The sequence below is a fragment of the Anabrus simplex genome, chromosome 2 (assembly GCF_040414725.1).
Source record: "Anabrus simplex isolate iqAnaSimp1 chromosome 2, ASM4041472v1, whole genome shotgun sequence".
Taxonomy (NCBI): Eukaryota; Metazoa; Arthropoda; class Insecta; order Orthoptera; family Tettigoniidae; genus Anabrus; species Anabrus simplex.
In genome coordinates this window covers 598,011,525-598,083,613 of record NC_090266.1, presented here as the reverse complement: position 1 = coordinate 598,083,613, position 72,089 = coordinate 598,011,525, and positions in this window count along the sequence as shown.

Genomic DNA, 72,089 nt, shown 5'->3' with positions numbered 1-72,089 from the left:
TGGATACTGGCCCCACTTAGGGGACTGCAGGTATCGAGCTTGGTATCTAGAAATGTAGCCACCCATTCAACCACTCTTTTTCTAGTCCATTTGCCCTCATTTTCGTTAGTAATCTCTCACGATCTACCCGCATCAAAAGCCTTGGATAGGTCAATAGACATGAGCCCATTCGATCTCCTGAAATTAAAATACCTGCTATATCTTTTTGGAGTCCTAGAAGTTGAGCTTCAATGGAATAACCTTTCCTAAACCCGAACTGCCTTCTATCAAACCAGTTAGTAATTTCGCAAACGTGCCTAATATAGTCAGAAAGAATGTTTCGCCAGAGGTTACAAACAACGCACGTCAAGCTGACTGGCCTGTAATTATCCGCTTTATATTTGTCACAATTTCCCCTGTACACTGGGCTACTATTGCAACCTCCATTAATTTGGTATCGCTCTTTTATGTAAACAGTAATCAAATAAGTATTTAAGACATGACACTATATCTCAACCCATAGCCTTTCATATATCCCCAGAAATCTAATTAATCCTAGCTGCATTTCTAGCTTTCAAATGTATCATTTTATGAATGTCTTTATTATCATTGGTAAATTTCAGTATTTCGCCAGCATTACTCACCTCCTCTGTAAGGACATTATCTTTATATCCAACAAACTTTACATATTACTGACTGAATACTTCTGCCTTCTGTAAGTCGTCGCATATACACTCCACTTGTTCATTAATGATCAATGGAATGTCCTTCCTGGAAACTATTTCTGCCGTAAAGTATCTGTATTTGTCCTTCCACTGCTCCCTAAAATGCATATGGCTGCCAATTATGTTAGCCATCGTGTTATCCTTTGCTGATTTTTTCGCTGAATTCAATTTGCCAGTGAGCTCCTTCAAACTCTGCTTACTCCCGCAACCATTCCTAACCCTATTTCTTTATAATGTGCACTTCCTTCGTAATCTCATTATTTCTCTGTTATAATATAATGGGTACTTACTACTCCTTACCACTTTTAAAGGTACATATCTGTTTTCACACCCCTCCACAATTGCTTTACACCCATTCCACAGGTCGTTCGCATTTTTATTTACCATTTTCCATTTATCATAATTGGTTTTTAAAAATTTCCCCATTCCCCTCTTATCAGCCATATGGTATTGCACCTTTACAAAATTCATTTCTAAAACATGTATTTTTAACTTTGAGAAGGACAGCTTCATGATCACTTACAGCATCTATAAATTCAGTTTCCTTGTAGAGATCATCTGGTTTTATCAGCACCACGTATAAGATATGTTTCTCTCGAGTTGATTCCATCAACTCCCCATAATAAGTTATACACCATTCGCTTGTCATGCTTTCTGTCATTCACATTCCCTTCCCAGTTAACAATATATACATATTTTTTCGAAACAGGTAATTCTTCTTTACTTGAACATCAAATCAAATTAGTTTTTATAGCTGCACATAGTATCCCACACAATTGGGATGATTATAACGATTAAAATTAGAATTAAAGTTAAAATCCGCGTATTGTACATCGTAACTATAACTAAGCATGGTTCCTTGCATGAAATACTGGAAAGTGAGACGAATATAACGGGGCGTAATTGAGGGACTATACGATATTTGTGTCATACATGATGTTACAGAGAAACGGGGTTTGAGGGGCGCAGTGTGGAGGTGATTGATACGAATGAGTGAGGCTAGCCACATGATATGTAGGGTAAATATAATAATGATATGGTGTAAATTTCTTTTAAAATAATGTCGTGCTTCTGGGATTAGAGATAAATATTGAAGGTGAGTAAAGCAGATCAGATCATAAATGTAGCGATACTGGATGCAACTGTTAAGAGGAGAAGGGGAGAACTCACCCGCAAAATTTAATCAAAAGAAGTGGTAAACTGATAGACTCTATACATTCCTTTCCCACATTTTGTTTTACCTCGAACCGACACAGATAGGAAATGGTGAGGACTGGGAATGAAAGCGACCGTGGTTTAAGTTAAGGTGCAGTCCCAACGTTCACCTCGTATGAAAATGGGGAAATCACTGAAAACCATCTTCAGGGCTACCGACATTAGACTTCGAACTCGCTACCTCTTGAATGCAAGCTGAGAGCTACTTGACCTCAACCACATACCCTCTCGCTCGATCGATAGGATCCATACTGGGTCTTACAGGATTTGTTCAGTTGGGAAGCGTGAGGAGGGAAAATGGTGAAGAAGGTTCATGACATGAATGTGACAAACAAGCAAGTAAGCTTGGAGTTCTGCAGTCAATCAGTTCCAGGAAATCGAACGTCAATCATGTTCGTCCTATATTACCATTCATTATAATTATTATTTACACTACTTCTACTACTATAACACGTTGAGTAATCAATAAAAACAGGCTTTCACGTAAAATGAAAGTCCAACATAAAAAATGAAATGATCCACTTCTGTGATGGTCATTGTATATTAACCTTCTACTTAGCATTATAATCAGGACTCCTGTTGACTGCAAAGCTCAATTTTTCCATAAAATTTTGCATTGTAATTAACACGCCAGTAAATGTTAAGTTCGAATTGTTTAAGAATATATTTATTTCGCTTCAAATTTCAGCAATGTGGACTATGTTCATCGTACGTTTTCATTATTTTGCTAATTGCTGTCTTATTGAGTACAGAAATATTGTACTCATCCCAGGCATATCAGGGCATCATTTAAATAACTCGGCTTCACAAATAAATATATAAATTGAATTCTTGGGATGAGAACCTTCGGAAAACACTTCCCGGGCTCGAAGTCCCGTCCTCCTACTTTCATTGCGTCAGCGGCTAAAGCTCAGAAGCATACGGGTAATGGAATGTTCGTAAAAGAAAAATGGGCACTACATTAATTATAATGAAAGTGGGATTCTCTATAATGTAAGAGAAATACACTATTATTAAATTAGAAACATTTTGTCATCAATATTTACTATGAATTTTATTAAACTGATAATCACACGATATTACATGACATAATGCCATATTATTACACACAAAAATAAAACGATGGCAAAAGAAACCATTGGTATACAGTATGCCTCGAGGTCTTTGTCAGTTCATACACTGTTTTGGCTATCATTTGGCATACATTAAATCACCTTTTTAGCGGGCACTAATACTATATACACTTTACACAAACGCAGGTTTTATTTATCACCGAGCAATGATACTCAATGGTACCTATTCATTGAATGCATTGACCATAAGGTCTGAATGACACTATCTCATTAGGCCACACTATTAGTTGGCCATCATGGTTATGGAATTTAGTCAGATAATTTAGTACATTTTTCCACCCAAGAGGTCACGTCGCCGCATACTGAACACACGGTCTACTTCACAACATCAATGACATACTGAACACATACACGTATTTCTTTGTTTACCTGAACCTGTTATATACGAAGCGGATCAACACAACGTTTGTTTTCTACCCATCACCATAAACACTTCAGAACAACATAAATACTTAAATAAATTATACAAAGAAATAATAAACACATTGGCAAATAATACATCTTGAAGATATGGCCTAGTCAAGCCATATGGTGTCAGCTCAAATCCATCGTCCTGACGCGGGTCGAATCCACGTTCACCAGCTTCCAAGGTGCAAAAATCTGAAACTCCTATCACGAGCTAATTTCATCATCATCATCATCTGTTTACCCTCCAGGTTCGGTTTTTCCCTCGGACTTAGCGAGGGATCCCACCTCTACCGCCTCAGGGGCAGTGTCCTGGAGCTTCAGACTCTTGGTCGGGGGATACAACTGGGGAGTATGACCAGTACCTCGCCCAGGCGGCCTCACCTGCTATGCTGAACAGGGGCCTTGTGGAGGGATGGGAAGATTGGAAGGGATAGGCAAGGAAGAGGGAAGGAAGCGGCCGTGGCCTTAAGTTAGGTACCATCCCGGCATTCGCCTGGAGGAGAAGTGGGAAACCACGGAAAACCACTTCCAGGATGGCTGAGGTAGGAATCGAACCCACCACTACTCAGTTGACCTCCCGAGGCTGAGTGGACCCCGTTCCAGCCCTCGTACCACTTTTCAAATTTCGTGGCAGAGCCGGGAATCGAACCCGGACCTCCGGGGGTGGCAGCTAATCACGCTAACCACTACACCACAGAGGCGGACACGAGCTAATTTAATAAATAAAAATGGGGAGGAATACATCCTTCACAGAATCATAAAATTCTCAATGCTAGTCACAATATATCATTAGCATTGGATTGTTAATGCAGTGGTGAGTGAAAGGGCTAGCAAAAAGCAAAGCAAAAAGCAAAGCAAAGCAAAGCAAAGTCACCTCCGTACAGGCCGTGAAGGCCTTTGGAGGAGTGGAAGGCAAAGGCTTCCACCATTGTTAACCTCGGCACGTGATGGGGTAGAGTGGTTAGCTCTACGCCCGGCCGCCTTTGTCCCCAGGAATTAACCTGGTACTAATTTTTGTTGTAGGCTGAGTGAACCTCAGGGCCATATGCAACTCCGGAAGTGGAAAACTTGTTTCCTAAATTTTACGACTTCCTGACGGGGATTCGAACCCACGTCCTTCGGGGCAAACCAAGCACGCCTTTACCGCCTCGGCCAGGCAGCCCCTGCTTACTAGAGCTAATATTCTAAGGACGACTCTGTCCGCACTGTCTCTCTTGTTGTGGTCAGTGTTCCTCCTTGCGACCACAAAGACACTCTCTGCATTCTTTCTTTCTTTCTTTCTTTCTTTCTTTCTTTCTTCTCATTTTGATCGTTTCCAAGTAAACAATTATTCAAGAGCCACCAATTCTTATTTTTGATTATTCCGGCCGGATGCAGCCTAATTCACACGTCTCGATAACCATTATTAATCTAATTCTTTATCATTCTATCATCTCGAACATTTCACAAGTCTCATCTTCCCCATTTTCACGCTACTGCATCTCAAATCCACCCTATTCACTTATATGGAAGACTCTATTCTCACAGGTCATTTAAGCAATACCATCTCACTCGCGTATCTATATAATTCATAAATTGCACCTCGGGCTTCAATGATCATATTCTTAGTTATTATGAGATATATAAAAATACATGCACTACGATGTGAAGCAAATACATAATCTATACTCAAATTATTATGAAGATCCCTACCAGTTAGTAAAATTAAGAAATTATAAATTCAGCTGAAGTACTGTTCTCTCTTGAAATATATACTTCACACGCATTTGAATTTTATGGGATCTTATGTACTAATTCATGCAAATAAGCCCTCTGGAATGTTAGTGAGTATCCTTAAATCACAGAAGAAATCCTAATTAAATTAATAAAATAATCTTTCCCAGTAACACGCGTATAGTGTCCTCTACATTTAATATTATTAATTACATTAAATAAACAAGACTGGTATTTACAATTATATCAATATGCGAACGTGCAGATCTGATGCTTTGTAAAATTAAAAGTGTACTTATCGATACTGTGTGTGGTTTGCTGTCACCTCGAGGGTACACCTGGGGTTTTTAGACCTCCATTAACAGCTTCACTCGTAAATAATCCTTGGTTCCTCTTCCTCGTGGTGCCGTCCATGTCTCGAACTGAGGTCTCCTACTGTTGTAATATCTCGACGTTCTCTGAAGAGATGAATGCTGGAATTAGACGCGACTCTAGTTGATTCCAATCCTGGGTTCGACGATCACTCATGAACATACAGGCAAAATGGGAAATTGGTTAATGAACACTGTTTATGCGTTTTCAAGGAACCTACTGGTGATTAGATCCACTTACTGATTCAAATGGACTAACCCGAATAGCAGTAAGTTTGTATATATCACTATTCATTTCTCCTTTTACCACACAGCCTGACTAATAGTTACTGTTATTTACCATGAGTGTCTATGGAGTATACAAATGTTCTTCTACCACGAACACCGTTCTTTTAATTTACTGAGCGTTTTTAACTGTTTAAATGCCTGAAAATCGGCCACTATTAATTACTGAACGTTATCGGCTGTCTCACTAATTCTAAGCGACCTTATGAGCTTGCCCGTTCTTTGATAATTGCATCATAAGCCGTCACTGAAATCATAAAATATTTAAAGGAGTAAATGTTAAAATAACACTTCTAATCATCACTATCGTACTTGTCTCGTACCACACGGCTTATTTCGCGATATTTACACCGCGCTAACATATATTTCTCCAATACAGCACTTCACACAGTTATCCATTTTTGCATAGTTCAAGACTGACACGCGAGTACTACAGCTGCACAAATTACAATGGGTTCCCGCCGCTAGGTCTGGGTTTTATTTGTAGTATTTTGGCTGAGTCGTCGGAGAGGTGGTAAACCACGCACCTAACCGAGATTCCTCTCCGCTAAACGTAATCTTCCAACGACGTGAGGTTAATCAAATTATAGCTCTTGACCCCTGTTTTATATTGATCTAGTCTCATGTCTATTCGATCAGTGGGCCGTTCGCAATCTCAAAAGCTTCCTTTTCATAAATTCACGCGTCACGGATTATCTCGTAACAGCTCCCACCTTTTTCCTCATGTTGCCAAATTTTAGGTCTTGGCTTCAGTCCGCGCACTACTATATGACGCGCGTCATTACCGGTCCACTATTAAAGTATTGCGTTTATATGCATCATCAATTTGCATGAAATACGCCAGTTCGAATGTGTCCTAACTTATAAATTTCCATAGATTATCTCAAAAGAAGGTATTCTTATTATTATTAGTCAAATATGGTGGATTGGCACCAATGAATGCGGTGTTGAATCAGTAAGGATTTTTATTTCTTGGGGGTTAAAACACCTTAATTCACCCCACTCTCTGACAAAATACACTTTTACGAGTAGCGTCCTCTCTGCTTCTCTCTCGCTCCGAGTGAGGGAGCAATTTCAAGGTTCCGCGGCAAAACGCTATCCTTCTCTCGGTACAGCACAGAGACCTGCTCCCTTCGAGCTTGTGTATCGCAGCTCGTGTCCCGGTTTGAGGTGTAAATTGCTAATTACGGCACTAAATGTCGCAAAAGATTGCAGAAAATGGCATATATTATTGCCTGGGCCTCCTAAAGTGCCTATGGCGTGGTGATGAACGGTTACAGTACATAATAACTAGTGTCTGGTCCGGCTCGGTGACTAAATGGTTGGAATGCTGGCCTTTGGTCACAGGGGTTCCGGGTTCGATTTCTGGCAGGGTGGGGAATTTTAACCATCATTGGTTAATTCCGCTGGCACTGGGGCTGGGTGTATGTGTCGTCTTCATCATCATTTCATCCTCATCACGACGTGCAGGTCACCTACGGCGTCAAATCAAAAGACTTTTATCTGCCGAGCCGAAGTCTGTTTTTTTTTTGCTTTACGTCGCACCGACACAGATATGTCTTACGGCGACGATGGGATAGGAAAGGCCTAGAAATTGGAAGGAAGCGGCCGTGGCCTTAATTAAGGTACAGCCCCGGCATTTGCCTGGTGTGAGAATGGGAAACCACGGAAAACCATCTTCAGGGCTGCCGACAGTGAGGCTCGAACCCACTATCTCCCGATTACTGGATACTGGCCGCACTTAAGCGACTGCAGCTATCGAGCTCGGTGAGCCGAAGTCTTTGGACACAACCTGGCACTAAAAGTCACACGCAGTTTCATCTTTTACTAGTGTCCGGAATTTCTGGCCGTAATAGGTAGGAATTCAAGCTTATTGTAGCGGGTAAAATGAATAGTCTACCCTACACAACGTTTATGTTATGAGTCTTGCATAAACATTAGGGATATGGCCCATCAGAATCCGTAGAATTTATGTTAGGTATACTCTTGCTACATAATAGAAGAGCGGGCTAGATGACACTTCCTAATAATCAAACAAGTTTGCATTCTCATCTATCACTGCCTAAAAATCCGGAGACTAATAACCCACCCAACGCTCTTGCAGTCGATTTTAAACAGTACTTCTTACAATAGAATAGAAGTCATGCTCACAGTTAGAAACCTGATAATGAATAATCCAAAAGACAATTCTCTCTCCGAGTCATATTGAAGGAGATAGCCAAGTCATTAGTTCAATCATATCAGACCAAGCGAGTGGCTGCGAGTTTTGGATCACGCAGTCGTCACCTTGCATTCGTTGTTTTTTAAAATTTGTTTTACGTCGCACCGATACAGATAGTTATTATGTCGGCGATAGGATAGGAAAGGGCTAGGATTGGGAAAGGATCGGCCATGGCATTAATTGAGATCCCAGCATTTGCCATGTGTGAAAACGGGAAACCAAGGAAAACCATCTTCAGGGCTTCGGACAGTAGGGTTCGAACCCACTATCTCTCGGATGCAAGCTCCAGCTGCGCGCCCCTAACCGCACTGCCGACTCGCCCGGTGCTTGCATTCGGGATATAATGGGTTCGAGCCCTACTGTTGGCAGCCCTGAAAGTGGTTTCTAGTGTTTTCCCATTTTCACATTAGAAAAATGCAGGGGCTGTACCTTAATTAAGGCCCCAGCCGCTTTCTTCCCCCTTTCCTATCCCGTCGTCGCCATAGGATCTATCAGTCATTGCGACATAAAACCAATTGTACAAGAGTAGGCTACTGTCGTTCAGTAAGTGAATGCTACCTCTATAAATTTGAAACCTTTCCATCATCATCAAAAGTTATCACTATGCAAAACTTAATTCGATCAAATGTATGATTATTTGGTTAGAATTTATTATTCTATCTCTTACCGAAACTCCTGAGTAACAATTATAGTTTATGTAATAATTTATCTTTGAGTCCCTTAAAAAATCTAATCAGACACGAGAATCTATCTAGCTTACAGCGGTAAAAAGGAATTCTTCCCTTGTGCAACAATTTCATAATTTTTATGTGCAATCGTAGAATTTACAATAGGACTGCGAATGGCGACGGTGCTATGGAGAAGCATTCTCCTTACCTGGTGTACTGTGCAATACTATTCACAGAACATTGACATCGAGTCATTTTTATTAGAAGAATGTTGCACGGGCAGTAATAATGTGCATGTGTTTTCAATTGTGACGCACGGAGTATCTCGGTCACCTTCTCGCAAAGAATACAAGAAATAGAAACCAGTTAAGACTATGTTCAAGACACGATGCCATTGTTGTGTTGCTCTTGTGACTGAAGCAAAGCAGCAGAGTTAAATCACGCATGAAGTACCTTAATCGGCATGACGACAGTACTCTCTTTGGAATAACAAATCATTGTTGGCTACAACGAAAACCTGACAGATCACTAAACATCCACAAATCTTCTTACTTGATGGAATTCTCTTCTAATATACGCAACCCCCCATAAACAGCCAAGTACTTTACCTACGTCCAGTAAGGTTGTACATGTTTAATACATGGTCTGGCCTTTTCTAAGCCTATTGTGTACTGGACATGGTTCGTCACTGGTTGATTATGTTGATTGCCATGTGGCTTGTCTCCTGGGTGGGAGGTTACTGTACATTACCTTCAGGGATCCCAGTTCGAAGCCAGACATGTGTGGCTATCTCGTAACCCTGGCGACTGACATCCCTCATTGTCTCGTTGCATTTTATTCCTTTCGTAGTGGACTGTTGTGTGCAAATCCACCCATTGTCTTATTAACAACGTCTCTTTGCATCGTTAGTCCTTCAGTTCTGGATCAGATAAAGATATATGTATATATTGCGATATATGGCTCATAAAAGTAATAACTCGTCAAAGACGAAGGCTATGGTTTCGTCGAAGCCTGCAGTGAAATAATAGGAAGTAAGGAGTGTAGGGGGATAAAACGAGCTCCAAATGAACTTCTTTTGCGTATATACGAGAATTCAAAGTCCGAGACTTCTGTGACCTCCTGTGATATCGACTATGTCGCTGTGAATTTCACAAAACATGTTTCAAAATAAAATTTATGAAATGGGATATAAATAAAATTAAACCACATCCTTCCCAGATCCTAGATAAATGCAATCCTTCTCCAGTATCACAAAAAGCAAATATCCTGACAAATATAACATTACAGTACTGGAAGAACATATACACAATATTGATGATTGTCACATACGTACCTGCGCAAGGTTCCATCATAAGGTCATACGGATTCAGCTGTTACGACCAATAGACATTTCACACGAGTAAGTAAAGGAGTGTCATCACCGAACAAGGCATGAAAGCCCCTGGAAGAGTGGTGGTTAGAGGCTTCTAATGTCCGTAACTTCTTATTTCTCTTTCTCTCTTGTCAAATATTTTATTGATTATTGGGATCTAAATTGAATGTATATTTGACCCTGTTTTATGGTCGGATGCCGTTCCTGGCGTTAATCCTATACCGAGGGTCGTATTCACTGTTGTGCGTCTCTGAGGTGGTTTGTAGTGTACTGTGTGTATATGAAGTGCTGTGTATTAGGTGAATACAAATCCCAAGTCCCCGAGGCAGACGTTGCTAAAATCGCTGGCCCGATTGGGAATCGAACTCTGGACCATCTGATGTCAAGGGGAAAACGCTGACCATTCGTGTGGAATCTGGTGAACACCATGCCAATGATTGTCACTTGTTCTATATATCGAACTGGTAGCACCAGCTCCTACCGCCTCAGATGATTGTTGTCAGAAAAGATGGATTGGTGTCACACGTGTCAATGGAATCTCCTGCAATTTCCATCCGCGTTGCCTTCCGCTCGTCGGTCAATGTGCACGGAACAGATGCGGAACAGATATTCCGCTTACGCAAAATGCTGTGAATGATGGTGTTCACACTTTCCTTGCTAACCTCTAATTCCTCTGATATCCTTCTCGGAGACAGTCACCGAATTTGTGCCAGCATCTGTCGCACTCGCTCGATGTTTTCTGCTCTTCTGCTTGTTGACGGTCCACCACGACGTGGCGCAGTACCAAGGGTTTCTTATCCATCCCGACAGCGTTTAAGCCAGTCACCGATAAATTTTCTGCTTACGGCTTCTGTTCCCTCTAACTGCACCAACATCGCATGCGTCTCCGTCGCCGTTTTTTTCAATTTGTATCAAATCTCGATGTCTATGCGTTGCTCGAATGAACTATTATAGGAGTCTTTACACGCACTACGTTCAACTGGCAGCAGCAGATTAACATGCTCCAGATGCCTATAATTAACGCTACGTAGCGCTTCTCGAGATGTCTCTCAATTCACATGTGCGTACACACAGTGTTGCCATACGTTGCCATTGAGATGTAGGTCCATTCACCACACGTTTTAGACACACCTTGTGCATACATACATACATACATACATACATACATACATACATACTGTATCAGTAACTGACACGCACTTAATCAACACGTGTGATTGAGCATGAGAAGTACCTAGGGCGTGTGCGGTCTTAGATTAGGAGGGTGTACAGAGAGGGAATTGCAGTTGAATAAATATTGCATAGTAGGCCACACTTACTTTTATTAATATTAGCATATGTAAATAAATTCCCTGTGATATCATTGGATCGTTGTCAAATTGAACTAGCATGCAATCAAAATTTTATATTTAAAAACAAATAAAGTTTATTCTTGACGTTTGAGTTCTGTTACTTATACTTAATTATAGTAAAATGGTCAAAGTCCATTCTTGAAGCTTCAAGCAAACGCACATCTCAAGCGAAATAAGTAACGAAATAAATCAAGTTCCTTCTTGAAATAATTAATCAGTTTGACTTAATATGAAAATAAGTGAAGTTCACTTTTGAAGTTCTTAACTGAATACCTAATTCTAAATTATCACATTTTAACTAGAGTTCACTCTTGAAATAATTAATCAATTTGGCGTATTGTGAAAGTAAATAAAGTTCTAATTCACCGGAAAAGTACCTAACAAAATTCCTGTCTCAATTGCATTCTATAAATGTTCTTCAAAGTTCTTTCCACTCGTTAGCAAACTTCGTTTGAGCTTTGGAGTAGCTCTGGTAAGACCTAATACTACACTGTATTTACGTGTAAAATTGAAAGTTATTTGAGAAATTGAAAGTCACTTGAAAAATTGAAAGTAACTTAGGAACTTGAAAGTAAAATTGAAGGTCACTTGAGAAATTGAAAGTTACTTGGAAAAATTGAAAGTGACTTGTGGACTTGAAAGTTAAGTTAGAAGTCACTGTTCATAAAGTTCGAACTGACTGTTCTTTAAAGAACATATATGTATATCACCTTTAAGTAGTTCTGGACCTTGAAGTTGCTGGCTCCGTCTGCCTGCTTCCTCACAGGCCTGTAGTACCACGTATCCACCGGTGAACAGGAGTACCATTACCATATGTCCCCCGACGATCCGGAACATCATCACCACTTATCCCCCGAAGCTACCACGTCTCCATCGGTGAATGATCACACGATGACGCGGGTGGTTAAGTCCATGCATCTGGCGTCAAATTGCACACTACACTTGGAGTGTTATAGCACCGTCGGTTAATAATTGACAAATGTAACATTCGTAGTGAAATTTCACTTATGAAATTTTGAACCAAGGTTCCACTTAATAATGCGATCGAACTGTAACTGCCCAACTGCACAAGTTGGATACGCTGAATGCACTGTGTTTAACTTCATAATTCCACCGGGGTGTTTGCGTTTCACCATCCTTAGATACAGTTATTCTTAGACATTCTTATGCAGATTCTGATACGTTACCTCAGTATACCACCCATTCTCTTTCCATATACTGGACATCCTAACCGTCTATTGTTTGGTACTTTCCACTGGTCACGTTCGTATATTCTATCTTATTTCCTTGTCCTACATATTCTGCACCTCGACTTCAATAAAAAACCAAGTGACAGTTCACTCCAAATTAGATGTGCTGTGTACATCACCACCCACACAACCCCGCCGGGAATATCCGTACAATTCTAACAAATTTTCTGAATTGAAAGTCAGGTATGATATTACCTATTATGGATCTGCCCAGTAGTCTCCAATGTGTAGCTGTGAACAACCTTATACTGTTCATGAGGCACGATATGGCAACTGCTAAGCCCGTAATAGCACACAATTCCAGTAAAAGCTTCCCATTACTGTTTGCTACAATATATTCCTTACATTTACCGATCACTTTTTTCATATAGCACCTTTCCCCTGTCCCAGAACGCCTAGCTGAGAGGAGACGCTTGGTGGTACGTCCGAGAACTACATACGTCTAACAAAAATTATCGTACAAGATCGGGACAAAATCTGGATTACATATTCGTGAATGAGAACTCAACAAGGTAAAGGAGCTAAAAGCATACTTTATTCCGTCTAAAACATAAAGTTTAAATTCGAAAAAGACGTTATACCCCAATTAAAACTCCATATTATATATTACAAAGGTATTTACAATATAAAATTCGACGCTAAAGGTCGTTCCAAATATACTGGTCAAGAACCCGTACACATAAAGTACAATAAATTCGGAAACATGAAATCTACATATTTCTAACGGACATCAAGATAAGTAGATTGTGATTCGCCCACAGGCTACGATTACAAACCGTCTCTTCCATGAATATATATGGATCGATTCAAATATTGGCCTAATTACACTAATTACGAATTTGTCTGACATAAACATAATAAAAATGAACACATTGTTTTAGACTGGCCTTAAATTCAATCCACCAAAAAACACTGATTCTAATACACGATACCTTGATCTTAGGCAAAAGATAGATGTTTGGAAACATCGCAATCCAACTACAGCCAACGGGCTGTGAAATACTAAACAACACATTTAATCGACACCACTATATCACACACATAAGACACATATTGCACCCTTGCACGGCGTCCTCTGAGGTGATCTCTTCTATCTGGATTCTGCCTCGGCTGCCTTGTAATAAAACATACTCACCCCAGACGTCTGTTCTGTCCAGGGGTGGTCACGTTCACTGGACTGTCGAGGTGTATTAGGATAGGAAGATATAAGGCTGCTATATGCTAATCTAATCTACTGAAATTAAAGAAATACTGGCCAAGAATGAGGTATAAATGTGTTTATTTATAAATGAAAATGACTAACAAAGTGTATAAACATAAAATAATAGAATTAAGATAAAACTGTAATTTGGATTTAAGCATGTGTGTAACACGCGTAATGAGATTAAACTCAAAGAAACCATACAAAAGATAACTATTTATCCTCCAGATCAACTAACTGATTTAATCATGGAGGCTCAAAATTTTTTTACACTAATTTACTCGCTGAATGCAATTAATTAAACATTTTCTCTAATTGATTATGTCGTCTCCAGACAATAATGACACTCTACAATATTCTCTGTTAATTTAATTGAATGACTATTCATTAACATGAATTTTGAATATAAATTATTTGACTGGAACGGGGTAATTAAAAATCACCATATTCTTTACCCATTAACCATTAGTAGTGTTCGCACATACAATTTAAATGACTCAGAACATTCAATAATAAATCTTTCTTCTAAATTTAACTGCAGTAATTTTGCATAGCTTTAGTGGCCTCTAATAGCTGAAAGTCTCCACCTGACACTTCATAAATATATTCATAACGTTAATTGTCAATGATCGATTTTGTTTATTTATCACAAGTTTACAGATTTTATGCTGACATCACTGTGTGAAACCCTGAAGTAGGAGGTCGATCACCTCAAGTTAAATTGAGTATCTAGTCAACTGAAAATCTATTGTTTTCATTTACATGACAAGCGTTGATCATATATTTGGTCTCACAGAGTCCCAAACTCTTTGAACAGGGTAAAAATACATAACACTTAATTATAATTTCTAGATCAACCTTGTCAGAATTCACACATAGCAAATTTATAATTGTCAGGTGCGCTGTTCAGTCACGTTTCTAATTATGTTTGCCATTATTATGTAAACAAGAAGTGAATCCTAGATGCTGTCTACTTAGATTGACGCGAGCTCTCGTGAACCTAACATTATACCGAACACAGCGGAAAATCTTCCGTCTTAATAGAAGAAATCCATCTAGATTTATAATCACAGTCAATCATCGCCTATGCTGAAAGAAAATACTGAATAAAAAGGGTAAACATTACTGAAATAAAAGACATATATGCAAATACACTACATTAAATTATGTACACACCGATTCACGCGCATGGGTTAATTCCAATGCAAAAATAGTGAACAGTTAATTTACAGATTCCTACGACGCATGTGGATTTCAATGTCCATGGATATTATCATTGAAATCAACATCGGCCATGACCTAGATGTGTGTTATTCATGGCTGTCTCCTGACATACAACAACTCAAATGACATCTCATGGCAGAATGCAACATAATTATCACTTCAAAACGTGGCGCAAGAAAATCTTCCGGATGACATTAACATAAAACTCAAAATACAACTACATTTGCCACACCCTATTCCTTACAAAAATTCTAAATGAAAACCATTTGATATTATTTTCGTAAAACTGATCAGAGCTCCACTGAATTGGTCAGAGTGCCTTATATAACAGTTACATAAGCAAATGTTCGATGATTGGTCGTACAGGTTCTTTATTCTTAACCAGGTCCTTTACACCAGTGTAATGAGCATCCTTATTTCTTCACTTATCTTTATTTATCCATATTTAGCCCATTGTAGACCTCAAATGACCGGGCGAGTTGGCCGTGCGGTTTGGAGCGCGCAGCTGTGAGCTCGCATCTGGGAGATAGTTGGTTCGAATCTCACTGTCGGCAGCCCCGAAGATGATTTTCCGTGGTTTCCCATTTTCACACAAGGCAAATGCTGGGGCTATACCTTAATTAAGGCCACGGCCACTTCCCATTCCTAGGCCTTTCCTGTCCCATCATCGCCATAAAACCTACCTGTGTCGGTGCGACGTGAAGCAAAATAGCAAAAAAGACCTCAAATGGCACTCATGTTGCTGAGCGTACAAATCATTGCGCTATTCTTACGTACATAGAGCTTCACTTATATTCATGTCATTTATCTTTCAGCTTCTCCTCTGACATCTAAATTATTTCCCTCCTTACTCTCATTTGTATCACTTGTCTCTCAGCTAATCCGCTGACATAGAAATGCCTCTTTTATTACTCTCAGGATAAATTCACAATAAACGCGCATAATTCTTCATCCTAACGGACCAATAAACTTTCGCAAACCTTCCAGAACCAATTCATCAAATTCAGTATAGCAACATTGGCTTCTTTACGTTTATTAAAAAGGCAACGAAAGCAATCTCGACTGGTTTCCAAAACTGACGCTATTACAGTACTAAAGATCCCGTCAAATATGCAAACAGGAACGTAACCATCACAACTAGCGGGGTAGCTAACCATGAAACTGCCACAACGTCATACACATATCTCTGTGCGAAGTAATATATTATTATCATCATTATTCTCATCATTGCTCCATGAGAATGAACTTTCACTGAGCTTACTGTAATTGAAGCTAATAGACATACGTCAATTCTCCTCCATGAAATATACGTTTAAATTCGTACTGAAATCTGAGTCTATATTGGCTTAGAAAATATGTCCAATTAAATAAAGTAATCGGTACCATAGGGCGTGTACGGTGAAAAATCTATTTACCAGGTGATGACTGCGATATTAGTACATGACTGACTTTGAGGGCAAATTAAGCTACTGACATTTAATCTTTGACAACTCGTGTCCTAAGCAGAATATATTTGATATTATTAAAATAAACAACATCTTAGATTGTAGTTCACTTACTCATTTGAAGATTGCCGGCCGGTTCACCCATAATACATGCATTTGCTTAGCTTAAGCCATGGCGATTGAGACACAGGACGTCGTTATGAAACCGCCGTACCCGGACATGATTGGCGTCTTCATGTACACCTCACCACTTGGTCTTGATGCTTATTTACTAGTTGCAAAATTTATGTTACGTTAACACTTTGGATTAAGAATAATGGACTCTGAACACGATTATAATATCACTCTTATAATTAAATCACTGTTGGAGTACTCCTACGCAAACTTCTGAACAGATGGACATAGAAAATATTTCCCCAAAATAGCGGTTTGTCACCGGATTAGTTCCCTTTCCAAAAGGTCGCTCAATGTTTGCTTACCTTTGAAGTTCAGTCACTCGGCTATTCCTGGAATTTGAACTGGTCAGAGCTACCTGTTTGGTAATTGTACATCCTTCTTCTGGCCACCTCCTGTCCCTCGACCAAACAATTATGACAAAGCATGTGTTTTGTTAACCACTACTCGTCTGCTTGCCTAGTAATCTGCCTATGCTATTTTTACAGCAAGAGTACTTGAAATATAAGATGCTGTCACGGTTGCCAATGACATAGTTTATGAAGCAAGGCATCAAATTAATAATATGTTAAAATTAGGCTTAGAATGTTTATTTTCACAGTTGAAACTCTCAGTCTGAATGAATATTTTCTTTCATTGAGCACTGAACTCTGATCGTCTAATATTACATGTGGGCATGACTGATTTAACGTTAATGTTCTCCATCATTGTTTATAATTTTACACAGACAAATTCAAATTCTAGAAGTAACTTACTCATTTGAAGATTATTACTGGTTATGCGTAACACACTGAAAATAGACGACGCAATGAGGATCGACTGAATTCACTGAGAATAAATGAAACACTGTGGATAGTCTGCACACTCTGAGAATACACAAGACTCTGAGGATAGACGCGGTAAACGGATCCGTTTTATGGGCACATCGCTGCCACCGGGCTAGTGTACTTTGTATCCTTCCGCTGTGGGGCGGATTTCCTTAGCGGAAATAATTTTTATATGACAAGTCGTATAATTTCACAATGGGTATATCTGAACTCACAATATTATTGCATACAATAGCACTTCTGTTTAGAACGCACTGTAGGCTGGCGTATGACGGCAACACGTGATTCACAGCGAGGCATGTGCGTTACAGCTACGCACTTTCTCAAATAAAATTGTAACACTTATGATTAACAACGGAAACTGCACAGAAAATATGATATTATATCCCGCTGCCTGTATCACACTCTTTATGCTTTAACATTCTCCACACATCCAAGACTCGCCGAATTATTTGAGGCGCTGGTTTCGAGTGAGTAATTTAGAGCATTTGAATTGGCTAAAATTAGCCTGGATGTTTCTGACACGTTTTTGCAGATGGACTAAACCACTGGTGACCAAGGGGTGGCTGGTATCACTCTGTTCTATATTGCGCATTTCCTTTCTCTGTCTTCATCTCTTACTTTGTTCAAAATTAGCAGTGCCTTTATGACTCTCGATATCCGGTTTCCCGTTAGAACACAGCAACAGAAGTATTTAGCTGTCAGCATCTCTAACTTTATTAGAAGGATCCCAACAAGTGTTACTGGTTTGAAGCATCCTGCTACGCGCTTTAACGTGGCTCACTGGGATTTAGGTTCCGTCCCAAGAATGTATATTGGAAGTTCCATGCCACACCTAAGTGAATTTTGCTGTGCTGGCTATGTTTGCTATCAGATATTGAATAAAATAATTATCCATATCATATCAATTCGGGATATGGCTGTAATATAAACAATGAACACAAATAAAGCATCCCTGAAAAAAGAAAGACATATATGTCATCTACTTGATGAGTCAATAGACCCTCTTATTACAGTAAAAACTGTGGGTCATCAATGATATTGAAGTTATGAATATACAGACTTTACTACTCCCTATGAATTTGACTCATATATACTTCCTTACAACGAAAATCGTTCTGAGGATCTGCGAAGTTCTCGTGACAGTCTGAGTCAAAAATACACCAGGCTCTTCTTGGCTACATGTTCTCAAAGCTGTTGGTCACCTGGCTGGCGAAGGTATGAACAATCACAATCCTTTTCTGCATGGCTCAAGCAACCCCAAATACGACCCTTTTAAGTTAACGGGACTATGCGTAAACTTTCACTCAAGGCAGTATGCGGGACACACAAATTCTTCGCACTTTACCTGGGAAGCAACTTACCCAGCGGAAAGACAATCTCGGCTTATAGGCCCTTAAACATATCATTCATTATAACATCTGGTCTAGGGTACACACACTTGCAAACGAGGTACATATCATTAGGTCAGCCACAACACAATCTCCAATTCTAGGTCTCAACACAAAAGTCATAGCTCATCACGTCCTCTAATTCAATAGTCCCCGGTTCAATTCTGGAGCACGGATATCGTTTGCCTGCCACTTTCTGTAAATGACCCTCATGAAATTTCTGCACACGTCATCAGCTGAAACACATGCAATAATACTACATCATACATAGCCTGTCTAAGGATTAGTTCTACACATGTCTAAGTTCCCGTTCGATCCTCAGGAGGTTTAGTTCCCTACAATCCCCATGGATGAATATGACATCACTTACACCTTAGTGTCTGCATGTCACGAGTGAAAATGTATCAACACAACCAAAACACTACTCTACATCCTGACATAGTCCTCGTATTCCAACTCTAAATAACACTGAAATAATACTGGGATATAGCATACATCCAGCCCCAAACATTATTTACAACATAACTGAAAACATACCAACGCCAGTCTGGCTTACATTATAATTACTATTTACATTTAACATAAGGGCCACATGTGAATCTGCTCGCTATATTTTATGCCTATAAACAGTTCAACTTAGCTTTATCTCCATCTCAGCCGTTAGTGGTACCCTCGGAACCGCTCCGTTAGTATAATTTAGCTCATGATAGCATTGCTTTCAACGGATCTAGAAATCTGCTGGTTCGGTCCTTCCGGTGCCATGATGTGCTGCCTTCGGCCACTTACTGCAAATGGGTCCCTATAATCTGGTATTGGTTTTCAATCCCAATTACCTTCATCGCTTCGTTCGTGCGTGAATGCACTATCGTACACCTGGTCAGGATACTATTGATAACACCCCTATCGAGACATTAGTCCGGTCAAACTATATTTACCAAATAAAGGGATATTTCCCGGTTCCGACAGGGTCATTCACGGCGGTTAGCCGTCATTAGCCGCACGTGGACTTATAACACAGCGCAAACTCGTACTTAACAATTATTAACTTAGTAAATGTTGCTCGGGTGAGCTAAAACGATTCGTTACTAAGTCTCTTCCATCACTGATACAATAGGCTTTGCTGATCACGTTCTCGCGTAAAGTACGCACTCCTCGAAATGTCACTTAGCAACTGCGGGCACTGAAGGACTGGAGGCAGTTGCACTGACGCTTGCTTCTTTAATGGTCTGAATAGAGGGAAGCACCCTGTAGTACATCTCCGAGATAGAACAGGCTCGATTTACACTGACTGACAGAGCAAATGCAACACCAAGAAGGAGTGGTCAGAACTTTATGACAATTGCAGGGTAGACTGACGTCACTGAGGTATGCTCATGATGTGAAATGCGCCGCTGTGCTGCGCACGTAGCGAACGATAAATGGGACACGGCGTTGGCGAATGGCCCACTTCGTACCGTGATTTCTCAGCCGACAGTCATTGTAGAACGTGTTGTCGTGTGCCACAGGACGTGTATAGCTAAGAATGCCAGGCCGCCGTCAACGGAGGCATTTCCAGCAGACAGACGACTTTACGAGGGGTATGGTGATCGGGCTAAGAAGGGCAGGTTGGTCGCTTCGTCAAATCGCAGCCGATACCCATAGGGATGTGTCCACGGTGCAGCGCCTGTGGCGAAGATGGTTGGCGCAGGGACATGTGTCACGTGCGAGGGGTCCAGGCGCAGCCCGAGTGACGTCAGCACGCGAGGATCGGCGCATCCGCCGCCAAGCGGTGGCAGCCCCGCACGCCACGTCAACCGCCATTCTTCATCATGTGCAAGACACCCTGGCTGTTCCAATATCGACCAGAACAATTTCCCGTCGATTGGTTGAAGGAGGCCTGCACTCCCGGCGTCCGCTCAGAAGACTACCATTGACTCCACAGCATAGACGTGCACGCCTGGCATGGTGCCGGGCTAGAGCGACTTGGATGAGGGAATGGCGGAACGTCAACGTCGTGTTCTCCGATGAGTCACGCTTCTGTTCTGTCAGTGATAGTCACCGCAGACGAGTGTGGCGTCGGCGTGGAGAAAGGTCAAATCCGGCAGTAACTGTGGAGCGCTCTACCGCTAGACAACGCGGCATCATGGTTTGGGGCACTATTGCGTATGATTCCACGTCACCTCTAGTGCGTATTCAAGGCACATTAAATGCCCACCGCTACGTGCAGCATGTGCTGCGGCCGGTGGCACTCCCGTACCTTCAGGGGCTGCCCAATGCTCTGTTTCAGCAGGATAATGCCCGCCCACACACTGCTCGCATCTCCCAACAGGCTCTACGAGGTGTACAGATGCTTCCGTGGCCAGCGTACTCTCCGGATCTCTCTCCAATCGAACACGTGTGGGATCTCATTGGACGCCGTTTGCAAACTCTGCCCCAGCCTCGTACGGACGACCAACTGTGGCAAATGGTTGACAGAGAATGGAGAACCATCCCTCAGGACACCATCCGCACTCTTATTGACTCTGTACCTCGACGTGTTTCTGCGTGCATCGCCGCTCGCGGTGGTCTTACATTCTACTGAGTCGATGCCGTGCGCATAGTGTAACCTGCATATCGGTTTGAAATAAACATCAATTATTCGTCCGTGCCGTCTCTGTTTTTTCCCCAACTTTCATCCCTTTCGAACCACTCCTTCTTGGTGTTGCATTTGCTCTGTCAGTCAGTGTATATTCGGCCAGCTACCTCGCAATGGATAATTCAAACAAGTTGAAATAAACAAAACAGGCATAGTTCCATCATTTTAATGGCTTGATCTGCCCCGAAAATATCAAAAGAAATTGCGCTCTTCTTGGATTTGTGACTTATATCCGGGATCGAATTCAAATGATTACAGACCTGGATATTTCGTGTTAGAGAACACCTTGGCTTTGTTCGTTAGTTCCCCGCGTTCAAATCTCTCCCTCTGCCTCTTGCATGCTGGTTGCTGACTCTCTCTTCTATCCGCGTACCCAAGATATTGACGGGCTTTACACCAGTAAAATTACGGCATCATGCCTTGGTTCGTCTGAATGAAAAGGGCCGCACTCTCCTTGCTACGGGTTCGACACTTATATCCACGCGGTCACCCAGCGTCTCTAAGCACGTTCCTTAGCGCTAAATTCAAAATGATCGACAGTGTTAAACGAATGTAATTGGACCGTGATATGATACGGTTTCTATGCTCATTGGACGGGGTAAAAAATATGACAATGTTTTTATTTCTTTATCTGATCACCTCATAATTCTTAAACAATGTGGCTCTATTCCTACACTCTCTCGCTGCTCTCTCTCTCCTCGACGAGTCTCTGGTTGGTCTTCCAGAGCTCTTCATGCTCCTATCTTGCTTGGAAATTTACGTCTAATAAAACCTGTAATATCCTTTGGTTTCCGCTGCAGTCGTGACATTCTTCCCCTGCGGGCTGTGTTTCTTCCTTTGTACTTGCTAGGATGACTTCGTCTCTCAGCTCCTAATTATCTTCATCTTCTAGCATCTCAGTCACTCGTTCAGGATCTTCGGGTTGAATGATCCAGCTATCCATTGAAACAATAACCCATTCTTCCTTTTGATCGTCCCTTGTGGGATTCGCACTATCTTCTAGTACTAATGTGGTTTTTTTTATACGCGCTCCCTCTAGCATAGTATTCTGGGGCGTGTGGGTTCAGATCTTGCCCTTGGTTTGCCTGTCCGTGAGCCTAATACTGTTAGCTTTCATCCCCATGAATTGTAATGTCGTTCTGGCCCTGAATAGCCTCCTTCCATCACTTTTCTTTCGGACGCTTGCAGTTGAGTTCCTATACGTACCTATGGGAATCTTGATTTCGCTCTTCAGATCCTGGGCGATAATTTCCTCTCATTTATTTATTAATACATTTATTTATTAATACATCCATAACAGGGTATATCCCCAATTACAATGGATGGTTTTGACCGTCCCTGCCATTCCATCTGTTGTATAGCCATCTCTGATCCACAAAATTTTCTTACCGATAACGGTATCTCCTCTCCGAAGTCCTCTGTGTCGGCCGTTATCGCTACCTCTCCTGTCATCTATCTACCGGTTCGGTATCCATGCTGTTTTCCTCTGTTCTTCCCCATTCAATGTTTCTCTCCGTACTGTTTGCGTTCCCGATGTTTGGCATTCCCCATTTCTTCTCTTGTTCGGTAATGGTCTGTAACCTGATAAGTCCACAGTGTGAAGCGCTTCAGAATTTTGCACTCTCGAATAACTCTGGTTCGTAGTCTGGTAGAGCTGTCTAAGTGTCATTTCGGCCTCCACGGCGGTCTTTATATTCGGTGAGATCAGTGGCCTCTGTATTTCTACCGGTAATTGCTTAGAAATGACGGCTCTTTAACCTCGTTCTCTTGTGCCGGAACACCCAAATCCCCGAGCATAAGCAATTGGGATACAAAATACTGCGAAAATTGAGTCGGAAGTGAAGCGGCGTATTTCCTGGAGTACAATTCCATCCCTAATCCCTGCTGCACATCTATGCCCCAGTATTTCTTAAGAAATGCCTCCTTAAATTTGTTGTACGTACTAAGTGTATACCGAAATGCCGTAATCCACTCCAATTTCTCAACCGTCCTTGATTTTTCTCCGGCGGTATCCTACATTCAGCCATATAATTCTCTACTTCTCGCAGAAATGTACGTGGCGTTCTGTCATCCGTCCCAGTGTACTTCTTGGGTTTGTCCTCCGAAGAACTGATAATATTATAAAGGGGGACACCTCCGTGAGCAACGGCAGTCGAAGTCCTACTTCCCGGTCGCGGTATGCTTAAAATCTCGCTCAGCGGAGCTGCCTCGCTTGTCTGACTCTGTCCATTGTTCACTTGTCTTCCCATTTCTCCGACATTACTCTGCTGCATCGAACATTTCATCTTACTGAACTCTTTATTGGTCCTCGAGTTTATCTCTAAAGTGTTCGAGCTCCTTATCGAAGATTGCTACTCTGGCCCTAGTCTTCTCTCCTGTTTCCGCCCACGTGGTTTCGAATCCCACTGTCGACAGCCCTGAATATGGTTTTCCGTGGTTTCCCACTTCCACACCAGGCAAATGCTTAAGGTGTACCTTAATTAAGGCCACGGCCGCTTCCTTCCCACTCCTAGCCACTACCTCTCCCATAGTTGCCATAGGACCTATCTATGTATGTGCGATGTAAAGCTTCTTGTAAAAAAAACTAGACGAAACCCGTCAAGACATGATGGTCAATGGGGTAAGTATTTATTGAAATATTTCCTAATATAAGAATTTCGTTGTACTTTAAATTTTTACAATTTTCTTACGGCGACGATGTGATAGGAAATAGCTAGAAGTGGGAAGGAAGCGACCGTGGACTTAATTAAGGTACATCCCCAGCATTTGCCTGATGTGAAAATTTGATATAACGGAAAACCAGCTTCAGAGCTGCCGACAGTAGGATTCGAACCCACTATCTCCCGAATGCAAGCTGATAGCTTCGTGACCCCCACGCAACTACTTGCTCGGTGCATTCCTTGTACAATTACCTTTTGGTACTATCGCAACTTTAAAATATTGCTCTCTCGATATTGCAAACTTTAACTGCCTATGGCTGAAAACTGGCTGGGGTAAATAGAGATCTACAGGTCCCTTGAGGTTTATTGATCGTGATACAAAGTGCCAAGCGGATTGGAAATTGATGCCTCTTGAAAAAAAAGTTTTATCACATATTTTCAGGTCAATTCTAGGGATTAGAGCTCTCTGTCCAGATTTATCTCCACTTACAGATTAAAACAATTTTCGTACATGCTACCTAGAATTAGGCTATGATCTTATTCCGTTTAAGGGACCGTTATGAAACGTTCCGATTTCTAAGGAGCATAACTATTGCTCCAATTTTTCGAAATGAATATGTGGAAGCAAACCAATATTTCGAAGGAATTTAAGCATTATGCAAGAAAATGAAGTAGCTAGCTCTCATCTCCGGTATTAATCTGTTGACGCTGGTGTATGGTTTTGAACTACCGGGTATAAGCTCAATGACTTTCAAATTAATTAAGAACGACAAGTTTCGAGAAAATGATGTCATCTCTCGCACAAGTGAAAGTTTTGCTATAAATTTCGATCACGATATCATCGTGTGCTAAAATTCTAGCTTGTAGTTCAATAACACTTGATCCGTCACCATCTACAGAGTTACCGATTTCTTGCAAAATATCAGCGAATTCCATTTTTATGTGGTTTTGCGCGCATATTTTATGCAAGCGACATTTTTGATGAAGGGTCGTAGAGGAGCCTACTTAATACAATTATAACTAAATAACTGTTTGGCGTTAAGCTTGTAGCAAAACAGGCAAAATCTTTATGAATATCCCACAAGATCAATAATTTTCTCACCAAAAGGGATGGAATGTCGTTACCTATGCTATATTTTAGATGACGATTTACACACTTTAATGAATGAATATTTGCCATTGGGGATTCTTCTGATATTGATCCGTGCTAATCCGATATCGTCAGCTGCTTTGAAATTTAATTTTAATCTAGACACCGAAATCATTTAAATTTAGAGGAATTTTGTATGTATTGTACACTGTACAACTGCTAGGAAGTAAACCAGTGACTTTTCCTGTCCACGAAGTACAGCTGACCAGTAAGACTGCGCATGCGTGCCTACCCTCTTCCACCTCCCCTATCGTGCCATTTGCTCAGCGCACGGTTCAAGCGGCCTTGAAGTACTGGTGATCGTATTGACCAATGAGAATGCCAAATTTTTATTTAATCATTTAAAAATATACGGCAATAAGTGTTCTTAAAAACACTCTGCAAATCTTCAGGCCATAATCTTTCGTCAGAATGCTTTACGACGTCAGTCGGTTCAGCCTTTCTCGGAAAATCGATGTAACAAAATCCAGCCTAGTGTTTTAAATATATAGATAGTTTAATGTACCGCTAACTACTCTCATGGTTTTCGTAGACGTCAGGGTGCCAGAATTTAGTCTCACAGGTGTCTTTTACGTGCCGATAAGTCTACCGACACGAGTCTGACGTAAGTATATGAGCACGTTCAAACGCCATCGGATTGAGCCGGGGTCGAATCCACCAATTTGGGCATAGATGGTCAGCGATCTAACGTGTGGCGTACGGAGTTTGGCACAAGATATCTGATGGTAGAATTTAAACTGTGCTTCTCCAAGTTTATGGATAGGCTACTGAAACTTCAGCAGCTGCTTAACACGGTAAACGATCGTTCGACGGTGTAATTAAATTCTGCCCTTCTTTCGGTCGTGCTATTAGTCCTCCTCTGAGTTCCTGTTCGTAGCCTGTGGAGCATATCCGTAACGAATAAAACACCTACCATCTCAAACCTGTGATCTTAAATCGGTGCATTAAGTTTACTAATGACAAATTTCGTAAAACCATTTCTTCCAGTAATGTATGTATTCTACATCTAATTAGATGTGGAAGGATTTTACTTCCCTCTTGTGGTAACTTACAACTTGTCGAGGTGCACTGTACGATTCAAGAAGCGTTGCTTAATAAGGCACGGAAGAACATTAATTTAGCTCACGCCGCGTCGAAAGCGACAGCATTGGGAATTAAACTGAAGATAATATTTCCTTTACTTCAGTGAGCATTGCCCTTTAGAATGATAACTCGCATGTCTGGAACAACAGACAGCCCACCCTCTCATGATATGCCACCTTTGTCGGCCAAATTGAAGGAACTACAATAATGAAGCAGCAATGTTTTCCTTTCCAGATTTAAAAGCTCGTTTTCTCTTTACTGTTAATACAGTCTTCACTCTGAAGTGCTGTATATTTTAAGTTTCCCTCCTACAAACACAACAGGTGAACTGTTTGATTTTTCGCTGACCTAAATAAGTAAAACTCGTGATTGTATAACTTAAATATTGTGGCTGTTATATGATCTATTGTATCTAATTGGGTCCTTCTATTTTAATTCTTATGAACTTGCCACAATGGGGAGACTTCGAAGGTGGCGGAGTCGTAGATTTAACCATATTTGATGCCAGAGTAATAAATCATAGATCGAAAAAGTGCAGCAGCCAGTTCGGAAGTTGCAGGATTAATTATAAAAGTTGTAAAGTAAGTTCCCAGAGTACTCTACATGCCTTAAGGATGTTGATACTGCCGTACGAGTGGAAATAAGCTGGAAGACTGTCGTATTTTCTGATACGGCTATTCATATTTCTGGGTGGGGAATATTGAAGCTGAGACAATCATAAGAAAGGTGAATATTAATATTACGCGCATTGCCGGTAAATGTGAAGTTCCTTCAAGAATTTATGGTCAGATGCCTATAGAATTACTTTTATGGTAAATGCAGAAATCGGATTGATAACTTTAATTTCATATGGCTATTGTTAGCGTGGTGCACCCTTGTCTGACGGACCCTCCGACGAGCCTGCACGGCATCCGCTGTGTATTGTAAACTGCATCTTAGTATATTGGATGATAGTGTTGAGTGTAGTGTGTGAGTTGAAGAAATGTTGGGGATGGAAAAGACCCCCAGTTCCTAGTCCCCAAACCAAGGAAATTAACCGGTATTTTAAGATTAAAATCTCTCTAGTAGGCTGCAAATCGAACCCGGGTCTCGAATGACCGAAGGCTAAATATTGATCACTCGGTCATGAAACAGGACTGTTTGATTAACAGAAATATGAATAAGAAAATAGAGTAAGAGGTAAATTACTATGACTAACACGGCGATCGGATTGTTGTTGTCAAGATAAATATCAAGCCAATAGTTTAGGTCTAGATGATGAAGAACTGGAAGAAATGCATGAATAAATGGAAGATATAATACAACCTATTGAAGGTAATGAAAGTGTAATTGTGATTGGAGACTGGAATACAGCGGTAAGTGACGGAAGAGTGGTTAATGTATTAGGAGAATATGGATTGTGGGAAAATTTGACAAGAGAAAGTCGACTGCTAGAATTCTACACTGAACAACAAGTTCTTACGAAAACTCGTCTTAAAATCCATTAAATATTACCGGAAGGAGATGAATATCATATGAACTACATAATGGTTGGGGTGAGATTCAAGACCCTGTTCTTAAAATGGAAAACCACATCTATTGAAATAAATTAAGACAGAAAGAGAAGAACTGCGTTAAGAAGAAGAAGAAAAATGATACTATTGTATTGGAATGAAAGGGGTTGGGAGATAAACATATTATTTCAATACTAGCTGCCTTGAGAGGAACGGTCATAACAAAAAATACAATACGAATCCGAGTTTGGGAAGATCAGTTTGGCTACCGAAGACAATAAGGTATTCGTGAAGCATTATTGCTTCCAAATCTGACCTTCAGGACCAAATAAAGAATGGACCCGTGTATACCGACCTTTATGGATGTGGAAAATTCATTACAAAGTTTATTCCAACATGCTCTCTTATATTTGTAGGATTTTCTATTACTTGTACGATAACGAAATTGCAGTGATAATTGGAGTATTTGAAGGAGGAGCAACTGTTCATTAAAAGTAATGAGATGCATTGTTTACTTACTTCATCTTACCTTTAATATTTAGGTAGAGTGGACGGTAATTGAGAATGGACAGTGTGCCTAAGATCGTCTGAGAGGGCTTCGGATTCGTCTGTGTACTGTCTGGTTAATTCCCTTGACTCCAGGACTGGGTGTTCATTTATACACGACTAAGCATACTACCAACCTCCACACAAATACGGAACTGTGAATACATCCCTTCACATAGTATGTCCGGCTAAATGGCTGAATGGTTAGCATGCTGGCCTTTGGTTCAGGGGGTCCCGGGTTCGATTCCCGGCCGGGTCGAGGATTTTAACCTTCATTGGTTAATTCCAATGGCTCGGAGGCTGAGTGTTTGAGCTGTCCACAACATCCCTGCAACTTACACACCACATATAACACGATCCTCCACCACAATAACACGCAAATACATATATATGGCAGATGCCGCCCACCCTCATCGGAGGGTCTACATTACAAGGGCTGCACTCGGCTAGAAATAGACACACGAAATTAAAATAAATTAAAAAATTCACATTGTATAATGTTGGAGTAAGGAAAGCTATCCGGGAATAAAGCTGGGCATAATCCATATGTATTCCTGGCCCCATGACGCTGGGGAAAGTCCAGGGAAGAAAAAAGTAGGCGATAATGGAATTCAAAGAAATATTTAAAACTGGAATCACAAGAAATAAAGTTATGATATTTTATCTGTATCTGTAGATAATCTGGATAAGTTACTGAACGAGATGTATATATTCATGGAGAAAGTGTATACTTCCTCTTCTTATTCTTTATCCGTTTACCCTACAGAGTTGGCTTTTCCCTCGGACTCAGCGAGGGAAACCACCTCTACCGCCTCAAGGCCAGTGTCCTGGAACTTCAGACTGTGAGTCGGGGGATACAACTGGGGTGGCCTCACCTGCTATGTTGAACAGGGGCCATGCGCGGAATGGGAAGATTGGAAAGGATAGACAAAGAAGAGAGAAGGAAGCGGCCGTGGCCTTAGGTTAGGTACCATCCCGGCCTTTGCTTGGAGGAGAAGTGGGAAACCACGGAAAACGATTTCCAGGATGGCTGAGGTGGGAATCGAACGCACCTCTACTCACTTGACCTCCCGAGGCTGAGTGGACCGAGTTCCAGCCCTCGTACCACTTTTCAAATTTCGTGGCAGAGCCTGGAATCGAACCCGGGCTTCCGGAGGTGGCAGCTAATCACACTAACCACTACACCACAGAGGCGGATGAAAGTGCATACATGAAGAAAATAATATAGATAAAAGAATGCAATCGAACAAAGTGAAGTGATGTGAGAAATATGAAATTAGGAAATGAAAACGTTACAGAAAGTAGATAAGCATTGTTACTTATGGCATTGAAGTTGATGAACACTTCGAGCACACAACAAAATTTAAACAGTAGTGAAGACGCTCTTTCAAACACCTTCTAATTAATTTGTATTCATTGTTCTTGCGATAATTCTACACCCAGTCAACAAACGTTTGACTGCGAGTAGAGAATCAGCATAGAGGCTTTGTCGCGTAAAGAAAAATCTCATTCCCTAAAATATCTCTAAATCCAAAGCTCCCTTTAGTACCTTTATGTGGAATCAGAGATAAGGGTTTTTGCAGATGATGTTATTCTGTACAGAGTAATAAATAAGTTACAAGATTGTGAGCAATTGCTAAATGACCTCGATAATGTTATGAGATGGACAGTAGGCAATGGTATGATGATAAACGGGGTCAAAAGTCACGTTAGGAGTTGCACAAATAGGAAAAGACCTCTCAGTTTTAATCACTGCGTTGATGGGGTGAAAGTTCCCTTTGGAGATAATTGTAAGTACCTATGTCTTAATATAAGGAAAGATCTTCATTGGGGTAATCACATAAATATGATTGTTAATAAAGGGTACAGATCTCTGCACATGGTTTTGAGGGTATTTAGGGGTTGTAGTAAGGTTGTAAAGGAGAGAGTATATTTGTCTCTGGTGAAACCCCATCTAGAGTATGGTTCCAGTGTATGGGACTCTCACCAGGATTACTTGGTTCAGGAACTGGAAAATATCCAAAGAAAAGCAGCTCGATTTGTTCTCGGAGATTTCCGACAAAAGAGTAGCGTTACAAAAATGTTGCAAAGTTTCGGCTGGGAAGAACTAGGAGAAAGGAGACGAGCTGCTCGACTAAGTGGTATGTTCCGAGCTGTCAGTGGAGAGATGGCGTGGGAGAACATCAGCAGACGAATAAGTTTGATTGGTGTCTTTAAAAGTGGGAAAGATCACAATATGAAGATAAAGTTGGAATTCAAGAGGACAAATTGGGGCAAATATTCGTTTATAGGAAGGGGAGTTAGGGATTGGAATAACTTACCAAGAGAGATGTTCAATAAATTTCCAATTTCTTTGCAATCATTTAAGAAAAGGCTAGGAAAACAAGAGATAAGGAATCTGCCACCTGGGCGACTGCCCTAAATGCACATAAGTAGTGACTGATTGATAGTGATAGGCTGTATGCTATATATGCCACTGGCCAGTCTGGCTCAGTGGGAAAACAAAGGGGAACTATCTCACCCTCATTCCGCCTAGTGCTAATTCTATCAGTGCTATCCGTTTTTGTACTTTCTCTACAGCCAGTTGTGCTATTTGAGGACATAACCAAACCCCGGTTTGATGACATAACTGGCAGGAACCGTTGCGCTAATGTAAGTAAAGTTTTGGCGATGCTGGAATAGGAAGACAACATGTAGGATTTCTCACTAAGGAAATGCTAAGGTTGTGCAATGATTAAAGCCGGGACCTCTTTCTTTCCAGTTATTCTTTTCCGAGCCCATCGCCGTCGAGCGAGGACTTGCCTGAATTAAGGCGACATTGAATGACATGGAATGACATCAGCAGACGAAAAAGTTTGAGTGGTGTCTTTAAAAGTAGGAAAGATCACAATATGAAGATAAATTTGGAATTCAAGAGGACAAATTGGGGCAAATATTCGTTTATAGGAAGCGGAGTTAGGGATTGGAATAGCTTCCCAAGGGAGATGTTCAATAAATTTCCAATTTCTTTGCAATAATTTAAGAAAAGCTAGGGAAACAACAGATAGGGAATCTGTCACCTGGGCGACTGCCCTAAATGCAGATCAGGATTGATTGATTGATTGATTGATTGATTGATTGATTGATTGATTGATTGATTGATCGATTGATTGATTGATTGATTGATTGATTGATTGATTGATTGATTGATTGATTGATTGATTGATTGATTGATTGATTGATTGATTGATTGATTGATTGATTGATTGATTGATTGATTGATTGATTGATTGATTGATTGATTGATTGATTGATTGACACCCGTTGAAGAGCAGTGATAAATATTGTTGCTCTGTGTAATCTACGGAAGTCTAAGATTTTCCAGTAAACCGTCGTAGTATTATCCCTCATAACGGTAGAGTAAAAAGAAAAGGAACTACAAAAATGTCACACAGTAGCACTAACCCTGGCAATCAACTTCAGCATGACTATTAAAATTAGATACACTGTAGCTGCCGTTACTTTCTCTCAGTAACGCGATTCGTACCAGCAAACATCTGTGAAAGATATGTTAAACGGAATTGCAACTTGGAACTAAAGGTGTAATATTTAGCATGAGTTGTACTATCACGATCGGGATATGACAAAATGTATAAGCATCACAGTGGTCGTTCAATCATGAGCGATAAATGTGTACATTTCCGTGGCGTTGACGATCAACCGACACGGAGTTCCTTGCTCATGTCACTGACCTACAGTTTTCCTGCCAATTCCTAACTTTCAACTACCTGTGTCCAGGTTTATAGGAGCGAATCTTTAAATAGTCGCTCGACACTGAGGAGTGATTGAATTTCTTAAGTACAGCGAAGGGCTCCTTCCAAGCAAACGTCCATCTCCGCAACATCTCTTAAGACCATCGGCATATTATTATTGTATTTTATTCACTACTGTTCGCAATATTACAGCTGGTACAGTATTTCCTCGTTACCAGTTACAAGTAGGAGGCTCTATACAGGTGTTTCAAAAATAGGGGGCATAATTTCAGGTGTGTATTGGTTACATGTAGACAATCAAAATAGTGCATTACAACATGTGTCCGAAATGCTTCATTTCCGAGTTATGGCGTTCACAACACTGAACTTCACCGGAACGTTTTTCTTCCGCAGGTCACTGTCATTACAGAAGAAGTTCGAAATGTCCACCTCCTGCTTGAATTACAGACCTCACATCGATGTTTCTGACCTGCGAACACGATCCCAAACGCCAGGAGTATTGCGTATGTCCTCACACGATGCCACAATTCGATTCCGAAGGGTTTCCACATCAGGCAGCGGAGACGAATACACCGATGATTTTAAATGGCCCCACAAGTAGAAAAAGAGACGCTTCAGATCAGGTGAGCGTGGAGACCAAGCAATCGGGTCACCTCTACCTATCCATCGATCAGAAAACATTCGATCCAAGTCAAGTTATAATAGATGTTACACGCATTAAGCAAAATTATAATAGTCTAAGGTTGTTTCAAATTGGATAAATTTTCAATGAAAATGAAACTGAAAAGACACAGCCTCTTTCCGGTCATTTGACCGGGTCAGCAATGGAATGAACGAAGCCCCATCTAGCGGTGAGGATAGGAATTGTGCCGGCTGCCGAAGCCTGTCGCACCCATCTGGAGCAATGATTGACAGATGAAATGAAATGATATTGGGGAGTGTTGCTGGAATGAAATTTGACAGAGGAAACCGGAGTACCTGGAGAAAGTCCTGGCCCGCCTCCGCATTTTTCCGGTACAAATCTCACATGGAGCGACCGGGATTTGAACCACGGAACCCAGCGGTGAGAGGCCGGCGTGCTGCCAGCTGAGTCACGAGGCTTACAGGTTTTCAATAATAATAATAATAATAATATTAATAATAATAATAATAATAATAAAAATAATAATAATATTTGATTTGATTGTTTTCTTATTAGATCTATTTTTAATTTGGTATTTTGATATTAAATTTTAAGCGTAGAGTTCTTCAAATTCCGACACAGACATACCAAAGGATAATAGACCAATTTATTACAATAATATTTAAAATTCTGATATAAATCAAAATCGTCAGTGAAATGTACATATTGGACAATGTTGTCATAAAAAATAAGTTCTTTAAGTAAAGAGGCATCTCGCTTGGAGTTAATGGCCTTGTGGATGAGATTTATGTCCTCGTGGAAACACCTGATACTGCAACAGCCCGCATAATGGCTCCGTAAAAAGAAAATAAATTGAATCATAAATCTGCTAATAACCAAATCATATTTACAAAGAACGTAACATATTCCTAAAATGAATCTATGGCACAGTTCTAATGATTAATATAAGCCCTAAACTAAGCATGCAATACACACTCTATCGTCTGGAAATCGACCACGAGACTATCCCCAAATCCTACGACAACATGACTTCTAGTGTGATGAGAAACATTATTACACCGTGCCGACACATATGAATACTTACGTACACCTTTAAATGACACACGTAATCGTGTATGAAATTTTATCTTCCAAAACGCAGTATTAAAAGGTCACTGCTCTCTTTTCCCCTTGACAGAAACCGTACTGTTCCTCAACAGCAGACTCTCGTGTCGTGACGTCAGAACGACCGACTTTTTGTCCTTCAACACGCCTCGGCTTTTGTATAAAGTGAGCGGCCATGTTTCTACTACCATAAATCTCTCTCTCGGCCGACAAATTGTAAACAGAGCCAAGTGACGAATCACCCTCCTTCTGGTGCATTGATCTACCCTTCATTTTTCCCTCTTATTATATAATTCCCATGTAATTACTACATGCCAAGTCATTCCTTAGAGTTCAAAATTCAACACTCTATTCCAGTTAAGGCTCAAATACAACTGGCCCGTTTATTAACATTACACTGGTGCTCTTAGTGGCACATTCATACAAATACAGCTTGGCGCTCTTACTGGCTCACAAATTATCAAATTACCACTTAAGCCTTTATACATCATGCTATTTCTGGGCCTAATCTCTATACTCTGGGCCTAACAAACATATTCCTCATTTCTTACGGGCTTCTTAATACGTGACCCGCTCACTTTAATACGCCAGTTCGAGTGCATTAAGGAAATATAGAAGATTTTATGATTTTCTTCATCTCACAAAACACTACAGTCTACCATGCTCCATGCATTTAACTAGTACCTAAACAGCTTGTCCTGGCTATACTCATTTAATACTGCGTAAAGTCTCGGATAAATGAAAGTACACGACCGTAATTTCCCTATATTGAAGCCTTGTATCTATACACTTATGACACTAACGAAAATAAATTAGAACAACAATATGCAAACACGAACTATCCAACTAAGCTTGAATCCCGGGCATAAATTCTATTTACATGTGCCCTCAGACACCTATTTATTTACATATTCGCGGAAGGCCAAATTTATATGTTACGAACCTAACCTTTTGCTAGCTGTTGCATGCTAAGAAGGGGAATGATCTGACCTGTGTCTTGTGATAACATCTGAACAGTTCTCCTATGGACATTGCTAATTTAAGCCATCATGTTAACGTTGTGGGCAAGCGACAGCAATCGTAGTTTGATGACTGGTGACATCCTGGTCTCCTGTGACGTTCAACTGCAACTCGTTCGATGTGGTCGGTGTGCTGATTGGACGACGCTGATGGTCCACGGTCGTACCTCGATGCCGTGAAGGATGTTCTGTAACTCCACTCCAAATTACTGCCTCAACGTGATGGATGAGCAGCGTCCGGTATACGCGTGACGTAAGAGAAACTATAAGGAAAACCATATTACAATGTCTTCTTACTTCGATGCTTAGATCTCCCCTGTAGCATTCTATTTAATCCCGTAACATCAGGACTCATTCTTATCACTATCTTTCTAAGACGGTCACACAATTCTCAGCAGCAATTTATTTTATTCTTGAGCGATATTTATACTGACCGAATTGATTTAACATCAACATTCCGAGCCTACACTAGCATGTAACATTAGTTTAGAACAATATTAGCATCAGATTGTGCTATGCGACTTTGCGTGAACACAATTACTATCAGAGAAATGTTCTCACAGAAAATCAGGTCAACATTTGCTGTACAAAGTTCTTATCTATATCACAAATAATTGTTACTTACAAGTCCCTAGGACAAGGTAGACTCTGACTGCAATACTTGTAAAAAAAGGTAATCTTCCCTTCGCTGAGTCGCCGCGTGACAGACACCTTCTTGACAGCGATACACACAGTAATATGACGCACTCGGCGGCCGTATATGTTAGCGATCGTGCACCCACGCTACAGAGCTCGCCGTGTGTGAACCCTCATGAGCGTGCCCGTGGAGAGGAAAATTCTCCCACGGTACGCAGAGCAATTATTTATTCCTTTATTATGATTACAACTAGTGTCATGTAGCATATCAACATTTTCAGAAAAATATGCTCATTGCCATTATTACATCCAATGCTCTATATTCCTCCTGTTGGTGGAGATATTGAATAAACTCATTTCCCTCCAATATAAAATTCCCCGCGGCTTCTCACGGAGTCGCTCGCGTCCCACGCTGCAAGTCAAGAGGTTCGCTTGGGATAATAAATTTTAATAAGCATCTTTGGAACTTCAGCTCACTTCTGACGCTAAGTTCTCTTGGAAAGCGCGCAATGTTACATACTATTGCACAATAAAATGCCACCTAATGTCCTTTCTCTGTGGTCTCGTATGATTACCATAATTATCCTTATATCATTGTTCTTTGACCATGAACAGAATGGTTCTGTATCTTGTGGTAAATGTCCTTTTTACCCCAGATAAATGTCAATACATCGATAGTATTAGTTACCTCCTCTACCTGGACATTACCCTTGTAATCTTTACACACTACTGAGTGGATACTATTGCCTTCTGTAGATCCTCACATACACACTCCATTTGTTCATTAATGATTCCTAGAATGTCCTGATTGGAATATGTTTCTGCTTTGAAGTAGCTGTACATACCCGTCCACTATTCAATAAAATTTGCATGACTGCCAATTATGCCTGCCATAATGTTTTCCTGAGCTTACTCCTTCGCTACATTCAACTTCCTAGTAGGGACCTTCAATTTCTCCTTACTTCCACAATCATTACTACCTCCATTTTCTTTCAAACCTGCACCTCCTTCTTAGTCTCTTTACTTCTCCGTTATAATACAGCTGGTCTTTACAATTCCTTTCCACGTATAAATGTTACATTACATGCCTACTTTCACATTCCTCAACAAATGCATTAAACCTATTGCAGAGAACGTCATCATTTTTATTTACCATTGTTACAGATCATAATTAATTTTTTAATTTTTCTCATGCCCATCTTCACAACCATATGGTAGTTCCTCCTAGTCCTAGTTTTACAATATTCCTTTCTATCACATTTATTTTTAACTACAACGAAGACAGCTGTGAGATCACTTTGATCCTCTATTTCCAATCTCTCTATAGAACACATCTGGTTCATTTTCCAGCGCCACGTCCAAAATATTATTCCCTCTACATTGTTCATCACACTCTGATTCAGCTGTCCTCTCCAGATTAATTAATTTGCCATTTGTTGACCGTGATTCTTGTCATTCGCATTACTATAGCAGCTGATATTTTGTAAATTGAGATCACCCACTATAATGACGTTCCTTTCGTTGTCGTTTCCCAAATAGATGATTATCTTAACAAATAATTCCGCCTCAGTTTTGGCGCCATCCTTTCTAGGTCTATGCGCTCCAAAGTCATTTAAGTTACCGATTATCTGTAGAGAAGGGCCTTACGCGTAAAATTTCATTTTTCTAATCCTTCATTTTCATAGCGTACAAAGTTCACTTTCACCCGATTAAATTTCCCCTCCTATCCTTTCTCTACGACAATCACTCTAGTTCTGTGAAAACATTTCTGCATAGATAATGTCACTTCTTAGCCATGATTCAACTTCTATTAAAATATATGGTAAATATATAACTATTAATTTATTTAATCCTATTCCTTTCTTTGGAATAATTTTACATCGTTACAAACAAAACAAACTAACAAAGAAACAAACAGACAGATACAATCTGAACTGAACTTGCGCGTATTTTCGATTTTTTTGTAGCTAATCAAAGATAATTACTAAGTATGAATCGTACATTAAAAAACTGATATTTTATTTACCTATATAATTGTACATTTAGCCTTCACGATCGTATTGTACTTCAGATAGACATTTAGTTTATAAGATGGTGTCGAATAAATGTAGTACATGCCAAAGAAAATTCAAGTAGAGAGTAAAAATGGCATATTGAACATTGACAGAAGCTGAGCCCACAAAATTAATTCAGTGACATGCAATTCGAATGACTCCAAGTGGACGACTACTGGACAATAGCCTAATTGTAGCATTTGCACCAGACCTGCAGCTCACATCTCATCTAACGGAACAGAAATGACGAGGCGACCGTAATTTACCAGGTAGGAGGTGGGAAGTGAAATTCAAAGAGTTTATGACGTATTTTCTTGATTTCAGGCAATTTATAATAGTCTGGTATTACATACCTCATCATGCCCATCCTCATAACTTACCACATCTATCGTACCTGATTTCTATCTTCTATTTCCTTTCCTACGTGAAAACTAAATTAATATCTTATTTTTCTTCTGTTTTTTTTTTTTTTTTTTTTGCTAGTTGCTTTACGTCGCACCGACACCGATAGGTCTTATGGCGACCATGGGACAGGGAACGGCTAGGAGTGGGAAAGAAGCGGCCGTGGCTTTAATTAAGGTTCAGCCCCAGCATTTGCCTGGTGTGAAAATGGGAAACCACGGAAACCATTTTCAGGGCTGCCGACGACAGTGGGGTTCGAACCTACTATCTCCCGAATACTGGATACTGGTTGCACGTAAGCGACTGCAGCTATCGAGCTCGGTCTCTTCTGTTATTAGAAATATATATCGTCTCTTAAGAAACAAAACCAACTATCTGACAATGCTGTTCCTACCCATTATTTTTTCTTCAGGCTGGTCATTCCTCCCAGCCACATGCGGACATGCAGTCCGTCAAAACAATTTTCATTCTGTTCATTTTGCTATGCTTATGTTTAATAACAAATTAATCTTAAATTGATTAGGCTACACTGTGGAGAGCGTACATACGTCAAGGAAATATACATTCCTACAGTTAGGTACGGTAAGGTTCATTTTCCATTACAAGCAAGCATAAGAAAATGAACATGACGGAAATTATTCTGATGGACTGCATATCCATATGTGGCTGCGAGACGTGACGAGTCTTAAGGAAAATAAAATAATGGACAGGATGAGTATTTTCAGGTACGCGGTATCGTTTCTTACGTGACGAGTCTTAAGGAAAATAAAATAATGGACGGGATGAGCATTTTCAGGTACGCGGTATCGTTTCTTACGTGACGAGTCTTAAGGAAAATAAAATAATGGACAGGATGAGCATTTTCAGGTACGCGGTATCGTTTCTTACGTGACGAGTCTCAAGGAAAATAAAATAATGGACAGGATGAGCATTTTCAGGTACGCGGTATCGTTTCTTACGTGACGAGTCTTAAGGAAAATAAAATAATGGACAGGATGAGCATTTTCAGGTACGCGGTATAGTTTCTTACGTGACGATATCATTTTTCTGGGTTCAGTAATATACTGTGCTGTAGGCCTATTTATAGATTCCTAGTTCGTACTAATAACATGAAATATCAATTGCCATATAGTTCTGTAACTCGTGTCGAGGACATGTAGTATACGCCAAAGAAATGTCAAGCAGAGAAAGGCAAACCGAACACCGATGGAAGCTGAACCAACATACATTAAAGGAACATGAAAATATTCAGTACGAAATGTATACTATCATTAACAAAGTAAAGGGATATGTAAACGACAAAATATTCTCAGCCTTTTTCCGGTCATTCGACAGCGTCAGGAGTGGGATGAATCAAGCCCCCATCTAGCGGCGAGGATAGGAATTGTCTCGGCTGCTGAACCCTGTCCCAATCCTCTGGAGAAATTATTTATGACTGACCGATGAAATGATATTGGAGAGTGTCGCAGGAATTAAAGATGACAGGGAAAACCGGAGTACCCGGAGAAAAACCGGTCCCACTTCCACTTTGTCCGGCACAAATCTCACATGGGGATATGTAAACAATATAAGCATGGCATTTTCACATGCGAAATGTTTTTTATAGTATCAATCAATGTGTAAATTAGATTTGGTGTAATATAAAGAGAAGAGATTCTTCGAGACCACAATATATACAACAATAATGCAGCTGTAGTAGGTATAAACACGCTGTAAAACTTTTTGGTCAATTACACTGAGGGCTGACCTCTTAATTACCGAGCAGGCATGCGTTCACCAGCTGTCTGGAGCGAGTTGCTCGTAAGGCAAGCCCTGGCGCTTCTTGTGCACAAGAAACAATATCGAGACGTTCGCCAATTGTCTGACTTCAGCTTGCTTTCAAATTCTACACTTGTCCATCAACAAAGCCTTGTCCTCCATTGTCTGGCTCAAGTACTGCACTCCTGCGCTACAGTCAGCCGAGAAAACATTTGGTATTATAGCACGTTGGTCATCACTGACACATTCGCCCTATCAGTAACAAGTAGTTCGGTACAGAATTGATTTTTCAATTTTAATCCATCTTTAACTAAACCTTAAAACTCCTCTTCATACAATAAAAGGTCTTGTTTAGATTGATTTTCTCTCGGCTCTTAATTGCAGACATGAATTCCAAAAAGAATTTCACATTGTTTTCCCATACGGCAAAATCCCAAAACCTTATCATCACGTCTAACATTTCTTGTTATTTTCTTGACTGTCGCAGAATGGAATAAATCCGTTCCTATCTTCAGTCTGTGATACTATATTTCCAAACATCATTTAAAACAACATCATATTAAGAGTCGGACTACCTGACGTAAGACTTCAAAATTTAGATTTAAACGTGGTATGCAAGTCACAATTATTTAAGAGGTTGGAAATTCTGCGTTTGTAGCTAGGTCTATAATAACATTTACTTTATAATACATGTGACATAAAATAGTATAGTCACTGCCTTGAATAATGTAAAGTACACATGAAGAATACACCCACGGTATCCCCTGGTTGTCGTAAGAGGCGACTAAACGGGGCGAGCAAGGGATGATAGAATTAGAATTAGAATTAGAAAGTTAGCCTACATTTAAATATTACAAAATAAGATTACCATATTCCAGGTTACAGGGCTTTACATATCAGAATATATAACGCAGTATCATCTAACTATACATCGAAAAGTACTTTTTATATATGATATCGGCATGTATATAATCTTAACACACGCAGAAGAGAGAAAATAATATGATTAGTTAACCGATGGGTAGACAAAATTGTATTACCTATCTCCATATTTATGTTAACACAGTATAAGTGAACATAATAATTATGTTGGTACTAAACACAAGTACTGGAAATCCACAGTGAACAGCTCTCTACTGCTACTAATCACAAACCTATTGTGTACCTAACATAGTGATACTACCCGCAAATAAGGCGTGATGGTACTAATCACAAGTAGTTTCCTGGTTCTAATTCAATCAGCCCTTGCTCGCCCCTTTTAGACGCCTCTTACGACAGGCAGGGGAGACCAGGGGTGTATTATTTATGTGCGCTCCCCACCCACAGGGGTTCAGAGAGAGAGGAAAACGAAAATAAGAAGGGATCCATCACTTCGAAAAATGAAGTAACGGACGAAGAAAGGCAAGGGCCACGAAGGGCGTGTAAATGGAAGACTCCCTAGGCCTCAAATGCTCTAATAACATCGGGGTCGGAAGAGAGCAAGAGTTGACCAAGGGAGGTCGGACAGGATAGATGAAAGTGAGGAGCCTGCGCAAGTAAGTGGAAGCAATGCCAGGACTCAGCTAAGGATCCCGTGGTCACAGACCCACGCTCCCAAGTTGAGAGCCCCTGGTCCCTCTCTTAGTGACCTCCTACGACAGGCAGGGGATACCATGGGTGTATTCTTCATCTGCACTCCCCACCCACAGGTGGTGCCAAGAAAATATCCCTAACGCTTACTTTATCATATTATTATTACTTCCTAGTACAGAATACATTTGAACATTTTACAAATAGCTCCTGAACTGTTACTTATTCCATTTAATTACCGGTACATTCTGATTATTTCTCGATCATGTTCCATTCTCTGCCAGCTCCATTACAACAAATTAACACATATTTAGTGCTTTAGAAACCATGATGACTTCTTGCTTGAAGTAATCCACCTTGCTTAACACTGTTTCTTACACACTTTATTATTACTACGGTGCACACGAGTTTCTTGAAGAACACTTATTCTAAACCTCACATTACAATGAAACATACCTTTATTTTTAGGCTCTGTCCATCTCAAGGCTCTAACAAAGATTTATTCGCTGCAAACATTGTATTTGCCGGCTATTCACCTGTACAGCTTCGACTGGGCTTTCCTTTCCCTTGAACTGAGCTACCCTTGAATGTTTGTAAACACCGGAGCGGTCAGTGAACTCCCCTCTCTGCTAATACGAGTGTAGGGTGAGTAATGTTCCGTTAGTCAACCTTCACTGACAATCTATGCTATCTGCTGGTCTTCTGCTGACTACTTACAAATGAGCACGAAGTTCCTTCGACCTAGCATTGAAATACTGTCTTCAATAATTCAACATAATGCGAAGACATCTGATTACTACTGTTAGTTAGTGAACTGTTGAACGTGATATTTCCAATATCAGAATAAATAATATGGCTGCACCTAATTTTATGACATTATCTTTTGCAGTTAACACGCGCGGAAATTGTCCTATTCCTTCATTTGCCGTAACAATTTTTCATTAGTATTTATAATGCTTTTGACTTACATCATAACCAATGTTCTTGTCTCTGCAGTAGGCCTAAACAATACTGCGACGCGGCTCTTTAACACACTGTTTCAGCGGGAGAAACGGTGCGTCTTCACACTTCGTGTTGAGCGATCAAACTGATAGACTGTATGACGGTTGAGTCCTGTCGTCCTTCATTGTAAAGTTTGCTTGGCCTGTCAGAACACCGAGCTCGATAGCTGCAGTCGCTTAAGTGCGGCCAGTATCAAGTATTCGGGAGATAGTAGGTTCGAACCCCACTGTCGGCAGCCCTGAAAATGGTTTTCCGTGGTTTCCCATTTTCACACCAGGCAAATGCTGGGGCTGTACCTTAATTAAGGCCACGGCCGCTTCCTTCCCACTCCTAGCCCTTTCCTGTCCCATCGTCGCAGTAAGACCTATCTGTGTCGGTGCGACGTAAAACAACTAGCCTGTCAGAACTCAATTTCTATTGTCTGTCGCTTAATCACGTCACTAGACTGTGTCCTATGTTCATAATTTTCCGGGATTCACAAGGCTGGATTAGAGTTAAGGATTCGATGGCATACTTTAAATTTATATGAAAAGCTTGCGGGGGGGGGGTGCTATAATGACGCGCGCTTGCACCGTCCCTGATTCTGACTCGTTGGCTGAATGGTCAGCGTACTGGCCTTCGGTTCAGAGGGTCCCGGGTTCGATTCCCGGCCGGGTCGGGGATTTTAACCTTAATAGGTTAATTCCAATGGTCCGGGGTCTGGGTGTTTGTGATGTTCCCAACATCCCTGCAACTCACACACCAGACATAACACTATCCTCCACCACAATAACACGCAGTTACCTACACATGGCAGATGCCGCCCACCCTCATCGGAGGGTCTGCCTTACAAGGGCTGCAATCGGCTAATAATAGCCACACGAAATTATTATTATTACCGTCCCTGAGTATCACTGGTATTCCTACGCGTATAGTCTCGAACTCAATTCACACTGCGACTGAAGTATTAAGGGCCCTTTACACGCTCAATAATTCAAGATAATGCGAAGACATCTGATTACTACTGTTAGTTAGTGAACTGTTGAATGTGACATTTCCAATATCAGAATAAATAATATGGCTGCACCTAATTTTATGACATTATCTTTTGCAGTTAACACGCGCGGAAATTGTCCTATTCCTTCCGACTTTGTGCAGACAAGTCGTTGCGTGTAAATGAATCGCCGACCGTAATTTTGGTCTGTACTGCGGTCTGTGTTCGGCCTGTGCAAAGTCTGGCGGAGTTTGAATTAACACAGACCACGCGCAGACAAGTCTGAGCGTGACCGGGCGAGTTGGCCGTGCGCGTAGAGGCGCGCGGCTGTGAGCTTGCATCCGGGAGATAGTAGGTTCGAATCCCACTATCGGCAGCCCTGAAAATGGTTTTCCGTGGTTTCCCATTTTCACACCAGGCAAATGCTGGGGCTGTACCTTAATTAAGGCCACGGCCGCTTCCTTCCAATTCCTAGGCCTTTCCTATCCCATCGTCGCCATAAGACCTTTCTGTGTCGGTGCGACGTAAAGCCCATAGCAAAAAAAAAAAGTCTGAGCGTGTAAAGCTTACGCAGACAACGCTGCAGACAGATAGCACAGTCCTTCGACTGGGAGCGTGTATGTAGTGTTGTACTGTAGTTTAGTGTTTGCTCTCAATACAGGAATAGCTATGAGTGCGTTTACTCAAGATTCGCATAATTGTGCCCGTACATTTATGTTTGAATTCATAGAACTCTATAAATCATTGCCAAGTATTTGGAAGATCAAGGGGAAAGAATACAGTGTCCGGAATGAAAGAAACGCGGCATATGATGTATTAGTTTCTAAACTAACATTTCCTTATCACAACTTGCCCATCTATCACGACATTAAACATTAAAATTAAGCATACTAACTATTTACACCCAATCTTTAAATTGTATTTTAATTAATGAATGAATTAATTGATTCATTCATTCATTTTGTCCTAGATGTTAACAGTGTTATATGATCTAGGACAACATACAGGCCTATCTTAACACTTCGTGAGTTCAATTGGTGTTTCATGTCCCAATTCTGTACCTGATCCAGTTATACTACAATTACAACACACATTGTGAATGACTGCATGAATAGATAAATGAATGAATGATTGCACGATTGAATTGTATTCATGCATATTTGCATGACCCAACAAATACTGCTACTCTTTTGTCCCTGTCACGGATATCCACCAGCTGAAAAGAGAGCCCTTATTATTGATGAATGAATGAATGAATGAATTAAAGAATGAATACACTCAACTTACAGCTACGGATCTCCAGCAGCTGGGGAAGGAATGCGCAATCTATTTTACCTAAGCAAAATAATGCCTTTGAATTCTCACCTTTAAATATTCCTCTCTTAGAACTTCATATATAGCACTTCATGTTTCCGGAATGATATGGCTTAACGATGAAGGAGACACTATAGCAGAAAATTTAAGGTCCGCATAGCTTCTTCCCGTTGCCAGAAACCTCAATGTTACTACAAGTCTTTATAAAGTGCTTATCGATTCTCTCATTACACTGTCTTCTCTCCTTATATACGGTGTGACAAACTGCAACAGCACTAAGAATGTCTCTTAGTCCATTCTCAAGTAGTTAAACTAGTCATCTTTTTCCAATTTTAACTCCTTCAAAATATCAACGTGCGAAAGCGAAACGCGTTGTAGAAGCCAGTCTTTTGTCCACCTTCTACGTTGTGATTTCTTTCTCATTTTAACTTCCGAAATAACAACACTAGACAGAAGTACCACTTTGTAAGTTAATTGACTTAATCTGGCCATCGTCAGGAAATACTACCTGCGCTCGTCTCGATTAGAAATACAGGACTGTGCGAAAGCGGTACAAATGGTCGGAACGTGTAAACGCAGCGTGAACAGTGCAGACCAGATGTGCAGACGGTCGTTGCAAACGTGGTCTGTGCAGACAAGTCTGAACGTGTAAAGGGCCCTTTAAAATAATATTTCTGAGATCACCTTCAGACATGCACATAGTTTGTAAATTATGTAGTAATTCATTCAGTTATAATGCACTCCGAATTGCCTGTGATGTCTTGCCGAATTCAAGAAGAAACTAAATAATCTCGCAGCCGGGCTGAGTGGCTCAGACGGTTGAGGCGCTGGACTTCTGACCCCAATTTGGCAGGTTCGATCCTGGCTCAGTCCGGTGGTATTTGAAAGTGCTTAGATACGTCAGCCTCGTGTCGGTTGATTTACTAGCACGTAAAAGAACTCCTGCGGGACAAAATTCCTGCACATCGGCGTCTCCAAACACCGTAAAAGAGTAGTTAGTGGGACGTAAAGCAAATAACATTATTAAATAATCTCGCAGTTCCGGTTCACGCTTTACCAAATGGAGAAGTTTCACTGGCTCGGGTAAATCTTTTTTGGACTATTCCATATCAATTTTAGGTGGGTGAATATCATTCCATCCTTTGTTGAAATCTGCTTTCTTTGTCATCGTAAATGGGTCGTTGTCCTTGCGTTGTCCCATGGTAACTAGGTAGAAAGCATATTCTTGTGTGGTGAGCGAATAATATCCAGTTAAATTTTATTGCTTTACGACGTCAACGAACCTTGCTTTTAACCTAGTTGAGGGGATTTATCTGAGAGCAGGGTGGTCTTCTGGTCTCCATGTAGAAATGTACTTGCAGCATTCGTATTTCATATTGGAATCTCGCATAAGAATTCGTGAAATAATTATTCCCTCATATGTTAATCGCCATGGGTGCAATACTGAAAAAAATATGAAATGCCGTATGGCTTTTAGTGCCGGGATATCTCAGGACGGGTTCGGCTCGCCAGGTGCAGGTCTTTCTATTTGACTCCCGTAAGCGACCTGCGCGTCGTGATGAAGATGAAATGATGCTGAAGACAACACATACACCCAGCCCCCGTGCTATTGGAATTAACCAATTAAGGTTAAAATCACCGACCCGGCCGGGAATCGAACCCGTGACCCTCTGAACCGAAGGCCAGTACGCTGACCGTTCAGCCAACGAGTCGGACGGTGCAATACTCATTTTCCCTAACATGAAATCCAGAGTTACACTGTTTCTATGAAAAATTCTAGCGCGATGAAGAATATAGTGTTCACTTATACAGCTTTGTCGAAAGATGAGAGATCTTTTAATGTAAGATGCGGAGCTCTAACTCATTATGACAAAATTTTGAATTGTACCTTTTCCCCGGTCCGCCTCTGTGGTGTAGTGGTTAGTGTGATTAGCTGCCACCCCTGGAGGCCCGGGTTCGATTCCCGGCTCTGCCACGAAATTTGAAAAGTGATATGAGGGCTGGAACGGGGTCCACTCAGCCTCGGGAGGTCAACTGAGTAGAGGTGGGTTCGATTCCCACCTCAGCCATCCTGGAAGTGGTTTTCCGTGGTTTCCCACTTCTCCTCCAAGCGAATGCCGGGATGGTACCTAACATAAGGCCACGGCCGCTTCCTTCCCTCTTCCTTGCCTATCCCTTCCAATCTTCCCATCCCTCCACAAGGCCCCTGTTCAGCATAGCAGGTGAGGCCGCCTGGGCGAGGTACTGGTCATTCTCCCCAGTTGTATCCCCGACCAAGAGTCTGAAGCTCCAGGACACTGCCCTTGAGGCGGTAGAGGTGGGATCCCTCGCTGTGTCCGAGGGAAAAGCCGACCCTGGAGGGTAAACAGATGATGATGATGATGATGACCTTTTCCCCGGCATCAGAGATTTGGTGTCAAGGTTACGGATAGTTGATGATTATACCCTTCAGTCCTCCGGGATCCTCCATAGCCTGTACGAAGTTGACTTCCCTTATTTCAATTCGTGATTACTATTACTAATAATAATAGTATACCTATTGCTAGTCCGATGCAGTACTTGCAAGGCAAATTCTTTGACGAGTTTGGGCGGCATCTGTCGTCTATAGAAAACTACCTTTTTGATGTGGTGGAATATCGTGTTGTTTGTGGTGTATATCTTGCAGAAATGTTGGAACAACAAAAACACCCAATACATCAGTCAATAAACATAATAGTTTAAAGTTTTAAAACACCTTGTACGTCCCGGAATCGAACCCGGGGCCCCTAGGACCGAATGACAAGACGCTGACTATTCTGCCATCGGGCTGGACATTAAAATTGTTGAGCAATTATGATAATGATCGATCCCCTAAGAAGGAAAATAAGCCCATATTTGACTGGTGCATATTTGATGACTCTAGGAGAATTATCACTCGGGAAGTTGATGACCTCAATGTTGGAAACATGTAACATAAATAAGTTTGACGACCGAGCGAGTTGGTCGTGCGGTCAGGGGTGCGCAGCTCTGAGCTTGCGTTCGGGAGGTAGTGGGTTCGAACCCCATTGTCGGCAGTCCTGAAGATGGTTTTCTTTGGTTACCCTTTTTCACACCAGGAAAATGCTGGGGCTGTACCTTAATTAATGGTCACGGCCGCTTTCTTCCAATTCCTAGCCCTTTCGCATACCATCGTCGCCATAATACCTATCTGTGACGGTGCGATGTGAAGCAACTTGTAAAAGGAAAATTTTTCGAACGTTCTGATACGTACTATAGACGCAAGGTGTGATCCAGATGGCTGGTGCTCTTATATAGCAATTAACTGGAGTTTCCGAATTGATAGAATAAGGAATAATAATAATGTTATTGGCTTTAAGCCCCAGTAACTGCTTTATCAGTTTTCGGAGATGCCGAGGTGCTAGAATTTTGTCCCGCAGGTGTTCTTGTACGTTTCTGTAAATCTATCAACACGGGGCCGACGTATCTGAGCACCTTCAAATACCACCGGACTGGGCCAGGATCGAACCTGCCAAGGCGAGCGCCTCGACCGTCTGAGCCACTCAGCCCGACCTGAGGAAGAACATTATATTGCTGTACTCGGGCGAAACGTGAAATTTTCATACTGTGAAGACAGAGTGCGATAAATCTGCAGACTTTAATAGTGCGGGATCGAACGTTGCCAGTACAAAATATAATTTGGACTAAGTTGATTGAGGATTGTGTTTTTGGAGAATAAATGAACGTAGTATCGTATCTAAAAAGTAATGTTCAGTAGGTCAGAGAGAGCGTCAGAACTGCCAATTGTGGCGGTGAAGGTGTACTGTAGGGATGGCTCGAATATCCGTCCGGAAGTCGAAAGATTCGGACACAACTACCACATTAGTTGAGGCACAAGATCCCAATGTTCGTTCAGTCTACAACAGATATATGATTACCAGGTTAATTCCTGGAGACAAATGAGGGAAGGCCTTGAGCAAAATATCTCTTATTTCAGTTAGTGCTGAGGTTGTAGATAGTGAGAGTATTTACATTCCTGCCTTCAGGATTCTTCATTCTCTGGTTAAGTGCTGCTTCAAAAAGGATGGGTGAAATTGCATTAAGTATGCTAGCCTTTACTTAGAGTATTAAATTGTCTTAAATCGATCGCAGGTTTTACAGAATGTTACAGCATCAAATTTCTGAGATAAATTTAACAGCGACTACAACCCATGTGGTTTACGCTAACCTGTTTGCGACCTACGTGAGAAAACGTCGTTCGATAGTCAACGAGTATCTGTAAATATCGAATTCCTTTTTCAGTATCATCTACTAGCTTAAAACATAGTTCTAAAGTGATACTTTTTCTTCTTCAGTATCATCTACTAGCTTAATTAATAGTTCTAAATGATGCTTTACATATTTTACTCGATGGTCCCTGAACACTTCATGAGATTCTTTTCTACTTCGCCAAGTGCAGGACACAGTGGGTCGTGAGTAGTCTTCGTCCCTCAATCATGAACTCTAGGTACTTACTATTCTTCTTCTTCATTTTATACCGCTATTTACCACACCTGCGGGGTCGCGGGTGCGAACTGTATCGCACATGTGGATTTGGCCCTGTTTTACGGCCTGATCCCCTTCCTGACGCCAACCCTAGGGATGTAATCACTGTTGCGTGTTTCTGTGGTGGACGGTAGTGTAGCGTGTTGTCTGAAGATGAAGAGGAAAGTGTTGGGACAAACACCCAGTCCCCGGACCAGAAGAATTAATCAGAGGCGATTCACATCCCCGATCCGGCCGGGAATCGAACCCGGGACCCTCTGAACCTAAGGCCTAACGCTGACCATTCAGCCAATGAGTCGGACGAACTCTAGATACTTACTGGGTGTGAAAAATTATATTGTACATCATTATGATACTGAGGTATGCGTTGATATTATTATTGTTGTTATTGTTAGAGCTGTTTACAGATAGCGCGGGAAAGAATTGGCAGGGCCATAGAACTGGACGAATAAATTACCAGATAAGGGAAAATCTCCAATATATCGTCGCTGCCGGGACAAAACCTCCTAAGTGAAATATTTTAGCTTAGATTTTTGGCTATGGTTTTCCGTGGTTTTCCGTTTTCACACCAGGCAAATGTTAGGGCTGAACCCTAATTAAGTCCAAGGCCGCATTCTTCCCACTCCTAGCCCTTTCCTATCCCATCGTCGCCATAAGACTTATCTGTGTCGGTGCGACATAAAGCAACTTGTAAAAAAAAAAAAAAGAATTTTGGCTGATAAGGTTCTGTCATGTAAGGTGCAATGTTGGGTGAATATTGTCAAGGCATTCTCGCTCTTCATAATATATTGCTGCGGGTCAGAAAATCTCCAAAAATATTATCACATAGTAGGTTTTGTCCCGACAACGACGATATTCACTCTCTTTTTTTATCTTTCTGTTACATTTCTCTTAAACCAGTAACCATAACAAATAGTTAAAATTGTGATCTATCACACTTAACAATAATTGGTAATCATAAATAACTTCAGGACGACAGTTCTCCTAATTTCTCGAATAACAGAGGAGAATTGAGCTCCCAATTTCAAGGCCTACGAGCTATCACAAACCCTAATACACTATACTTTTATTTGTCAGGGAAGCGAACGAAAATGGAGATATGAACGGGAAGAAGCCGCAGCTGATCAGGAGCTAAGGTCATACTACAATTATAGGTCAAGAAAAAGTTAACTTCCAAAACCTCAGCCAAATTTAGAAAATAGGTCAACACACAAGGAGAGAGGGATGATGAAACCACAAAACAATCCCATAGCATGGCCTAGAATAAAACCTAATTGAGCACGAGGCCCAGTGAAACAGAGGATAGCCCCACACTACATTGTGAATAGAAGGAAGGATAATTAAAAACCGAAAAGTTAAAGATGCCATTAAAATTAGAAAATCTTAATCACAAGACACAAAATTTGATAGAAAGGAGGTGATGGGGTGTGTGGCCGTGGGCTATACTAGGAACTGCCCTGGCGTTCACCTTGGTGCAGGAGAATGGTAAAATGGAGAACCGCGGCCAACCATTCGCAGGACAGCCGACAGTGGGGACCAGCCCCTACCCGTCTCCCGAATACAGAGGCGTAGTGCCACGGTAGAGCCGTGGCCACCCATCTCTGCTTGGTTGGTCGGTCGGAGTGCAAAGCTGTCAGACCACGGCCCAGCCGTGGCCACTTGTTGCCGAAGCCTACTCTGCAACCGCCGACCTATCTCCACAATGTGCCACAACAGATGGGTGATAAAGTTTCTGCGTATCTCTACGAAGAGGTCCCATTCATCTTATTATTATTATTATTATTATTATTATTATTATTATTATTAATCATAGTTCTGACAGATATATGAACGATCTGGTAGAAAGTGCTGAGAAAAACTTCCAAATATTCCGTTTGTAAGGCTTTCCAACTTATCTCGCTGTTTACATGTGTAAATTGAATTGTCTTCAGTTTTATCATTGTTTACACTGATACTCTTATCATTTTTATCGGTTACTCATTCAATACACACATTAGTTACCAATATCCACTCTTTATTGTTCAATCATGTGCTTTCACACATAACCTATTTTACTTTACAATAATTCTGTAATTTGCTCACTTCTTCAAACACTCAGAAGTTACTTTCGACTATTATATTTATGTACTTTTGTGAACATTGTAGAATTTCATGATGTCGAATAAATTATCCATGTTCTACCACGTGCGGTTTTGTGTAGTCGCTTTGTATCAATTTGAACCAGGTTTGTTCCTGAATTTGTCCTATGGCCTATATGTAGGACTCTTAAAACGACAATCATCAAAATTCCTGAATTTGGCACAAATGATTTAAATCCTGGTACAGGGTTTGGAACTGGATAGACTCAACATTTTCAGGACAGCCAAGAAGAGAAGTGAATTAAAATCTCAGTCTTATGTTGCTTGGCTTTTAGTGTATGCGCACTTCAAATATGAGGCAATATTCCGATATCTTAGAGCCTCCGTGGCTCAGACGGCAGCGCGTCGGCCTGTCACCGCTGGATACCGTGGTTCAAATCCCGGTCACTCCATGTAAGATTTGTGATGGACAAAGCGGAGGCGGGACAGATTCATTCATTCATTCCATCCCTGAGCGGGTCAATGACTGGAAAACAGGTTGCAGGTTTTCATTTTCATTGGGATATCTTATAAACACTGGTACAGATTCCTTCTCAGTCTTTGTATAAATAAATTACACACACACACGCTACCGAGACACAGAGATTTATAACATTTCTCTGAGAAATAAGGCTCCTTACCTCGTTGTCAACTTTACAATGACGAACTTCGAAAATCTTATAAATAAAGTTTCAAATGGACCACTACCTGTAATATAATTTATTTCGCCATATTCTGATATAGTTCTCAAGATCGTATAAGTAGTTTTTAGCTTTCGTGTATGTTCGTTCCACCTTCACAGGTAAACGGCTGAATAGATCTCGTCCAACAGAATGGGAATTTATAGGAAGACCAGAAGATTTTTTCAGTTTTCTCTTACACTGTTGATTGTATCTCAACCAAACTTCATATTTAGAGTCGACTCATCCAAAAGCAGGTTAGACATGCATATCGCTTAAAAATCGCGCTGAATAGACTGGGGGATTATACAAAGACCAGAAGAGATCTTTCAGTTTTTTCTCACACTATTGCTTCCATCTCGACCAAACCTCATACCGTATTTGGAGTCTACTCATCCAGGAGCAGGTTTGGAAAGCCATATCATTTAAAAATCAGTGAGTAGACTGGGGGTTTATATGAAGATCAGAAAAGTTTCTTCAATTTCCTCTTACACTATTGACTATATGTAAAATTTGTAGACTAAATGTCAGCCTCTGTGGTGTAGTGGTTAGCGTGATTAGCTGCCACCCCCCGGAGGCCCGGGTTCGATTCCCGGCTCTGCCACGAAATTTGAAAAGTGGTACGAGGGCTGGAACGGGGTCCACTCAGCCTCGGGAGGTCAACTGAGTAGAGGTGAGTTCGATTCCCACCTCAGCCATCCTGGAAGTGGTTTTCCGTGGTTTCCCACTTCTCCTCCAGGCGAATGCCGGGATGGTACCTAACTTAAGGCCACGGCCGCTTCCTTCCCTCTTCCTTGCCTATCCCTTCCAATCTTCCCATCCCTCCACAAGGCCCCTGTTCAGCATAGCAGGTGAGGCCCCCCCTGGGCGAGGTACTGGTCATACTCCCCAGTTGTATCCCCCGACCCAGAGTCTGAAGCTCCAGGACACTGCCCTTGAGGCGGTAGAGGTGGGATCCCTCGCTAAGTCCGAGGGAAAAACCGTACCTGGAGGGTAAACCGATGATGATCATGATGACATAATTTCGCTTACTCTTCAAATGACGGAGAAAATTAATATTTCCTACGAGCTTCATGCGCTGCAGCCAGTGAGGGACACCTGCGCAGACCTACAGTTATTTAAAGGATCCATTACAGGAGAAAATGATAGGATGTCTAATATTTATCGAATGTAACTGAACACCGAAGAAATGTGAGGTAGAACTTTCCACTTTGGTGTCAGTCTGTCTTTCTGTCTGTCTGGTTATCTATCTATTTGTGTATTCCTAAAAGTAAAAAACTGACGGTCTTATTTCTAGCAAACTATGTATTTGGAATCTACTCACTCAGGATTGTGTTATCAGGTGGTAAGGTAAGCGTAAAGGTTAGTGTTGTTAGCTGCAGTCCTCGGCTGCCCGGGTTCGATTCCCGGTACTGTCAGAAATTTAAGAATGTCAGGAGGGCTGGTATGTGGTTAAAATGGTACATGCAGAAATGCTGCAATGAGGGTGTGCCTGAAAAGAGCTGCACCACCTCGGGATGAGGACTCGAGATTGCATTTACATGAAGATGGTACTTATAGGAAGACTATTCTCAAATATTTTCATTAACATTAGGTCTATCAAAGAACTGTCTATAACAAACGTTAAGAGTATGTTATTTCCCTTCCTTTATGCCATTTACGTATTTATCGTACGAAGCATAATATCGCAGATGATTACGAAAAACTGGATTTTTAGTCCAAGTCCCGCGGGACATGTCGTGCATGTCAATTCAAGGTGCGTAACGGGAAAAATTAAGAACCATTTTACTCTTTTCGATACGGCAGATATTAAAGGAGGTATCATAAACGTCAGAGCACCACACCAGTTGTCAGTGATACAATATGAACCTGAGAACCACAGAGAATTTCGCACAACTTTGAACCAGGAACTGCACCGTACAAATTTTGAAATCGTCCTCATTCTCTCTCGGCCTTGTTCAGCTTCATCATATTTCACGTTACTGTCACGCGCTTTGGTAGGAAAATATCATTTGAACATGTCGCATTAAACGTGTGAATAGAGCCTTGTTACTTCACATACATTTCTGAAGAAAACAAGCAATCCACTGCAAATTCCCGTGCGAATAAAGGGTACAAATTTTAATATTATAATAAAATTGTCTTTCAAGTGAAAATGTTCTTGGGAAGCAGCTTCTTTTCATTTATTTCACTTTATACTTTGCACTTGATAATGACTTTCGTCATGGACCGTTGGTTAAGACGACCTTATATACTTTACCTTTTTTTTTTTTTGCTAGTGACTTTACGTCGCACCGACACAGACAGGTAGGTCCAGTGGCGACGATGGGATAGGAAAGGCCTAGGAGTTGGAAGAAAGCGGGCGTGGCCTTAATTAAGGTACAGCCCCAGAATTTGCCTGGTGTGAAAATGGGAAACCACGGAAAACCATCTTCAGGGCTGCTGACAGTCGGATTCGAACCCACTATCTCCCGGAGGCATGCTCACAGTCGCGCGCCGCTAACCGCACGGCCAACTCACCCGGTATATATACTTTACCATTAAACTAATTGAACATATTAGGAAATATAGTTACTGTACTGAATTTCTGTCAAATGTATTAATTAATATTCAGTAATACAATCGGCTGTAGCATCAGTAATATATATATGTATCTCTCTCTCTCTCTCCCTCACTCTCGCATTCTCTCTCTCTCTCCGTCTGCCTGCCCCCATTTTCCGTCTCTCCCTCCCCAACATTGGTAATAATGCATACTTGAATGTAGTGGTGAAATATATTAGTTACGTTGGACACCAGGAAAAGTTTTTATGCTAGTATTTCAATAAATATATCACGTGGATCAATGAAACACAATGCATCGTGAACAGTACGGTTGCGTGCAACGTCACTACGATATTCCATCGGAGGTTGAGAGGAATATAAATATCTCAGGAAAATGACGTTTATTTCACTCTAGAAGAATATAGAGACGATTTTTTATTCATAGATACCGAAATGTCGTAAGGAGGTTGAAATACTCATCAAATCTGTATTATTCAGTAACGAAGAAATGATTAAAAACCTTACTGTCGTAAAAAGTGTATCCATCTGCGAATGTAATGTAACACTCTACAGTACTCTTCTTGGAATCGAACAAACTAACATTTCTATGGTGTTCCGAGGAATAACCGCACATAAACACACGCACCATATGCACCCTTGTCAAAAGCACATGTATATCTATATATATAAAACTAGCAAGATACCCGTGCTTCGCTACGGTATTATACTGAAATTTATAATTGAATGCTTATTGTTTTAGATATATCATCCACCGAAATTCGCGATCTGCCTCGTTTTCTGCGAGAATCCACCAAAATTCCCGATCTGACTCGTTCTCTATTAGATTACGGCACGTTTCCTCCCATTTTTCAATCTTCCTTTCCAGCAATCGATTTCGTACTACCCGGGCTAGGCTCAGGTATTCCTCCCGGTCAGTTGAGTCCGTAAATCTTTGCCATCTTTTCCTATAATAATTGTAATATGTATAAAATCCTTCAGGAGATCCGGCGCGGTGTCATATTGGGTGCTTTGGCGGTACTGAACCCGCGGCCGGACTGCATTCTTAGTCATTACTCGTCCAGGAGCCGTTGCCAGCGCGGTCCGCACATTTGACGACGGTCCGGAACATTATTATTATTATTATTATTATTATTACTATTATGTGTTGCTGGAATGGCTGATGACAGGGAAAACCGGAGTATCCGGAGGAAAACCTGCCCCGCCTCCGTTTTTTCCAGCACGAATGTCACATGGAGTGACCGGGATTTGAACCACGGAACCCAGCTGTGAGAGGCCGGCGCGCTACCGCCTGAGCAACGGAGGATACTTATAAGTACATTAAGAACAGTAAAATCAATTGGTCTCACCTCCTTCTACACCCCACCGCCGTTAAGTTTATTTACCGCCACCCCCGCCCCCCCCCCCAAAAAAAAATTAACAGAAGGCTTGTTTCTGTATGTTTAAAGGAGATTCCAAACACCAATGTTCACGTCTATTGCCTTCAGGTTTGAGATATAAGTATCCCCATAAAAATAATTTATTTTTTTCACTTCATTTCACACTACTCTTCCCCCCCCCCCCCCCCAAGTGAATTTTCCCGCAAGAAATACTTGTTTCTTTAATAGTAAAAGATCTTCTAAATACCAATTATCACGACTCTAACTTCTTCAGTTTTTGATTTATGTGTCCCCATGAAAGAAATTCAATTCCTTTACACTCCCACCCTCCAAGATGGTTTCCCCACCGAAACGCGTTTATCTTTGTTTTTAAAGGAGATCTAAATACGAATTTTCACGTCAGTAACAACTTTAGTTTTTATTAGATGTATGCATTCTCATACAATTAAGTCAATTAAATTTTCAATTCTTTCACCCCCCCCCCCTTCATTGGATTTTCCGAGAATACGTCTTTCTTTACTTTTAAAGCAGATTGCAAATATCAAATTTCACATCTGTAACATCTTCATTCTTGAGATATCAGTAGCCTAATTAAAAGAATTCAACACCATTTTCAGTCACTTTTACCCACCCCCCACCACCCAAGTGGTATTTCCGAAAACTAAAAATACACGATTCGTTATGTATAATAGAGATAAAAAATACCACTTTCACTTCTGTTACATGTTAAGTTTTTTTAGATATACTGTAAAAATTCTCATTTTAAAATTTCACCTCTTTTGAGTTCCCCTTAAGAGGAGTTTCCAAAAACAAATCACCTATGTTTCTTTACATTTACAGGAGATTCCAAACACCCACTTTTTACGTCTGTAACATTTTACGCTTCCAAGATATTCTGTAGATATAGCCTTTCAAAAAATTCACCCCAATTTGTCACTCCTGTTTAACCGCCATTAATTGGATTTTCCAAAAACTAAAAAATACGTGTTTCTTTATTTTTAAAGGAGGTCACATATACAAATTTTCAGTTCTGTATTATCTTAAGGTTCTGAAATATAAGTATCCTCATTAAAGGCATTCAACCCATTTTTCACCCTTTTACACCCCTCCTATTGGGATTTACAGGAAACAAAAGAATACGTGTTCCTTTATTGTTAGAGGAGATTCTAACTACCAAATTTTACATCTGTAAATTTTAAAGTTTTAAGATGTAGACACTCTCATTTTTAAAAAGTCACCCCCCTTTTCACCCCCCAATATTTGAATTTTCCAAAAACGAAAAAATACGTGTTTCTTTACTTTTAAAGTAGATCCCAAATACCAATTTTCAGGTCTGTAATATCTTCAGCTTCTGAAATATAAGTAGCCTCATTAAAGGCATTCAACCCATTATTCACCCTTTTACACCCTTCCTATTGGGATTTTCCGAAAACAAAAGAATACGTGTTTCTTTATATTTAAAGGAGATTCTAAATACCAATTTTTATATCAATACACTTTAAAAGTTTTGAGATATAGATAAACTCATTTTAAAAAATCACCCCCTTTTCACCCCCCCCCCCCGTTAATTGGATTTTCCAAAAACAAAAAATACGTGTTTCTTTATTTTTAAAAGAGATCCCAAACACCAATTTTCTGGTCTGTAATATCTTCAGGTTCTGAGATATAAGTAGCCTCATTAAAGGCATTCAACCCCTATTTCACCCGTTTCACGATTCCTATTGCGATTTTCCGAAAACCAAAAAATGCGTGTTTCTTTATTTTTAATGAAGATTCTAAATACCAATTTTTACATCTGCAAACTTTAAAAGTTTGGAGATATAGATTCACTCATTTTTAAAATTCACCCCCTTTTCACCCTCCCATTAATTGGATTTTCCAAAAACAAAAAAATACGTGTTTCTTTATTTTTAAAAGAGATCAAAAGTACCAATTTTCAGGTCTGTAATATCTTCAATTTCTGAGATATAAGCACCGGTATCCTGATTAGGCATTCAACCCCTTTTTCACCCTTTTTCACCCCTCCTATTGGGATTGTCTGAAAACAAAAAAATACGTGTTTCCTTATTTTTAAAGAAGATTCTAAATACCAATTTTCACATCTGTAAACTTTTAAAGTTTTGAGATATAGACACACTCATTTTAAAATTTCACCCCCCTTTTCACCCCCTTAGCGACGGAATATCAAAAAATCCTCTCTTAGCGAGCACCTACATCTTAATATGAATCTATGCCCAAAATTTCATTTCTTTATGTCCAGTACTTTTGGCTCGGCGATGATGAATCAGTCAGTCAGTCAGGACAAGCGACTTTATATATATATAGATAAGAGTTTTGTCTGTACATTGCTCAGAATTTGAAAATAATTGTATTTCTGTATCGGTCATGTCCACAGTAACAAGAAAATGCATTTTTTACTTTTCCGTAATTTCTGTCTGTCTGTCTGTCTATCTGTCTGTATGTATGTACACGCATCACGAGAAAACGGCTCAAGAGAATTTAATGAAAATCGGAATCTAAAGTCGGGTGATGAACCGCTACAATCTAGGCTACAAATTATTTTAATCACGCTGAGTGAAATGGTAGTTTAGGGGAAGGCCTGAAATTTAATTCTCAAATATTTATGTTATTAGTGGTCGTGCCTTAACGAAAATCGCTAGACAAGGATGGGAAATAAGTCGCTACAATATAGGCTATACACGCTGAGAAAAATGGTAGTTCAGGGGAAGGCCTAAAATTTAATTGTCAAATATTTAATTTATTAGTGGTCGTATCTTCACGAAAATTGGTATGAGAAGTCGGGGAATAGGTCGCTATAATCTAGGCTATCAATAATGTTATTCGCACTGAGTGAAATGGTAGTTTAGGGGAAGGCCTGAAATGTAATCTATATCTATATATCTATATCTATATATATAAAATAAGAGTTTTGTCTGTACATTGCTCATAATTTGAAAATAATGGTATTTCTGTATCGATCATGTCCATAGTAACAAGAAAATGCACTTTCTACTTTTCCGTAATTTCTGTCTGTCTGTCTATCTATCTGTCTGTATGTATGTACTCGCATCACGAGAAAACGGTTAAAGAGAATTTAATGAAAATCGGTATGTGAAGTCAGGGGATGGGCCTCTACAATCTAGGCTATAAATCATTTTGCTCACGCTGAGTGAAATGGTAGTTTAGGGGAAGGCCTAAAATGGAATTCTCAACTATTTATGTTATTAGTGGTCTAATGAAAATCGGTATGTGAAGTCGGGGGATGAGCCTCTACAATCTAGGCTATAAATCATTTTACTCACGCTGAGTGAAATGGTAGTTTAGGGGAAGGCCTAAAATTGAATTCTCAACTATTTATATTATTAGTGGTCGTATTTTAAAGAAAACGGGTATGCAAAGTTGGGGAATAAGTTGCTACAATCTAGGCTGTAAATCATTTTATTCACGCTGAGTGAAATGGTAGTTTAGCGGAAGGCCTAAATTTTAATTCTCAAATATTGTTGTTATTAGTAGTCCTATCTTGATGAAAATCGGTATGCAAAGTCAGGAAATAAGTCGCTATAGTCTAGGCTGTAAATCATTTTATTCACGCTGAGTGAAATTGTAGTTTAGCGGAAGGCCTAAAATGTAATTCTCAAATATTTCTTATTAGAGGTGTAATCGATGAATGCTACATAACTAAGGATATATAGTATTAAATTTCCTATTATTCATATCTTATACACTGTTACCGTACTGGCTATGATCACAAAGATACATTAATTTGGATTTTTGTTACTAAGTCCATATCAGCGTCGAGTAACGAGAAAATGGGTAAGCAGTATTTAATGAAAATCGGTATGTAAAGTCGGAGAATAAGAAACTACAGTTTATGGTATAAAATATTGTACAAATCACAGAGTCGAAAGAAAACTAAATGTGAAGACCTACAATATAGAAAGATCATAACATTGATCAACAATAACATTACATTGACCATTGTTTGTCGTGATGTGCTTTGTGTCTTCTGTTGCCCCTCATCTCCGGTAGATAGGATTACTGCTGCGTACAGAGTATTTTTTATTTGATTTACGTTGCACCGACATAGATAGGTTTTATGGCGACGATGGGATAGGAAAAGGCTAGGAGTGCCTTAGGTCTTAATTAAGGTACAGGCCCAGCATTTGACTGATGTGAAAGTGGGAAACCACGGAATACCATCTTCAGCGCTGCCGACAATGGGGTTCGAATCCACTATCTCTCGGATGCAAGCTCACAGTGGGCACCGCTAACCACACGGTCAACTCGCCCAGTCGTACAGAGTGTAACAGCCTGTCTGAATATTGATGGGAAGTAGCTGGGGAGTTAGATAACTTTCTTCTTTAGCATGTCATTCCCCTGGTTTATAAATTTTCTGATACTACTGGTACGTAACACACTGGATCATCATAGCATTCAGGCTATTCAGTCCCTACTCTGAGGCATTGACTGGAATGAACAGTGTGCATATTTAGCGGAATAATGGCAGATGAGTGTTCATGGCAATCTGCGGCCTGGTCATCCCAGCTCTGGAACTTAGGACTATTAGATTGGCACCGCAATCTAACAGCAGCACTGTTCGTTAAAAGTGATAAAACGTGCGGCTTTCCATTTGATCGAGTATTTTATATGATAGCACTGCTTTTAATCGCTACATTCATACTTACGTTTTTGTAATGACCTATGTTGATTTCAGGTTAGAAAAACCACAAAGTCAGTCTTTCTGAGAATCCCGTAGCGAAGCACGGGTACATCAGCTAGTATATATATATAGATACTAGCAAGATACCCGTGCTTCGCTACGGTAATATACTGAAATTTATAATTGAATGCTTATCGTTTTATATACAACCCGCCGATATTCGTGATCTGACTCGTTTACTGAGAGATTACGGCAACGTTCCTCCCATTTTTCAATCTTTCTTTCCAGCAATCGATTTCGTATTTCCCGGGCTAGGTCCAGGTATTCCACCCGGTCAGTTGGGTTCCTAAATCTTAGCCATGCTTTCCTATAAGCATTTTTAATGTGGATCAAATCGTTGAGGAGATCCGGCGTGGTGTCTTCTTAAGTGCCTTGGCGGTACTAAACCGGCGGCCGGACTGCAATCGTAGTCATTACCCGTCCAGGACCCGTTTCCAGCGCGGTCCGCACATGTTGACGACGGTCCGGGACATTATTATTGTTATTATTATTATTATTATTATTATTATTATTATTATCATCATCATTATTATTATTATTATTATTATTGTTATTAGGGTGGTTGAAATTAATTGAATTTAGGTATTATTATTATTATTATTATTATTATTATTATTATTATTATTATTATTATTATTATTATTATTATTATTATTATTATATATGTTCTGGACCCCACAGCAATATGCAAGACCGCTACTTGGCGGTAAAATACATCTGCTGCCATTGTCATTGCTAACAATGTGACCAGCACCATTGTTGCGCGTAGGCAAGTGTGCGGAATTTCTGGCGATGCGAATGACATACCTCCTTGTATTATTGACCTTATTATAGAGGTGAAAAATTTGACGGCCAATCTCATTCCTATCGTTTATTTCAAATGTGTTTAAATTTTTATTTATATGCCAGGAGAATCTACTCTAATCTAAGAACGTTCTCCGAAGGAAAATATGGCTGTTGAAAAAGAACCCAGGAAAGATTAAAAATGATCGGCTTATGATCAGAATAAGTACATCGCAAGTCTACAGCCTGTTTCCTATCATTCGACAGGATCAGGGATGGAATGAATAAAGCCCCTTCTGGGGCAATGATCGATGAGTGACAAATGAAATGAAATAGTGGACAGTGTTGCTGGAATGAATGATGACAGGGAAAGCCGGAGTATCCGGAGAAAAACCTGTCCCGCCTCCATTTTGTCCAGCACGAATGTCACATGGAGTGACCGGGATTTGAAACACGGAACCCAGCTGTGAGAGGCCGGCGCGCTGCCGACTGAGCAACGGAGGCTCCCTATAAGTACATTACGAACAGTAAAATCAATTGGTCTCACCTCCTTTTACACCCCACCGCCGTTAAGTTTATTTACCCCCACCCTCCAAAAAATTAAAAGAAGGCGTGTTTCTTTATGTTTAAAAGAGATTCCAAATACCAATGTTCACGTTTATTACCTTCAGTTTTGAGATATAAGTATCCCCTTAAAAATAATTCACGTTTTTAACTTCCTTCCACACTCTCCCCCCCCCCTCCCTCACAAAGTGATATTAAAGCAAAAAATACTTGTTCCTTTAATAGTAAAGGATCTTCTAAATACCAATTATCACCACTCTAACCTCTTCAGTTTTTGATTTATGTGTCCTCATGAAAGGAATTCAACTCCTTTTCACTCCCGCCCCCCCCCCAAGATTGTTTCCCCCCCAAAACGCGCTTTTCTTTGTTTTTAAAGGAGATCAAAATACCAATTTTCACGTCTGTAACAACTTTAGTTTTTATTAGATGTATGTATTCTCATACAATTAAGTCAGTTAATTTTTTCTATCCTTTAACACTCCAAATCCCCTTCATTGGATTTTCCGAGAATAAGTGTTTGTTTACTTTTAAAGCAGATTCCAAAAATAAAATTTCACGTGTGTAACATCTTCATTTTTGAGATATCAGTAGCCTAATTAAAAGAATTCTTCACCATTTTCAGTCACTTTTACCCCACCCCCACCCCCCACTACCCAAGTTGTATTTCCGAAAACTAAAAATACACATTTCTTTATTTTTAATAGGATAAAAAATGACCATTTTTCACTTCTGTACATGTTAAGTTTTTTGAGATATACTGTAGAAATTCTCATTTTAAAATTTCACCCCATTTTAGTTCCCCTTAAGTGGAGTTTCCAAAGACAAATCACCTATGTTTCTTTACACTTACAGGAGATTCCAAATACCCACTATTTACGTCTGTAACATTTTACGCTTCTCAGATATTCTGTAGATATAGTCTTTCAAAAAATTCACCCCAATTTGCCACTCCTGTTTAACAGCCATTAATTGAATTTTCCAAAAGCAAAAATATACGTGTTTCTATATTTTTAAAGGAGATCCCATTTACAAATTTTCAGTTCTGTAATATCTTAAGTTTCTGGGATATATGTATCCTCATCCAAGGCATTCAACCCATTATTCACTCTTTTACACCCCTCCTATTGGGATTTAGAGAAAACAAAGAAATACGTGTTCCTTTATTTTTAAGGGAGATTCTAAACACCAATTTTTACATCTGTAAACGTTTAAAGTTTTAAGATGTAGACACACTCATTTTAAAAATTCACCCCCCTTTTCACCCCCCATTATTTGGATTTGCCAAAAACGAAAATACACCTGTTTCTTTATTTTTAAAGTAGATCCCAAATACCAATTTTCAGGTCTGTAATATCTTCAGGTTCAGAAATATAAGTAGCCTCATTAAAGGCATTCAACCTATTTTTCACCCTTTTTCACCCTTCCTATTAGGATTTTCCGAAAACAAAAAAGTACGTGTTTCTTTATTTTCAAAGGAGATTTCTAAATACAAAATTTTACATCTATAAACTTTAAAAGTTTTGAGATACAGATACACTTATTTTAAAAATTTCTTCCCCCTTTTCACTCCCCATTATTTGGATTTTCCCAAAACGAAAAAATACCTGTTTCTTTATTTTTAAAGTAGATCCCAAATACCAATTTTCAGGTCTGTAATATATTCAGTTTCTAAGATATAAGTATTCTCTTTAAAGGCATTCAACCCATTTTTCACCCCTTTTCACCCCTCCTATAGGGATTTTCCGAAAACAAAAAAATACGCGTTCCTTTATTTTTAATGAAGATGCTAAATACCAATTTTTACATCTCTAAACTTTAAAACTTTTGAGATATAGATGCACTCATTTTAAAAATTCACCCCCCTTTTCACCCTCGCATTAATTGGATTTTCCAAAAACAAAAAAATATGTGTTTCTTTATTTTTGAAAGCGATCAAAAGTACCAATTTTGAGGTCTGTAATATCTTCAGTTTCTGACATATATGTATTCTCTTTAAAGGCATTCAACACATTTTTCACACCTTTTCACCCCTCCTATTGGGATTTTCCGAAAACAAAAAAATACGTGTTCCTTTATTTTTAATGAAGATTCTAAATACTAATTTTTACATCTCTAAACTTTAAAACTTTTGAGATATAGATGCACTCATTTTAAAAATTCACCCCCCCTTTCACCCTCGCATTAATTGGATTTTCCAAAAACAAAAAAATATGTGTTTCTTTATTTTTCACAGCGATCAAAAGTTTCAATTTTGAGGTCTGTAATATATTCAGTTTCTGAGATATAAGTAGCGTATCCGGATTAAAGGCATTCAACCCCTTTTTCACCCTTTTTCACCCCTCCTATTGGGATTGTCTGAAAACAAAAAAATACGTGTTTCCTTATTTTTAAAGAAGATTCTAAATACCAATTTTCACATCTGTAAACTTTTAAAGTTTTGAGATATAGACACACTCATTTTAAAATTTCACCCCCCTTTTCACCCCCTTAGCGACGGAATATCCAAAAATCCTCTCTTAGCGAGCACCTACGTCTTAATATGAATCTATGCCCAAAATTTCATTTCTTTATGTCCAGTAGTTTTGGCTCGGCGATGATGAATCAGTCAGTCAGTCAGTCAGTCAGTCAGGACAAGCTACTTTATATATATAGATATATAGATATATATAAAATAAGAATTTTGTCTGTACATTGCTCAGAATTTGAAAATAATTGTATTTCTGTATCGGTCATGTCCACAGTAACAAGAAAATGCATTTTTTTACTTTTCCGTAATTTCTGTCTGTCTGTCTGTCTATCTGTCTGTATGTATGTACACGCATCACGAGAAAACGGCTCAAGAGAATTTAATGAAAATCGGAATTTAAAGTCGGGTGATGAACCGCTACAATCTAGGCTACAAATTATTTTAATCACGCTGAGTGAAATGGTAGTTTAGGGGAAGGCCTGAAATTTAATTCTCAAATATTTATGTTATTAGTGGTCGTGCCTTAACGAAAATCGCTAGACAAGGATGGGAAATAAGTCGCTACAATATAGGCTATACACGCTGAGAAAAATGGTAGTTCAGGGGAAGGCCTAAAATTTAATTGTCAAATATTTAATTTATTAGTGGTCGTATCTTCACGAAAATTGGTATGAGAAGTCGGGGAATAGGTCGCTATAATCTAGGCTATAAATAATGTTATTCGCACTGAGTGAAATGGTAGTTTAGGGGAAGGCCTGAAATGTAATCTATATATAAAATAAGTGTCTTGCCTGTGCATTGCTCAGCATTTGAAATGAATGATATTTCTGTATCTGTCATGTCCACAGTAACAAGGAAATTTCGTAATTTCTGTCTGTCTGTCTGTCTGTCTGTCTGTCTGTCTGTCTGTCTGTCTGTCTGTCTGTCTGTCTGTCTGTCTGTCTGTCTGTCTGTCAGTCAGTCAGTCTGTCTGTCTGTCTGTCTGTGTCTGTCTGTCTGTCTGTCTGTCTGTCTGTCTGTCTGTCTGTCTGTCTGTCTGTCTGTCTGTCTGTCTGTCTGTCTGTCTGTCTGTCTGTCTGTCTGTCTGTCTGTCTGTCTGTCTGTACACGCATCAATAGAAAAGGACTGAAGGCATGTAATGTCGGGTGATGAACCACTGCAATCTAGGGTAGAAATTATTTTATTCACGTTGAGTGAAATGGTAGTTTAGGGGAAGGCCTGAAATGTAATTCTCAATAAATAAGTTATTTATGTTATTAGTGGTCGTAACGATAAATACTACATAACTAACATAACTTTAGTTATGTCGTAAGTTCGTAGTAGTTATGTAAGAAGTTATTAAATATCCGATCACTTATGTCTTATACATTGTTACCGTACCTCATATAATCAGAGATATTCATGAATTTGGATTTTTGTTTCTAGGTCCATATCAGCGCCGAGTCACGAGAAAATGGGTAAACAGAATTTAGTTAAAATCGGTATGTAAAGTCTGAGAATAAGGAACTACAGTCTATGATATCAATAATTTTGTAAGACACCCTAATATCACAGAGTCGAAAGAAAACTAATGCGAAGGCCTGCAATATAGAAAGCTTATAAACTTTATCAACAATAACATTACATTGACCATTGTTTGTTGTGATGTGCTTTTTGTCTTCTGTTTCCTCTCATCCCCGATAGATAGGATTACTGCAGTGTACCAAGGTTTTTTTAATTTGCTTGACGTCGCACCGACACAGGTAGGTCTTATGGCAACGATGGGATAGGAAATGAACAGTGGTGTGAAGGAAGCGGCCTTGGCTTTAAGGTACAGCCTGGTGTGACTGGTGTGAAAATGGGAAACCACGGAATACCATCTTCAGGGTTGCCGGCAGTGGGGTTCGAATCCACTATCTCCCGGATGCAAGCTCACAGCTACGCGCCCCTAACCACACGGGCAACTCGCCTGATCGTACCGACTGTAACAGCCTTCCCTGTGTATTGGCGGGAAGTAGCTGGGAAGTAAGATAACTTTCTTCTTTAGCATGCCATTCCTCTGGTTCATACATTTTCTGATATATCGGGTACGTAACACACTGGTTCATCATAGTGTTCGAGCTGTTCAGTCCGTACTCTGAGGCACTGATTGGAATGAGTAGTGTGCATATTTAACGAAATAATGACAGAGGAGTGTTCACGGCAGTCTGCGACCTGGTTATTCCAGCTCTGGAACTTTGGACTCTTAGATCGGCATCGAGTATTTTATACGATAACATTGCTTTCAATCCCTACATTCCTACTGACGTTTTTGTAATGACCTGTGTTGAATTCAGATAGGAAAACCACCAAGTCTGTCTTCCTGAGAATACCGTAGCGAAGCACGGGTACATCAGCTAGTTTGCTAATAAATGTTTTAAGTGCTCCACCGTTCCTTTGATCAAAATTCCTTTGATTTACAAATGGCAACAAACCTGGCGATCTAGCGAGATATGGTAGAATTGTAATGCCATTATTCCAAAGAAGGCACGTGCGTCGCCTATGCATTCAGCGTAGCGCTTTTTTGCTGATATGTAGTCTAGGACTTGCCTGCACGAAAGGTTGCCCTACAGGTTTCAGAACGTTTTACACGTATTATCCATGTGAGGTGGAAAACGAATATAATCGATAAAGTATTAATAACATTGTAAATATAGCCTCGGCGTCCTCTTTCCTCTTTACTCAGTGTGAGCCACTCTAGTCTTGAGGGACTGGTAGGTACCATCGTACTTAATCTATGGTTGAAATTTCTACCGGAGATGGATACCCATCTCGTGCAATGGCGTACATAATGATACTAATTCATTACATCTCAAGCGTAAGACAAATTATAACATGATTTACGCCAATGAAAAACAAATGTGTATACTTAAACGGACGATAGTATAATTTATTAACACTTGCAATTATTTTAATACTTCGGTGGATAATCTTAATAACAAACAACAAAGTTGTCCATAACTTATTTTCTCAAGATTAATTCATTTTTTTCATAATGTAATTATTCATATCTAAACAATACGGTTTCAAATAAGATAACTGAATATGAATCCCACATTCGACTACAGTATTCCATGAGATTTGAATTTAGAAATTTTATAAATTTTATAAATCAATAAAAATGTATTCTCTAATACTGAAATTTGAGAATTTATATCCAGTCTAATTGTGTCATCCTTAAGTTTAATTAGGTTATATCTGATATTTAGTTTCCGTTAGTCTAGGTGAAATTTCATTTAATAAATTCCGATATTTTTCCATTTGTTACGATTCCTTTTTGCCGTAGTAAGGTAAGAATGAATAAAATAATACTCAAATAGAGCTCAAGATATTTTACCTTAAAATAGATAACTACGCCATGGCACTAGGATAAGCTACGACGAAGGTCATCTTTATACTTAAACCTAGATAAAATCTGCCTCAAATGAGTTGATTCACTTTAAAAGGAAAAAACACAAATGAAGACATAACACTTCATTAGAATCCAGGTCTGGGAAAGAAATAAAAAAGAAAAGAAATTAAACAAAGTTCATAACACGTATACACATGCGGAATACAATAACTACTGGACATTTAAATAAATATTCATTTTTCTGGGTAAAGATATACTTAGCATTCTTCCTTGTGATCGATCATTTAAATACGAAATCATATGAAATCACTTAATACAATCTCCATCATATCCAGGCATTCCGCTACTCATTTATTTCCTGTAATTAAGTCCTAACTATTCAGGCACATAACACAATACACATAAGGAATATTTTTAAATATCATAATATCATTCTTATGACGATCGTAACTTCATCTTAAAAATCACTGATCACAATATCCATTTGTGGCTTCCCCCAAACAGTACATCGTGATTCACATATGACTTGCTTCCAATTACAATTCTGTAATATATTCAACTATTAACCCCATTTCTTACATTTTGAAGACCCTGTTATTTCATTTACTTTTTTTCGAAGACAATATGCAAATACTTATCAACATTTACACATGACCAAATTCTTGCTTACAACACAATTCATATAACCATTCATATATCACACATAAGGAATATTTGTAAATATCATAATATCTTCCTTATGACGATCTAAATTCCTGTAATTATTATTATATTAGCCAGCAGCTATTGAAGAAATGACGTCTCATGTCAAATATTGTATCTCTTCCTTTAAATAATCTACCATAGTTTGTACTGTAAAATGATGTCGAAGAACCTATCATTAAATACATGATAACATACTTACGAAAATTCCTTAAAATTCTATAATACAATACGCGACCCTATTTGTCACTCAAGTAATATTTCTTTCGACAGCAACAACACAGGATATTAGATCTCAACGGTATTTTAATCATATCACGCCAGGCTGAACTCAAAAATAAGTGATTCATGATAATCGTTTATAGAAGAATTCACATCCCTCTTTTTCCACATGATCATTTAAATTAAACTATCTCCACGCCAAGTATTAATTCCCATTTCCTATACGTGATACTATTATCTATTTCAGAATTATTCTGTTCTTCGTATGCTAACACTAACATGTAGTTAAATTAAAAGCTACATTACTGGAAAACAGGAACCAAACTACGTAGGGAAAAATAGTATAAAATAAAAAAATAACAGACCTATAGTTCCGTTCAGCTCATCCTCTTGGGCTGTATATTGGATTATGGACCCTCATGTTGATCAACTCCCGTCCTGAAGTTTAAAGACTCATATTTATGTCAGTTATATCTTTCTTCAAGTAACACATTTCCCTTCGGCTTTCGAACACTGGAAGTAGTATTTGATTAAAGTCTTGCGTTACACAAATCAAATATTCCTCGTTCACACCACCGTTTGAGATAATAGTGTCCCCCTAACAAATATTTTGTGATATATGTGTCGTTAAGTTCAAAATACACTTACGATTATATTCCACACTTGTGCTCGGTTATCTTTAACTTCCTACCATCTGAATTTTATTTTTGCTTTATATTTCGTATATATGATGCATATTTGTAATAATAAATTTAACAAAGCTTCACAGCTTCCAATGCAGTTTTTCATCTGTTTGACTGTCCGGCTCCATGGCCAAATGGTTAGTGTGCTGGCCTTTGGTCACAAGGGTCCCGGTTTCGATTCCCGGCAGGATCGTGAATTGTAACCACCATTGGTTAATTTCCCTGGCACGCGGGCTGGGTGTATGTGTTGTCTTCATACTCATTTCATCCTCATCACGACGCGCAGGTCGCCTACGGGAGTCAAATCAAAAGACCTGCACCGGGCGAGCAGAATCCGTCCTGGAATCTCCCGGCACTAAAAGCCACACGCCATTTCATTTTTCTGACTGACTGACTTTAAAAGTATGACTGTCGAAGGAATGAGCACTTGCACTTCCTTGATTTTTGTTTTATATTCATTTATATTCCATGATGACGTAAAATAAAGTCTTCTTCTAAATATTCCTCCTATATCCTTTATAACACGGCTCGATGTCCACATTACGGATCTTGACGGTTTAGATATATAAAACATTTTATTCGCAATAATAGATCTTACCTAGTCAAAGTAATATGTATTTACGATCTGAATTCTCAGCTGACCCCAAACGTGCTTTCAGTAATATGACATACCTTCCTGTCGTTTGTAAACTCTTTGTTTCCGCTCCCACCAATTTGTGTGGTTATACACTGTTGCTAAATTAGATATTCTCTTCTTTGAAATGTGGAGTTCATTACTCTTCTCATTATTTATTATTTATTATGATCACACTACTGTAAGTGGTCATTGCCACCGGGATATTTCCCAATTGCGATGTCTTTGTTAATAAGAATAATGTAATATGCATTAATCTATATAATATAAAATAACATGTCCTGACTGACTGACTGACTGATTCATCATCGCCGAGCCAAAACTACTGGACATAAAGAAATAAAATTTTGGAGATGCATTCATATTAACATGTAGGTGCTCACTAATGGAGGATTTTTAGATATTTCATCGCTAAGGGGGTGAAAAGGGGGGTTGAATTTTTCAAATGAGGATATCTGAATCTCATAAACTTAAAAGTTTTCAGATGTAAATAATGGTATTTGGAATCTCCTTTAAAAGTAAAGAAGTACGTGTTTTTTGTATTTAGGAAAATCCCATCAAGGGGGCTGTAGAAGGGGGAAAATATATTGAACACCTTTTATGAGGAGACTTATATCTCAAAAACAGACGATATTATAGGCATGAACAATGGTATTTGGAAACTCCTTTGAGAATAAAGGAACACGTTGAACCCAGAATTGAAAATTGGTATTTGGAATCTGCTTTAAAAATAAACACGCATTTTTTTGAATTAGGGGAAACCAATTCAACGGGTGGGGCTTGAGTGAAAGAGGAGTTGAATTCCTTTCATGAGGATACTTATATTTCAAAAGCTGAAGATGTTACAGATATGAAAATTTGTATTTGGAATTCTCTTTCAAAGTAAAGAAACAAGTATTCTTTTGTCTCTGGAAAATCCACTTAAGGTGGTGAATTAATAAAAAAATTAGTTAAATTCTTACTATGAGGATACTTATATCTCAAAAACTAAAAATGTTACACACGTGAAAATTAGTATTTGGAATCTCCATTAAAAGTACGGAAACACGCATTTTTGGAGGGGAGGGGGAATCAACTTGGGGTGGGGGCGGAGAAAAAGGAGTTTAATTCCTTTTTACGAGGATACATATATCTCAAAACTGAAGATGTTACAGTCGTGATAATTGGCATTTGCAAGCTCCTTTATAAATAAATAAATATGTACTTTTGGTTTTCGGAAAATTCAGTTAAGGGGAGAGGGTGAATGAAAGTGAAAAATGTAATTCTTTTTATGGAGAAACTAATATATATATCAAAAACTTAATGTTACACACGTGAAAATTTGTATTTGGAATCTCCTTTAAAAATAAAGACCACGCATTTTTGGAGAGGGGGGGGGGATCAACTCAACGGGCTGTGGTGAAAAAAGAGTTGAATTCTTTTTATGAGGATGCTTATATATAAAAAACTGAAGATTGCAGAGGCATGAACATTTGTATTTGGAATCTTATTTCAAAGTAAATAAACACGTGTTCTTTTGTCTTCGTGAAATCCACTTAAGGGGGTGAATGAATTGAAAAATCAGTTGAATTCTTTGTATGAGAATACTTATATCTAAAAAACTAAGAAGAGAAGACTGTTTCTCACGTGTACAGTTCTATGTCGCATGGACATCTTAGCCCCAAAATGTAATACCACAAACATGGTTTACAAAGAATTTCTGAGGTAAATCAAACTCAATTTTTGGGTGAGTTTTTATACTTTAGGAATTTTCAGATAATGTCTTAGTACAATGCCGAGGAATGATTACTTTGATCAAATTACAAAATCCACGCGAGCAAAGCCGCAGGTAATTGCTAGTTTGATCAATAAACTTCTTCGTTAAGGATCGTGCAAATGATACGATTTGACTCTTTACTTCCCTCTTGTTATTCGTTTGCGACACTCAATAATTGTCAACCATATTTCTGGAACTTCTTCCGA